We start from the raw sequence: 72,089 nt of genomic DNA on the forward strand, positions 1-72,089 counted from the left end.
GGGAATGATCATCACACTTCCCGGAAGCTCCATGATGGATACGTGCCTGCCTGTACTCGTGGGAAAGAATGTTGTGTTGAGTAAGGTGTTTACTGTGGAGAACACATTACAGAACATGTTTTAAAACACATTTTGGATGTCAGCTTCAGACCTCATTACTCTGAAATTCCACGAAATGCAAAAGTAGAAAGATTCAATATCAGTCCTTACAGGATTTCCAGTTTTTTTCTGATTTTTGCATCCATAGATGCGTGATCTCAAAATGTGCGATGCAACCTGTGGAGTTTATTATACTTTTTTGTGGAAACCTACTTGAATTGGTGAAATTTTCAAGTGCATGACATAGTTTTGAACGGTCTTTCGCAGTGATGTTTGTTGGGAATCAGAATCAGATTTATTGTCAAGTACGGTGGGTTTACATGTACAAGGAATTTGTCTTGGTGTACTGGTGCTTAACAATAACAGTACATACAAGAAATAATATAATATTAATAAGAAAGAGTTAGGAAGTTATGTTTTGGAAGGTTTAGGAAAATAAAAATAAAGACATTAACTGTACATTAGTACAGTATGTGTTGAACACAGAGGTCTGAGTTGTGTGTTAATGTAACGCATATGAAACAACAATGTGGGGTTGTTCGTTAATGTGATGTGTAAATGTTCATGGAGGCGGATAAGTGACCATGGTGGGTCTTCAGTGTTGTTAATGAGGCCAGTTGTCGATGGGAAGAAACTGTTTTTGTGGCGTGAGGTTTTTGGAGTTGATGGACCGCAGCCTCCTCCCAGAGGGGAGTGCCTGGAAAAGTTTGTGTCCAGCGTGAGAGGGGTCAGCCATAATCATGACTGCCCACTTCAGGGTCCTGCAAGTGTACAGGTAATGAAGGGGTGGCAGATTGCAGCCAATCACCTTCTCAGCAGAGCGAATGACATGCTGCAGTCTGTCCTTGTCCTTTTTCAGTGGCAGCAGTGTACTAGATGGTGATGGAGGAGGTGAGTATGGACTCACCATACTCATGATGGAGGTATAGAAGTGCACCAAAATTGTCTTTGGTAGGTTGAACTTCTTCAGTTGCCACAGGAAGTACACTCTGATTTTTTTAATGAGAGACCTGATGTTCAGCTCCCACTTGAGGTCCTGGTGATGATAGTTCCCAGGAAGCAGAAGCAGTGCACAGTATCGACTGGGGAGTCACACAGGATGATAGGGGCAGGTGGGGCTGGGTTGTTCCTGTTTAAAAAGTTTAAAATTTAGAGGTATGCATATTGTCCTTCAGTCATTCCATGACACACTGTAAGTGAAACGCTAGAGTGGCTATAAAATAGAAACCGAATCAGTGCACACTGTCCATCACCATTAACCAAAAAATAAGGTTTTTAAGAAAACAATAAGACTTTATGAAACAGATTCTTGCTTGAATCTAATGAGATTTAATTTGGGCTTTTTTTTTTTTTTAACATACTCTCAGTTCATAAAGTCGGAGCTCATAGAAAAATATGAGTTCTGGTTATACTTTCATGTGCATTCACCTCGTAATTATGACATTTTCAACAGGAATTGAAGCCACATTATGTGAGTGTAGTCAAAAGCAAGTAGGAAGTTGACCCCAAAAATCTTAAGCTAGGAAAAATTACATGCTTTTGATTTTTTATTTTTTTTTAATGAGGTCATGACAATTTGTATATAATGTGTCATGACAAATATATACCACACATGTATCATGCATATATGTATAAGATGTACTTCTGTAAAGTTAGTTAAAATCATACACAGATGTTTATAATTGAATAAATTTCAAGCTGTCCAAAATTCCCAAATATGGTTTGATCATTTTAGATAGCATGGTTCAGGTACATTGGGGAAAGTCTTAAAATACAGTTTTAAAATACAGTACAAGCTGAGAGAGGAAAAGTGATATACACTGATCAGCCACAACATTAAAACCACCTGCCTAGCATTGTGTAGGTCCCCCTTTTACTGCCAAAACAGCTCTGACCTGTCGAGGCATGGACTCCACAAGACCTCTGAAGGTGTGCTGTGGTATCTGGCACCAAGACTTTAGGAGCAGATCCTTTAAGTCCTGTAAGTTGTGAGGTGGGGTCCCCAGGTATCTGATGTCCCACAGATGCTCAATCGGATTGAGATCTGAGGAATTTGGAGATCAAGTCGACACCTTGAACTCTTTTGGTAGATACTAACCACTGCATACCAGGAACACCCCACAAGACCTGCTGTTTTGGAGAAACTCTGTCCCAGTCGGCTAACCATCACAATTTGGCTCTTGTCAGAGTCTCTCAGATCCTTAACCATTTATCCTGCTTTCAAAACATCAAGTTCAAGATCTGACTGTTCACTTGCTGCCTAATACTGTGTATCCCACCCCTTGACAGGTGCCGTTGTAATGAGATAATCACTGTCATTCACATCACCTGTCAGTGGTTTTAATGTTGTGGCTGATTGGTGTAAATTTGTCATGACAAATAATATTCATGTATATAATGTATGAATAAGATGTACTGCTGTAACAAAAGAAGCATAAAGTTAATTCAAATCATGTACAGATGTTTATAATCTAATCATTTTCAAGCAGTCCCAAATTCCTAAACATAGCTCAATAATTCTAGACAGCATGGTTCAGGTACATTGGGAATGTCTTAAAATACAGTAAGTGGAAAGATATAAAGTGAAGGGATATAATGTATTAATAATAATAATAATAATAATAATAATAATAATAATAATAATATCATCATCATCATCATTTTTGTATTACGCTGGTATGGCATGAAATAAATGATAATGTTACCTTTTAGTGGTCATTTGTATTTTATCTGCACACAGTGAATTGTACTGGTTTCTCCCTACATGTGACAACAATCTCCCAAATTCTTCATATCTCTGGGCTTTGGGGTAGGGTGGCAAGACGGAAGCCTTTTAGAACCAACGAGTACATAAAAATACATCCAATCTCCCCAAACCATGTGAAATAATGTGTTATGATACCTGATAAGACCAAAATTCAACTTTTTAGCCTAAAAGTTACAGCTTGTTATTAATTGGAAACGGGCTCTCTCGTGGCTCCACCCACCACGCACGTTCGAACCAATCATATTATCCTCTCTGGCGTCCATGGGCGTGACTAACCGCGTCGGTCTGTTAAAGGTAGCAGGTTGTACATGGCGAGCGGGTTACTCACTGAGGGCTGGTGATTGGTGTAATGGAAGCCGTCTCTGAACCGCATTTAATGACGGAGAACTACAGAAGTGGAGAGAAAACGCAGCACTGAACAGCTTGTAGACTTCACACCCAACTATAGGTGGGTAGGTGAACGCGTTTGGTCTTATTTATTCACTAAGCTGCTAGCTTATTAGCTCTGCGGCTGTTTTAGTATAAAGTACTAACCTGAGTTAACTCGGTGGGAATTTATTTAGCGCCGGATAAACGGTGAACTAGTTAGTTTAGTAAATCTGACGCTTCTCGGGAACTTGTAGTTTATCCGCCTCGCTGTCTGGGTGACGCAGAGAGCAACTGTTTACCAAGTGACTTTATTTTCAGTGCTTTTTGAACTGTCTCTCAGCCCTAAATAGTTCCGCGGTATTTGTGTGGAATTGGGATGAACGTCTAGTTAAAGGGTTGATGTCTCGCTGGCGCAGTGATTTGTTCTTTAGGAGTGTTTTTCTCTTGAACAGCTCTCTGTGTGGAGACTTGAGGTAGTTCTGTAGTCACAGGTGCACAAATCAGTCACACAGCTCCAGCTCCACCTGCGCCTCTCGCAGGGAAACGGTTTCTGTGCACTGGCTCCGTCCCAAATCACCTTGTATGGAATGTCTATCTCTAGTGCACTAGGTGCGGTAGAGACTCCATTCGTTCAGACCGTGTGTAGTGTACCTAGATACGCAGTCGTGCAGGATTTGGGCACAGGCCACGCTAATGAAACAACATCCATTTCAAGTCAAGTTGCTATTGTTAAACACTTCACTAAAACCTGTATGGAAACGTTGCTGTTCAGTTGTTCTATAAGCGCAATTTCAACCAAATACAGTGGAGTGTAAAAGTTTGTACCCCCTTTTGGTTTCTTTTGGACGGAAGGGTGTTAAATGTCCTAAACACTACAAAATTTGACTGTAAGTAGAAGTTAATTTTATTATCAGACTCAGATATCCATGTTAATATTTTTAATACTGCTCATTAGTGTTAAATGACGATGATTTTGTGGTCAGTAAACTGATTTTGTGTTGATTTTGATGTATGTTTTGGATCACTGTCCCGCTGGAAGATCCAACCACGGCCCATTTTAATCTTTCTGGCAGAGGCAGTCAGGTTTTTATTTTATATCTGTTGATATTTGGTAGAGTCCATGATGCCATGTATCCTAACGAAATGTCCAGGTCCTCTGGCAGAAAAACATTCCCAAAACATTAAAGATCCACCCCCATATTTAACCGTGGGCATGAGGTACTTTTCCATATGGCTACCTCTCTGTGTGCTTCAAAACCACCTCTGGTGTTTATTACCAAAAAGCTCTATTTTGGTTTCATCTGACCATAGAACCCGATCCCATTTGAAGTTCCAGTAGTGTCTGGCCAACTGAAGACACCCGAGTGTGTTTTTGGATGAGAGTAGAGACTTTTTTTTCTTGAAACCCTTCCAACTTGTGATGTAGGTGACTTCAGATTGTAGTTTTGGAGACGTTCTGACCCCAAGACGCAACTAACTCCTGCAATTCTCCAGCTGTGATCCTTGGAGATGTTTTGTCCACTCGAACCGTCCTCTTCAGTGTGTTGAGACGATATAGACACGCGTCCAATTCCAGGTTGATTCATAACATTTCCAGTTGACTGGAACTTCTTGATTATTGCCCTGATGGTGGAAATGAGCATTTTCGATGCTTGTGCTATTTTCTTATAGACACTTCCCATTTTGTGAAGCTCAACAACCTTTTGCTGCACTTCACAGCTACAGTGGTGCTTGAAAGTTTGAACCCTTTAGTTTTCTATATTTCTACATAAATAGACACAAGATTTTCAGACAAGTCCTAAAACTACACAAAGAACTCATTTAAACAAATGTGACCAAAATTATACTTGGTCATTTTTTTTATTGCAGAAAATAATCCAATATTACATATCTGGGAGTGGCAAAAGTATGGGAACCTTTTGCCTTCAGTATCTGGTCTGACCCCCTTGTGCAGCAATAACGGCAACTAATCATTTCCAGTAACTGTTGATTAGTCCTGCACATGGGCTTGGACATCAGTTTTGGCCATTCCAAACCAATAACTTTATTGTTCTTTAACCATTCTTTGTTTTGGGCCATTGTCTTATTGCATGCCCCACTTTCTCTTGAGATTCAGTTCAGTTCCTGGGTTCATTCTTGTTCTGCGGTTGCGGAACTCACCACTACACTAATTATAATCTTTCAGATAGCTTGGAGATTTAGTACGTGTAGACCTTCTCAACTCAGGGTTTTCCATCCCAAGGAAAGTTTGACACAGCCACTTCAGAAGTTCCTCCCAGTTTTTGTTTGTGACTTTCCTCAGAGAATGAAGAACCTGAGTCTTTTGTAGAATGCGCTGGAATGTCAACATCTGGCCGTGAAGTGTCTTACAACTCTGGTGCTGGGCTATGGATGTTTCATTGTACCCGTCTCTCACCTGATCGATAAGTCAGTGCACTACTTGCCCACTTCGCAATGCTACTGTGCACCATACAGGACCAGTCTTTTTCTGAACTGTTCCTGGAATAAAAGTAGGTCCAGAGCTGAAGTTCCTAGTATACACTGGGTCACCCACCACGAGATATCTTTCCTTTCCATGTTGGTCATGGTACCATTTTTGTCTCAATTATTTGTGTCTCAGTGAGACCCTGTGTAGACCAGTTTCCTTCCACACAGCAGTTTAGCGGCTGATTTGCCAGTGGTCGACTGTGGCGTCGTTCGGTAACTGAACAGCACTCTGGCTAGCTTTTTCAATGGACTCTCCAGCACTCTTTCCTCAGGGTTTTGAATGTTTGAATGGCCTGTTGTGGATAAAAAATGTCATAAAATAAACATAAGGGAGACCTAGCATCCAGCAAAGGGGAGAAGAAGAAAAGACGGGCACCTAGACACATAGAAGCGGGATTAGGCGGACATTGACAAATTGGAATTACACTTTAAAGATCTTTAAGAGCAGTAATAGTCAAAAAAGTCAAAGAGGTATACGAGCTGAGCTGAGGCGTGCTAATACACACACACACGCTCGTACAGTCAAGGGCGGCAAGTAGACACAACATACACACACACATGAATAACTTTAATAATATCTTATAGTAATAGAGAAACTCTATAAAAAGACAGAATAGTAGGATATGCAGGACAGTAGAACTGTAATGATATTAAGAAGTTGTAAGTACAGTAAACCGCTTTTCAAGTAGTATAAATATATATAAAATAAGAAATATAGTGCAAATATGAAAATAAATTATAAACGAGAAATACAGGAAAAATAGAAAAATATAACTTACTCATGATTCAAATGGTGAGGGTTCTCGTCTCGCAAGGAAAGCCTTAATTTTTAGAAGACCATGAAGAGAGCCAGTTATAAGGGTGGCTGGGTCAAACTGCCCCCCAACCTCGAGATAACGATAAGACCAAGGTCCCTACCGGTTGTTTAGTCGTCTTGTCTACGTCATTTTATTTTCCTAGGTAATTGAGAATCCTGGTTTCTGACCACCTAAGTAACTAGTAAGTAACTCTGGGTTTTTATTTTCTGGGTTATTAGAAATGCCTGGGTTCTGATTTTATGTGTAAATTAAAACCCCTTGTTTCAATTCTATGTGTAAGTGAAATAGGCCTTTTCTGGAACATAATAGTAAGGTAAATAAGCTCTTTTTTTTTTTTTTTTTTTTTTTTTTTAACCCTATTGGTAGTGAGATCATAGTCTTCTCGAAACATATGGGTTATCTAGTGTGTAAATACAGTATAAATACTGGAACTTAAGCTCAGGGTATTGGGATCACTTCTGAGAATTCTCATAGGTGTGGATCTCGTGTGGTGGAATGGAACAATAAAGCTGGACCCTTGCTTCTTCTCACTCACGGCTGGTGTATTTTTTCCATCTCCAACTGGGCTCAGAGGTAGATGTGAGTATTGGCTTCTAAGTTGAGTTTTAAATGTTTTTGGGTAATAAGCTAAATTTGAGCCAACAGGCCCTTTCAGCCAGACCATTGGAAGATGCATGGTAGGGTGCTGTGCTTGTGTTTAATTCCGTTTCTTTCCATAAACTCTTGGAATTCAGCACTGGTTTAAAAAAAAAAACAAAAAAAAAAACTGCTATGGTCTGACATCACTACTTCTGGTATCCTGTGTTGGCTAAAGGTTTGTCTTAAGCACTGAATGGTAACTGTGGATGTAGACTTGATTAACAGATGAGCCTCTATCCATTTTGAGAATGCTTCTACCACGATCAAGAACATTCTACCCATCCACGGTGCACCGTAATCAATGTGAATCCTTCTCCATGGCTGCTCTGGTAACTCTCACGCATGCAGTGGCGCGTTTGCCGGAGCGTTTCTGTTTTCCTGACAGACTGCACACGATTTGACCAATGCTTCCACCTCTGCATCCAAGTGTGGCAACCACATATAGCTACGCACCAGGCCTTTCATCCTGGTAATTCCCGGATGGGTTTCGTGTAGATGTCTTAGAAGAGCCGCACGCCGCGGATGTGGAACCACTACGCGAGTCCCCCATAAAACAAAGCTTCCCTGTATGCAGAGTTGATCTGTCTGTGGCCAAATATCATTTTGTCTCATTTGTTTAACTGGGATCTCTTGGTCTACTTTTAGGACTTGTGTAAAAATGTGATGTTTTGGGTCATCTTTAATCATATATAATATAAAAAATTCTGAAGGGTTCATAAACCTTCAAGCACCACTGAATATATCTTGGCCTCACTTATTGTTCTGAATGAGTAAGAGAATTTGGCTTATGCGTTACCTATCCCTGAGAAACAGGAAGTCATGGTTGAACAATGTCCCGTTCCTAGTTACCCAAGTGTACAAAAAAGTAAAATATGAAGAGGAATATACTTCAAATACATTTCTCATGGATTCATAGGGGTGCCAATAATTGTTGTACACCTATTTAACATTTTTTTTATAAACTTGTGGTGTTTGCAATTGTTTATCCATGAGAGCAGAGTATTTTTGTGAATATTTTTTTGAACAAAGGTTTTCTTCTTTGCTCATATTTACCAAGGGTGCTAGTATTAGTGGAGGACACTGTACATGTCACTCTCAAGTGGAAACCTCATATGACACACTGTTACTTTTCAGGAAATAAAAACCTGTATTTTGTGAAGTCAACACTGTTACAGTTGGTATTGTGGCTGTATATAAGGTCGAACACATCATTATATTAACATTTTACCAAAATGAAGCTCATCTAACTGCATGTTTATTCGTTACATAAATTAAACGCAAAGCATGTAGGGATTCTACATGCATGTAGTATTTGCACAATCAGTAACCTATTAGAGTAATACATTGTGGTTATATAAACTGAACTTTGTGTTTGTGTCTACAGTGTCCAAAGCCCCTGGTGGTGGAAGTGCATGGCGTTTGTGTGGAAGCAGGTCTGTTGGGAGTGTTAAGTACCATCATCTCATACACTCAGCAAACAATATGGATGGAACTTTCCAGAGTTGTGGTGTCACTTTTCCTGCAAAGCTTTAACCATCAGAGAGTTATCTTTTACTGGGGCTTTTAGTTGCAGGAGACTGAATTACTAACGGTGGGTTTTTTTTTTTTTTTTTTTTTTTTTTGTGGATCTGATTTCTTCTTTCGCAGGAGTGGATCTAATCACAGCCTGTGATATTTGTCTGTGCACACAGGATGGCTGGTTTCAGGTGAAGGTATGAGGAACATTAACTTGCCATACATTGCTTGCTTACATGTTTACACCAAGATCTGTAAACAAGTTATTTTTGTCCATATGATCACTATAGAGATAGTAAGTGATGAGAAGATAAGAATGGGCTGATTGTTCTGACTTGAACAAGCCCCTATGAAAGAATTGACCACAAGGGGGCACACTCTGAACAATTATTTACATTTGCAGTTTGTTGAAGATTAAATAAACCACAGTGAGCATCAGATGTCTGGTTTTAATACAAAGGACTATTTTATGATATTGCCATCTTGTCATTTATCAAAGAAGAGCTACAAAATCTGAAATTTGTTCATTTTTAGACAGAAATTCTGCAGTGTAGCTGTTCTAGTGGGCTTTCCCACTGGAAGTTTAGTCCCAAACAGAGCAGTTTGCATGAAAAGTTGGTAATATGACCGTCGTAATGTGGACTGGGAAGTGCACTGCGGTACTGAACCCGAGACCACCTGTAGAAGGTGGTCCGAGTTCGGTTACACTGGAACTGTGAATTGTCCCATGAATGTGAACGTAACTTGTATCCGGGTCTGCACTTGTTCAGGAAGTAGAGTAACCTGTGCTGAAGGCCTGTTGTGGTGATGTGTCATGACATGTTTTGGCCCAAATCTGCAGTAACTTTGAAAAAGTGGAAGCTCCTCTGAATATTGTGGAGTTTCTTGATTTTGTGTTAATTTCTGTGATCACAAAATGGTGAAATTCTGGACTGACACATGGAAGATATGGAACGATAACAGAAGAATGTGACTTTGGGTTGTACCCCCCCCCCCCCCCCCCCCCAGTAGCTTAATTATTTAGTATAAATGAAGGCAAGTGTGTGTTCTGTTCTTCATCTCTGCAGTTGTGTATTCCCTGATGTTCAATGATTGCTGGAGCTCTGGAAATAGCAGGTGAGATTGCAGGCCGGAGTCCAGTTGCTGTCCAGGGAACCAAAATCAACCTCCTCTACTCCTGAGACCACAGTGTGACTGAGAGCCTAGACTACATGGTAAGAACCTGCTTAAGACATGAATAGCATTTTTAGCCTCAAGGTAGACCCATGCACACACAGTATGGCCACAAACACAAAGTAGAGCGGTCGAAATCTGAGATTTCTCCTCTGCGTCTCCAGGCTACTTGGAACATGAACATGTTGCAGACACAGGATCTTATGAAGTCAGTGCAGGCAGCCCTGGGAAAAAGAGTCCGAAAGACGTGCCCTTCTCCAAGCTTTAAAGGAGAAGATCCAGGGCTGTTGAAGCTGCGGTGGAACTGAGACTTCATCATCCACAGATCTTTAGTTCTTCTTGCTAAGTCTCAGTTTCTTTTTAGTCTTTTTATTTTTAGACTGGTCAAAAGACTGAACAGTGGAAGTGAAATGATAGATGAACTTGCTTGATTATTTGCAGGTGCTTTGTACAGTAAGACAGGGTAACTAATACTCAAAAGCCTGTTTTGTGTGTTCTAGTAGATGTACATTTTCTTTCTGGTGCTGTGTGACTGCAGAATGTAGTGCAGTTAACACATTAAATTTCCTTGGATGCTCTCTTTTAACTCGAGGAGGTCATAGTTTGCCCAGACATCTTTTTTTAAATCCGTCAATCCGTCACCCACACGTCATTCTGGGGGATGAAGAGGAGGAAGCTGGACAGATTTTATTTATTTATTTATTTATTTATTTATTTATTTATTTATTTATTTATCATTGTGTTTCCTCAATCGAGTGCAGAAAGAGTTTTGTAAAGTTTTGCTTTACAATTCCAAATGACCATTGGTACTGTGTACACATCAACATACACACACGTCTCCATGCTGGACATCTCAGGTGCTTTCACACACAGTGCTCGGAATATCCCGGGACAGAGAAACGCACCTCCTAAGTGAGCGAGTTGAGTTTAGTGTCAACCGGTGAAATTTGCTGTAGCGTGAACACTTCGCCTCTGTCAGCTTCACTCTGTCAGGTTCACTGTAATTAGACATAAAATGTACATAATATTTATTTTTCATACATTTAGGATTTAATGTGTTTTTTTTTTTTTTTTTTTTTTTGTTTTTAAAAACTCTTCGAGGAACAGAAATGATCCATCACCACCTGCTCCGTTTGACTCAAAAACATAAACGATTTCAAAAAGTCACGATGTCTTCAGTTCGTGATTTTTACTGTTGAATTTAAACAGGAAATGGCTTTTTTCCTTCCTTCGTTTCCTCTACTGTCTTTTTGCTGTGATCTTGAACACAGTTGTAATTTTTACAAAAAAAAATAAATGATCATTCTATTTCTCTCACTTTCCTTGTCCTAATTGTCCTGTATCTGTTAAATCCGTTTCATCTCTGGTCTTTCTGTCTGTATGAACACTTGTAGAAATGACATGTAGTCCATATTTTTAAATGATTCATGATTTTGAATTTAAATAAAGATATTCTTCAATTCTGTATTTTGTCATTTAACTATCATTAGAAATCAATCAGATTAAAGCCACGGCTTCTTTACCTGCGTAAGCTGTAAAACTTTCAATAAACCAGTCAATAGATCAGCTGAATAAATGTAGATTTTTAATTTACTGATGAGATGTATTGATTGTGTTGATAGATTATTTGGAGATTTTTATTGATCTTGGACAACCATTCAGTTAAATATTGAAAACTTGATAAATAGTTGATTAAATATAGTGTAATGTACTGAGTCAAACATGAAAACTACAAATAAATAAAATCTATGTGTATAATTAAAAACCTCACTTAACACAAGAAATTCATATCCTAAATGTTGCAAGTGATTAATCTGATCATTTTATTCAGCTGTTTAATTACTTTCTAAATAATAAATGAATGTTCTGGATTCATGAGGAATGTTTACATTTTGTGTCCAAACTCAAAAGTTTAAACAAAGTGTATATTTATGATGATAAAGCACAAATAACGTGAAACCTCAACACGACTACAATCATCGATGAATTAAATATTAATTAAAAAAATTAAATTAGAGTAAGATGAAGTATATTTTTAATTAAAATGTAATTAGGAGCACTTTTAAAGTGGATTTGATTTAAAATAATGATAAAGCTGTTTTTTATCTGTTATATATCTTATCCTCTATCGTGTTTAAGAAGAGAATAATGAAGCTTTTTATGAAATGATATTTGGGTTTATTTTATTTTCTCCTCACATATTCAAATTTACGTCAACGTCCGTTACGTTGGTGACGTCACCACGAGCGCGAGAAGTCGAAGTGAAGAGCAGAAAGCAGTGTTAATGTTAGTTCTGGCCCGTTTGGACCCAAACTAAAGTGAGTTTATTCGGTTCTGTGTAACCGAACACGTTGTGTTCTGTGCTGTATCGTGTGTATGTGTGTAGTTAACGGTGTTAACACCTGTGTTTCAGGTGTATCAGTATGAAGCAGGCGGTGACGGCGCACTGATTCACTCTCGGAGCTCGGTTCACTAATGACCGAATCACCCAGGACCCGACCAAAGATAACTCACATCCGCACGGAGAAGAACAAGAGGAGGAGAAGTGAGAAATAACATTTTATAACTTTTTTTATTCACTCCTCTGGTTCAATATTAATGTTAATATTGTACAAATATACTAGCGGTGCTAGCTTTTGAGGAGGCAGTCCAGTCCACGCATGCGCAGTGTAATTAATGAGCAAGCTATTCGAAATATGATTAGCAAATAGGTCGATGTTATTTTTGATTCTATTTAAAACGATGAATTCACTGTCAATAACTGCCCAGTCTGAGAATACTGCATGATTTACTTTTATAAGTGGACGTGGCAGAACGACATTTAGCTTCACTGGCTAATTAGAGCTCTTTTCCTAGTTTAATGGCCGATTCATCCGGCTTCGCGCATGCGCAGTGTGGGTTAAGGCGCTATAGTTCTCTTCGTTTTTGTTTTAATGCTAAAGAGGCATTCCCGCCACCTACTGGACTGGAGTGTGGGCAGTCGTTTGGCAGAAAAAATCAAATAAAATGGAAAAAAACAATAATACCAAAACAATACTACGTAAATAAAGGAGAATAAAGAGATACATAACTATATACTTATTCTTGTATACTTACTGACAACCACTGCATATAGACACGTGTATAACCTAACAGACCTATGTAAGATATAACCAAGCACACCTGTACTACAGCACTTGCATTGGAAACATACACTACCGGTCAAACGTTTAGACACATTCATTTTTTTTAGGTTTAGGCGCTATAGTCTTCTTCTTTTGAATTATTATTATTATTATTATTATTATTATTATTATTGAGACCATTTGGGGTGAATTTGGAGCATGTGGGGGGTTCGAGTGACCCCAGAATGACCTATAAATATTCTTTTAATATCTCCAGAACTGAAGCAGCACAAATGAAAATTTTTACGGCACAAACCAGCACAAACTATTCTGACGATGTTTTGTGTTGGTGGGGGGTCCAACTTCACGCAGGTTGTGTGTGTGTGTGTGTGTGTGTGTGTGTGTGTTTGTATGCTCTTCAAATATCCAGGTGTTAGATGGTCAAGTGTGTAGTGTACAGATAGAGTGCACAATTTAAGAAATAGGAACCAGTCAGAGAGAGGACATCGTAATAAGAACAGGAAGCTCTGACCAAATAAGGAAATAGATTAAACCGGTACACGGCGTATGGGAGGCAGGAGATCGTGACAGTTATGTTGAATTATAACGTGTTGGATTATAGAAATAAATAAAGTGGTACTGATGTGTGTGTGTGTGTGTTTTAGGATGAGCTGGAGTGGGGCAAAGAGAACTGCATTCAGATCAAATGGATACAAGAGGTTATGACTCTCACTCACTCACTCACTCACTCACTCGCACACATCTATACACACACTTCTTGACACAGATCCCTAACTATCATTTCTGGTGTGTGTGTGTGTTAGAGGTGGCTGAGTTGTTTGAGGATCTGAAGAATCGAGTGTCACAATTCAACATGCACATCAGCGAAACTTCCTCTCCCTCTGACTACACCAGCACGCACGCACAGAAATTCATAGTGCAGGTAACACACACACACACACGAGTAGAGCAGGTGTAGTTTAACAGCATATGTGTATAAAGAGGCTTTTTTCTTCAGGTCAAAATATATACAGCAGGGGTGCCCAATATGTCGATCGCAAAGGAAGTGCGGGTAGATCGCCATTAAAAAAAAGATGTTAGTTGACGTACAGGGCAGCCAGTCTGAGATCTCGTCTTTTCTCTCACCACGCGTGTGCGATCAAGCGCGCCAGTGCTAAAGGCTAGCGAGAGAAATCGCGGCTCCCAGTGTGCAAATTGATATCAGTCAATGGTTGAGCAGCGCAAATGGATTCATTGCCAAGTGCAGGGAAGACGACGCTTTCCCTGACTTCCTTAACTACCACTGCATAATACACCAACAAGCCTTATGTGCAAGAATGCTTGACATAAAAGAGATCATGGATGTGGCAATAAAGATCGCCTGTTCTATACTCAATTCAATTCAATTCAATTTTATTTGTATAGCGCTTTTTACAATAGACATTGTCTCAAAGCAGCTTTACAGAAATATCAACACGGTATACAGATATTAAAGGTGTGAATTTATCCCAACTGAGCAAGCCACTGAGTGGCGACGGTGGCAAGGAAAAACTCCCTAAGATGTTTTAAGAGGAAGAAACCTTGAGAGGAACCCGACTCAGAAGGGAACCCATCCTCATCTGGGTAACAACAGATATTGTGAAAAAGTTCATTATGGATTTATATGAAGTCTGTATGGTGTTAAGAGCAGCCGTAGTCCCAGCAGTCTGGAATTAAAGAAGATTTGAGCTCCATCCAGAGGCTGAAAGGATCAGGATCTCTAGTATCTCCATAAATTCGTGTGGGGCTCGGCGAAAGGAGAGAGGGAGAAAGTAGAACAGAATCTAGTCAGGGTAGGCTTGAGTAAACAAATACGTTTTAAGCTTAGACTTAAACACTGAGACTGTGTCTGAGTCCCGAACACTAATAGGAAGACTGTTCCATAACTGTGGGGCCCTATAAGAGAAAGCTCTTCCCCCTGCTGTAGCCTTCACTATTCGAGGTATACGTGCTAGATCACTTCAAAGACAGCTGCGCATCTGGAGAAGGCAGACTGCGACCAATTAGCTCCTGCTACACACTGACGTGAGTTGGCTTAGTAGGGGTAAATTCCTGCAGAGATTTCGAGAGCTCTGTCCGGAGATTAGCAAGTTTCTTTTTGCTGTTAAACATGCAGAATACACCCAGGTCAATGATGATCAGTGGCTGCTGGACTTTTTTTAACTGATCTGACCAACTTAATTTGGAGCTGCAAGGAAAAGACAAAAATTAAAGGCAGTCAATGCCTTTAAACGTAAAATGCAACTTCTGTTCTCAAAGCTGCAGCGCCATGTTTTTGGGAACTTCCAAAACCTCGCGTCAGATCTGGAGACGCAGCGGAATTGCTGCTTGTGCGCAGTTTAACATTGCACGCTACACGGAGCAGATTGACAGCTGTTGGTCAGAGTTTGACAGACGCTTCAAGACTTTGCTTTATTGGAGGCATTCGCCACATTCATGTGTTACCCATTTAGGGACAATGTTGAGGTTGATTCACTCGCACCGAAAATTGCAGCGCTGTTTCACCTGAACTCGTCTGAAGTGGAGGATGAGATTTTGAAACTACAGACTGACATTCAGGTGAAGTCCAGGGCTCATGGACAGTTCTGGAACTTACTCACAGGGGAAAAGTACCCAAACATGAGGAAATGTGCCACCTCCTTGACTGCATTATTTGGCTCTACTTATTTATGTGAGTCAGCCTTTTCCCACATGAAGATCATTAATTCCAAATACCGTTTCCACAATGACTGATCATCATTTGGAGGCCTGCCTGAGGCTGGCTACCAGCAGCTACTGTCCGGACTATGCAACCCTGGCTGATTCTATTCAGTGCACGTCGTCAGAGTAAGGTAATGACCAAAAATGTACTGAATTGTATCGCGCCATAAGGGTTCATGCAGTTATGCAAGGTACATGAACATATATTGTATGTGTGTGTGTGTGTGTGTATATATAAAAATATAATATATATAAAGTATACGCAGTGTATATATAAATATATTTCGCATTTTTAATGTAGGTAGATCTCTTTGACTGGTCATGTTAAAAGTAGCTCGCAAGTCAAAAAAGTGTGGGCACCCCTGACATACAGTAAATATAAATATTAGTCATAATTCACAGCCTTAGAAGCACAAGCATCCAAAGTAAAATTGCAAATGCAGAGTTTAAAATTGTCACCATGACGACAAAGTCCAAGAAGTGTAACTTACTCCTGCAGAAAATAAATAATAATTATTAAGTATCAGTGATGTTTCCGTTGTTCAGGTGGCGATTGCAGGCGCATTTTATCCGAACTGCTTCCTCCAGGGAACTGTGGACGAGGAGCTCGCCTCCAAGGAACTCTATGGAAACGACCCCAGGACCATCGTAGTAGTATTCAGTCAGCTTCCATTTAACTAGGGGATTAATAATATTAATAATAATATTTCTCTCTCTCCCTCCCTCTCTCTCTCTCAGGTGTGTAATCTCCCTCCATTTGCATTCCTCTACTATAAACAGCTCCAGTCTCTCTTCAGACACTGTGGTTAAGTCAAATCCATCTCCTTTGACAGCTCCAGGTGTGTGTGTGTGTGTGTGTGTGTGTGTGTGTGTGTGTGTGTGTGTGTTTAATTGTGATTTTCTATAAACATGTATTGTGGGTCTGTGTGTATCAGGGCCTATGTAGAGTTCTACCGCTCGTCAATGAGAGGTTCTGGCGTCCTCCCAGAGGTCTCTCTGTCTCTCCTCCTCACGCAGCAGAGACTTCCTCTCCATCTCAACGTTTAACCCGCTGGAGAGGTGGAGACTTGGGCAGAGGGGTAGTGTATCTCACACCTCAGATATACACGGTACACACACACACACACACACACACACACACACACACACACACACACACACACACACACACTGCAGCGAGCAACATCAGATGAGTCATAGTTACATTTTAAGTGAGAGTAGTCATGTGACCACATCCCCTAGACAGTGTGATGTTTAGATGATGTTCTGTACATTAGTGCTGTTCTGTTACAGGTCTCTCTCTGTGTCTCTCTCACTCACTGTGTGTGTGTGTGTGTGTGTGTGTGTGTGTGTGTGTGTGTGTCTCTCTCAGGTTGAATGTGGATATTCAGAATCAGTCAGTGAGCCCTGTCAGGGTTCTGAGCAGCTCCGTTGAGCTGGAGAATCTTCCGTCTAACCCTGTCTTTATCGTCAATATCACCGAGGTGTCTGTTCCGCCTCTTTCACTTTCAGTGCACAAATAAAAAAAAGCATTGGCTCCTGTGTGTGTGTGTGTGTGTGTGTGTGTGTGTGTGCGTGCGCGCGCACTAACAGGATTTCAATGTGTGTCTGTCTGTCTGTGTGTGTGCACTAACTGGATTTGTGTGTGTGTGTGTGTAGGTCATCAAAGTCGGGCATTTCTGGGGTTTCCAGGCTCACGCGGCAAGTCTGGAGAAACAGAGGTGGCTAATTAATACAGTAACAGTGGCCGTTAATACACGGGCGCTCTGCCCACTTCCTGTCTCACTTTATTCAAATTTTCTGTGTCTCGCCCCTTTCTCTGAAACTCACACCAAACCTGGGAACTACTACAGAGCCAAAATACTGCATGTCATGGGGAGTAATGTGGAGGTAACATCTGTACACACACACACGTACACCTACTAAAGCGCCTCCGTGATGGAGAATGGAGTGGTTACAGGAAAACTGCACATTGAGTGTACACACGTGTGTGTGTGTGTGTGTGTGTGTGTGTGTGTGTGTGTACAGGTATTCTTTGTGGACTTTGGAAACACTTCCAAGGTGCCATGTAACTCTCTGCTGACCGGCAAGCTCTGCCCTTTCAGGTATTGTCTCCATGGCAACAATTTAGGCTGTAAACATTAAACACTTAATCTCCAACAACACGTAGTTAATACAAAATAGTGTGTACCAGAAGCGTATGTACTGAGGGGAGTGTGTGTGCGTGTGTGTGCGTGTGTGTGCGTGTGTGTGCGTGTGTGTGCGTGTGTGTGCGTGTGTGTGTGTTCGTTCAGGCTCAGGAGTTCAGCGTGGCGTGTTTGGCATCATCGGCACAGTCAGTCAAGAAGTCAGTGTTACAGAGTAAAAGTCTTTTAATTCATTCAGTACAGCAATATCAAGAAACACAAACAAACATCACAAGCTCTTCACACAACTTGGTGACGTCTTCCACGTCCTTCATCTGAAAACACACAGACGAAATAGAAATTACACGCTGCAAGGACACAGCATGGTTCTGTTTTACACACACCTGAGAGGAGATAAACCAGCTGAACTTTCTAATCTTACATTAAACATCCAACAAGCAGCTTTCGGGTCACAGTGACTACGTTTACATGGACAGCAGTAATCTAATTATTGACCTTACTCTGAGTAAGGTAATAATGTGATTAAGGTGTTTACATGAGTCGCTTTTAGAATACTCCTGTCATGTTCCCGTTTTACATGTTTTAGAACATAATTAGATTAACAGCCCGCATCATTACGTCACCGCGCCATGCCGTCCGCCGTCCCTCCAGAATTTCACGTATCAACACACAGTTCGTCTTCGTTATGGAACCGTATACAGTTTTGGGTGTTTTTATTTAATTTTTTATTTTTTTAACGAACACTTTAAGTGCAGTTAATTATTTGTCATGCTGTACATGCTAATAGACAACTGCTTGAAGCCGTGGGCTGTGTCCCAAATCGTGTAGTTACCGTCTATGTAGTAGTCGAGATACATATATTTTTCCCCACGACAGGCCTGTAGTAGGAAAGTATGCGATTTGGGACACAGCCGAGCTCTCTTGTTCGCCGTAAAACTGCCGTGTGTGATCGTGTCCTGTCGCAAAATGTGGTGAAAACTCTCTCACGACGTTCATAATGTGATGAAGGTGTTTACATGTCACTACTACACGTCCATAATGCGACTAAAACAGGAGTACTCCACCTGTCTTAATTAGATTATTGCTTACTTCGATTATGACCTTAATTAGATTAAGGTAAAAAATTGCTGTTTACATGGTAGTTTCTTAATTAGAGTATGGTCTTAATCGGATCAAGAGTGGATTATTGTTGTCCATGTAAACGCAGCTAGTGAGAGATTAATGACAAGTTGATGTAACGCTTCTTCTGCTTTAAACTCGAACCTGAGGGTTACGACGCCATCTCGAACTAAACCAACTTCTATCTACAAAGCTACAGTGCAGAAGAGTTACTCTGACCGGGGCAGGGGCTGGTAAGGTGTGAAAGCAGCTTGAAGTATTTCAGTGTAGTACATTCTGCTCAAGAGTCACTTTGGCTCCCTCCACTCTAATCTTGGCCAGCTGCTGGATCTGCTGGAGCATTCAGCGCAGCTAAGCGTGCTTGAGTTAGTTGTCTTACTGTTTGTGCTGCGCTGCACGTTAAACACAGTCAGTCAAACAGGTGCGTAATGAACGCGCACAGAGAGACAGAATAAGAGTGAATAAGTTCAGACGTTACCCGAACAAAACAGTGGCGTTATTGAGGAGTTGCTTGATCGGGTCCTGTGCAGGTGGTTCTTGCGGAGGCGGTCCTTGCACACAGGATCTGGATCTGGATCTGGATCGACGCCCGGACGTTGTCCAGTTAATTTTTTTTTCCACAAAACTATAAGTGAACACAAAAGTTTATCTATGAATATATATGCACTAAAATAACAATAATGAATGCAAACTTGTCCCAATTTGTGAAGGTCAAACATGAGCACGCACCACACAGCGCTGACTGCCTCGTCAAAATTTTTTTAATTTTTTTTTTTTTTTTTAATAAAGAAGAGTTAAGCTCGTCTTGGGAATACATTAAGAAGATTGAATACAAATTTTGTGTGTGTTAAGACAAATAAAAAAACGTTATGTGGAACCATCATGCTAAGCATGGTGGGGGGCAAAAAAAACGAGGCGTTTACGACCAAAAGGGTTTTTTTATGTAATTCATAGAATTTCCATACTCAAAGCACTTTTAATACTTTTTTCATGTACAAAACTTGTTGAACAATTCGATTATTATAATTTAGATAAGGCTAATTATCTGACTAAAACCGGCTGGCATTTGCTCGTTACTTATTACAAACGATTTAACTAGCATTAGTTTACAAACAAGAACACAATTCTAAACAGAACTATAAAAATAAATATCAAATTTTGCTTAAACATCCTTACTGTGACTGTATACTCCTGAGGAAAGCGCAGTTTGAAAAAACCTCCCTTGTGCTGTATCAACCCGCGCACATGTTTTTTTTAAAATGTAAATTATATTATTTCATATTATATGGACTGATATTTAAAAAACAAAAGGCAAATAAAAGTACAATAAAACTTTTCAACATAAGACACGGTACTATTTTCAGTGGAAGAATACCAGTTCAGTTTGGGTAGTGAGATGAACATCGGCGCTACATTTTCCTCTTTGACAATTAGAAGATGGCATGAGTTTCAATTCAAAATGGCATCTGTCCTCCAGACGGCGCTCAAACACAGACAAATACAGTAACCTACAGACGTTTAAAAGCTGATAGTTTCCTAAAACTCCCTTGAGGGGAGGAAAGACTGGTAATTACACCGGTTTTTACTTATTACGAATGTTATACGACTTAAAATTAGCAATTTTTCCTGGTTTAAAAGGCTGTATTCTACTGCAGAAAATCTAAATGGAGCAACGGAATTTTAAAATGATTGTCAACTTAACAACTTGTGTTCATAATTATGGTAAATAACACTTAAATTCCTTTTAAATAATGTGAAATAAAAGTGTGTGTGTGTATTGAGCTATCCTGTTTGACATTAATCTTGGTTTGCTATTTCCTTAGAAAGCTATCAGCCTTTTTCCTAATATGGATCATTTTTGTGTTAGTCTACTCTTAATTAGGACTCTTTATTGTTTAAGATATTTTAAAATAAATATTTTATGCTGTATATTTATCAATTAACCAACAGTATTTCTCATTGCTATTATTTTAATTCAGTTAACAGTGACCATGAGCAGAGAGATTACATTTAACTGTTTATGACCACCTGATTTAAAGCTTAAACAAGAAAAGATTGGTATCTGGACCGTTTTCGTCTGTAAAAATCCTGATCGGAGCGTCCCTAATGAACACCATTAACCTAAAGCACTCTGCATCTGACGGGTAAATGAACTCACCCAATCACATCCTATAAGCACCATGACAGTGGAAATGTCTAATAGTGTAGCTTTAAATATATTTAACAGGAGCAGACTTCAAACACTGAAAATTGAGGTGTATTGTATTTGTTTACAAGGTGAACAGGTTAACAGTTGTTTTGTGCATACAGTCTGTAAAATGAACTGAAAATATTAGATTTAGTTTATCAGAAGGTAAATTAATGTGTCATGGCTCACACTATGTTCCTAAATTCTGTCATAATTGACCAGCTCAAGTTTTCTCATGCCTACTTATATTGTGGCTCATTAATGTTACCATCTCAAAAAAAAAAGAAAAAAGAAAAGAAAAAATGTTTAAAAAAAAACAAACAAAAAAAAACCTAAACTTCAACTGTGCTCCTAAATTTTTGTAATTAGGAGCACAAGTGCTCCTAAAAGAAATTGTCTTGCGTCTCTCCTCCTGTAAACACTGTTAAAGATTTGTACGTTAGCAGGAATGTAGCACAACATGGAGGTGAAAGCAGCGGTCTGTTCATTTAAATGTGAAAGTGCAATAAAAATATGTTGTCCCTAAAATCAATGAATAATCGTGATCAATAATCGAGATCTTAATATTGATCAAAATAATAGTGATTATCATTTTGGCCATAATCGTGCAGCCTACCTGCATTTAGATACAAATCTTAAAAATTCATGTGACATGGACGTTAAAGTCATTTGCTTATGTCATGTTTCATGTTTTAAAATAATCCTGAAATTCTCGTCGGCGTTGGCTTACTGAGCGATGAAGAGTCGGTTCAACTGATTCAGTTAATTCATTCAAACCATCGAAGTAGGATAAGCTGCTTTGGTAATGATTCTTTAAATGAACCGATACAGAATCCTCTTCTTGAATCGTTTGAGTCGTTCTCACTCGGTCAGGGTTGCACGTGTGGGTTGCTTTTCCTGCACGTGTAATCAGCACGTGTTCACAGACCATAAATCCCGACCCCATGGTAGACACTCGACAGAAATTTCATACTAAAGTAAGTATTTTATATTTTCTGGGTCTAAACAGAGCAGAAGTATTGCTAATGTGTTGTACAGATTCTATTGGACTGGTGAACTGTGTGGATTTGAATATTTAACCCAGTTTAATATGGCCTGCTTTGTTCAGTCAGAGACAAGTAAATCTGTTCTAATGCTCATTTATTTTCCATAGATAAAACAAATGTTTGCTTGCACATGAATACGTACTTTATGCCTTCAGAATGGTGGAGATTTGTCTCTTAACTATTTTAAATTTGGTTCTCTTCAACAGTTGTGTATGAGTTGTGCAGGCTTGTGTCACCTGACTTAAAGAAGGCATTGTTTGAAGGGCTTGATCAACACCTCCCACGGCTCCTGCAGTTGTACAACACCGAGAGGCAGTGAAATACCTGAAATCCAACATGTGATGACCCGCATTGATCAAGAGGTAAGTCTAATGAACTTTAGTTTGTTCTGCTCCAGAAATGAGCCGATATCCAGCAGAACAGCACTGATAGTTGTGTAATAGACGTGCACAGTAGAGCTGTCGTGATTAATAAATAAACATATTAATGTTATATAAATGTGATTACTTGATGAACGTAGACAAAACACTATAAATGTGAAATGTTTTGTTGAAGTTCAGATGAATCTCTGATGTACAGAATCTTCAACAGAGTTCTGCAGAAAGATTTTGAATGATGAACAAATTTGCAGTTGAACAGTCTGTCTAAAAGAAAAAATCTAAACACACAATATAAAATTCCTGCAGTGTGAATAAAGCCTTTGTGTTGCTTTTAGCAAACATGTCTAGTACTCTCGGTTCAATGTACACAATTTACCCCATTTAAATGCATTTTGGAAATTGTTCCACATGGCCTTAAACTGTGAATATTCACTGTATGCCAAATAAGTATACAATTATAAAATTGTATTTTATACCCCCCCCCCCCCCCCCCCCCCCCCCCCGCTTTCTCCCCCCACAACGGTTGCATGACTTTGCTACACCATTTCCACTGTGTGTGTTACAAAGCATTTGAGGTAAAGTACTGCTGCTGTGAAGCCCTATTGGACCTGCTCCGTTTTTTAAATTATTAATAATATTATTAAATTTGCTCTCTATCTCTCCGACTCTCCCTCTCTCTCTCTGACACTCTCTCTGTCTCTCTCTCTCACTTCCCAGAGTAAAGAGTGTGAGACATCACAGCGAGAATGCAATTCCAAATCTGTAACGTGTAATTTTACGCTATCAGAAGGAGGGACACGTTCAATCTCAGTCTTTAATTAGATCTCTGGCAACGAAGGGGTGTGTGTGTGTGTGTAAAACAATAACATGCATGATGTATATTATGATCAGATCGTATACGTGATTATAAGCAGATTATACCTCTAATCTTATAAGGGATTAAAAATGGAAACCGAGCTTCGGCACATCAGTAATAATAATAATAAGTGGTATGATGTGATCAGTGGATCGATGAGGCTCTCTCTGAGTCACTCAGCGTTTCGTCTTCTCTCCACACCGTCATGTGTCTTTCCTTTTCTCCCGTCCGTGGCTCCGAGACGTGCTGACGTTCAGGTCTGGCATGATGTTCCATGATGGACACCTCCAGGGGAGTCAGGCTGATCGAGTACAAAGTGTTTGTGTGCTAAAGGAAAGAGATCTGGTGGAAAGTCAGAGTTATAGAGTTATAATGCTGAGAAAAGTCTGTAAAGAAAAAACATGTGTTTTTATAAGGTTTTCATTTTTTTGATTCACCCTCGTATATTATTGCACTTTTTCTAATATGTTATCGTTCCTATAGTAGCTGATAATCAAGGATGGGGTTGTGTGATGCGTTACCATGACCACCTGTTATTGTTATGCGTGTGTACATAATACGGGAACGCTTTAAGTGACCATTCCCGTAATAGTTTATGGTTTCTGAGGCCCTCATTGTATCTGCATTATTATAACGTGTTGCACTGCTGAGCTGTTTACCAAACAGTCAGTAAACCCTGCTGGAAGCTTTTTTTTTATTTTATTTTTATTTATTTATTTATAGTTTTTTGCCCCCTATCACTTTCTGTGCAAGGGTGGATTGAGTGTTTTTAGTCCCGTCTCGGGCTAAACCATCGCAGCTCTATTAAAATTGTCATCAAGTCTGAACATTAGAACCCAGCTTCCGTTTTTTCCAAGAACACACTATGGCCAAAAGTTTGTGGACACCTGACCATCACACATGTACAGTATATGCTTGTTGAACATCCCATATCATGTTTATGCTGCAATGAAGATTCACTGAACTGCAGGCTGGTGACTGATTTCAGCACCAAGGACAGCGCCAGCTGAGGCCTGAGTCACTATGAGAGCCTGAGAGAAACAAGTCTCTCTCTCTCTCTCCATTTCTTTCTCTTTCTGTCTGTCTGATTGTCTTTCCATCTCTCTCTTGATCGGTCTTTGTCTCACTCTCTGTGTATGTGTGTCTCACTGTCGTTTCTATCTTCGGTCTCTCACTTTCTGTCTGTCATTCTCTCTCAATTTCTATTCTCTCTCACTTTCTTTCTGTCTGACTGCCTGTCTCTATTGATCTGTGACTCTCTCTCTCTCTGGGAGTGCGTGCGTGGGGAGGACAGAGTGCGGTTAACACCCTAAAGGCTTTTGGTTTTGGTGAAAATTTTATCTCAATGATGAGTCTATTATACTCTGAAGCTACATTTATGATAAAAGTGGCCGGAAGCTTAAGTACTGCTGTGAAGGCTCAGAGGGGTATCAGGCAGGGCTGCCCCCTGTCGGGCCAACTTTACAGCATAATTATTTAACCCCTGCTATATAAGCTTAGGAAAGAATTAACAGGTCTACAAATCGACACTCTAAACTGTCAACAACCCACCAAATTATCTGCATATGCCGATGATCTCACAGTTTTAATTAGAGGTGATGTTAAGGTGGTAAAGTACACTCTGGAGTGTTATGGAAAAGCTTCATCTGCAAAAGTCAACTGGCATAAGAGCGATGTGGTGTGTTCAATCTGTTAAAAGTCCATCACTTCCTGGCATCATGGACTCTATCAAATATCAACAGATATTAAATGAAAACCTGACTGCCTCTGCCAGAAAGATTAAAATGGGCTGTGGTTGGATCTTCCAGCAGGACAACGATCCAAAACGTACCTCAAAATCAACACACAAACGGTTTACTGACCACAAAATCAACAAATGAATAAAACACCACAGAGTTGTTCTAGGAAAATATATTTACTGATGGGGTGGCATGTTCTTCAGCTCAATGTGGAGTTAACAGCACATCCCAAAGTGTTTTATTCCACTTGCACCACAGCAACTTGGCAGCACTAACAATTTGTTAAAAAAAAAAAAAATATATATATATATATATATATATATATATATATATATATATATATATATATATATATATATATATATATATATATATATATATCAGCCATAACATTAAAACCATCTGACTAATGTGCAGGTCCTCCTTGTGCCGCTAAAACAGCTCTTACTCGTCGAGGCATGGACGCCACAAGACCTCTGAACGTGTGCTGTGGTTTCTGGCACCAAGACCATAGTTCCTTTAAGTCCTGTAAGATGCAAGGTGGGCCTCTGTGGATCAGACTTGTTTGTCCAAAACATCCCACAGATGCTCAATTGCTCAAAGAATTTGGTGGCAGTCAACACCTTGAACTCTGTCATGTTCCTCAAACCATTCCTGAACCATTTTTTGTAGTGTGTCAGGGAACATTATTCGGCTGAAGGAGACCACTGCCATTAGGGAATTTTGTTGCCATGAAGAGGTGTACATGGTCTGCAACAGTGTTGGGTAGGTGGTACGTGTCAAAGTATATTAACATCCACACAAAAGCCAGGACCCGAGGTTTCCCAGCAGAACATTGCCCAGAACATCACACTGCCTCTGCTAGCTTTTGCTCCCCAGTCGCATCAGTGAGCCTTGGGGGCCCTTGACCCTGTCACCAGTTCACCAGTTGTCCTTCCATGGGCCACTTTTGGTAGGTACAAGACCTGCCGTTTTGGCAATGCTCAGACCCAGTTATCTAGACGTCACAGTTTGGCCCTTATCGAAGTTGCTCAGATCCTTACCCTTGCCCATTTTTCCCCAACCGTTCGCTTGGTGCCTGATATACCCCACCCCTTCACTGGTGCTGTTGTAATGAGATAATCAGTGTTGTTCACTTCACCTGTCAGTGGTTTTACTGTTGTAGCTGATCGGTGTATAGTTGCATTTAATGTTGTAGAATGAAAACACATTCCTGTTCTCACTTGTGTTAGCATGTTGTAAGAGCTGTTCTTCCCTCACCTATTGTGTGGTGTGTTTATTTATTTTTATTTATTTATTTTATTTAAAAAAAACAAAACTTTTTTTATATATAAAACAAAGCAAAATGCTGCTTGTCATGTTACCGATAGGGCCACAAAAATGTCCTCTGTGCTGATGTCTTGGCTGTATCTGAAAACTTATAGCTTTACTTATAGCCCTGACTTTTACAGTGTTGACACTGGAGATTCCTTTCAGAAATGCTCCATTAATGTCTCCTAACATAAACCCACTAGGACTAAGATGATTTATTCATTGTAGCACCAAACAAAGGTTTCAGTCACTTTTCTGTCTGTAAATTGTCCATCACTGTGTATGGGGCCATAGTCTTGTGTCCTTTATTCATCTCCGTAAACAGTCATCATATTAACCTGTTGACTGGTGTTTATCAGACAGGAGCCTGTGGTTTCCTACTCTGAACGCTGTTCGAGCCATGTCGACTTCAGGAGGTCCCACTCCACCCTTCACCACCCTGTCAGTCACCCACCCAGCCAATCACATCACTCCTGTAGAGCTGCACCGAAAAGAGAAACACAACGCCATGAACTAGGCCTACTGGAGGTATGTTTTTTCATCAAATAAAGGACATAACTACAGGGTTTTCCAAAAGTCTCCATACCATAAGGACTATGTCTGCCAGTACCAGGTCAGTTGTGCCTTCGTCAGTGGACGTGCACTTCTCGGTTGGTCTGCAACACTTGCAGTCTTTTTGAATTTGTTAATAAGTTTGGAAACTGTGTTGTATGTTTGCTGTGTTTGCCATGTTTCCTGTTAGTCCATCGCAACCTTGCCACAGCTTCCTGATCCAGGCATGAGAATGATTTCAATACGTTCTTCTCTTGTCAAAAGCGTTCTTAAAGGCTATCTGGGGGTGGGAAATGAAAGTATGAAAAAAAAAATTTTTTGTAAGACATTTAGGTAAAAAAAAAAAGTGTTAATTTCCCCCATGTATAATTCTGCTTTGTTGCATTGGACCTCTTTGTTTTGTTATATAAGGTGTTGGCTTTATACTCCGTTATAGGCAACTTTGCATAATAACATCATTAGTGCTTTTTTTCCCTACAGTGAAATGATCGAATGCTTTAATCAGATTGCTGAAGACTCAGAGTGCCGTGTGGTCTTGGGTGCAGGGAAAATCTTCACTGCAGGTACAGCAGTATGTCATTTTTTTTCAGAATTGGCAATATGCTTTAATTTTTATTTGGGTTTGCAGTGCTTTTACTCTCATAGCTGTTCAGTTTTATAATAAGCAATGGCTCCATCTGCTAAAACCACAACACTAAGTGAAGTTCATTTAACAAGAATCCTTATTCTTTCCTAGTGCAGAATGTATTACACTTCGAGTTTAGTAGTTAATAGTCTTTCTAATTAGGGATGTGCCAGGTATTCGAATACACATTTAACCTTTTGAGGTGCCATTAGTTAAGTCAAGTGGGTTTTTATTGTCATTCCTCTATATAGCTTGTATACACTAGAACAAAGTGACATTCCTTCCAGACCATGCTGCAACACACTTTATGTAGTCTTGCGTACTGTTCTGTGTGAGACGAGTGCAACACAATAAAAACACAAAACAGCAAATACACAGGACAGTAGATACACAGGACATGGACTGTAACTATAAGCTACTGTGTAATGTAGCAGCACATGTATTGCAGCAATACTGGCAGCAGAAATAGTTCCCTAGTATAAAGTGACTGATGCAGCTATGTAGTCTTACTGGGTTAGTGCGGTGTGCAGTGGTATGAGTCCTACTGGGTGAGGTGTATGACTAGCCCAGGTGAGCACTGTAATCTGACTGTCTCAGGGAAGAATCTGTTGCAGAGTCTGCTGGTGGTGGCACAGACGCTCCTGTACCTTCTGCCAGATGGCAGGAGGGTGAATAGTCTGTGAAAGGGATCGTCCACAATACTGGTGGCTTTGCGGATGCACCGGTAGTTGAAGGAGGTGTGTGGTGGGTAGAGAGCCCCGATGATCTTGAATGAATGAATGAATGCCTTTTATTGTCACTATACACATGTACAATGAAATTAAGAGCCAACGAAAAAGAGCACTGAGGAGAGCCGTGAGCCGCAGCAACTGTGTGCGCCGCCATCTTGGAAGAGTTGAGTCCTGTCAACACAATCTTTCCAGCTGTCCTCACAATTCGCTGTAGGGTCTTGCGGTTGGAGGCGGTGCAGTTTCCGTACTACACCGTGAGACAGCTGGTCAGGACGCTCTCACTTGTCCCACTGTCGAAGGAGCATATTATTCGAATATTCAGGTGTCTGGGTATTGATTGTACCCTTTATTGGCATGAAGTCAATGAGAAAATCTGGTCAGGTCTAGCAGAACAGTTACCCCAGACATTGTGTAAGTTATAGGTGTTCATGTGCACTAGGGCTGCACGATTATGGCCAAAATGATAATCCCGATATTTTGATCAATATTGAGATCCCGATTATTTATCACGATTATTAATTGATTTTAGTGACAACATATTTTTTAATGCACTTTCACATTCAGGTTTTATCATGCCACAATACAACACAAGTAGGCATGAGAACTTGAGCTGGTCAATTATGACAGAATTTAGGAACATCGTGTGAGCGATGACACATTAATTTATCTTCTGATAAACTAAATCTAATATTTTCAGTTCATTTTACAGACTGTATGCACAAAACAACTGTTAACCTGTTCACCTTGTAAACAAATACAATACACCTCAATTTTCAGTGTTTGAAGTCTACTCCTGTTAAATATATTTAAAGCTGCACTATTAGACATTTCCACTCTCATGGTTCTGGGCTGGAGTCAGTTCTCGAACCACTCTGTGTGTATTGTGTAGATATCTGAATAATCTCATATAGGATGTGATTGGGTGAGTTCATTTACCCGTCAGATGCAAAGCGCTTTAGTTTAATGGTGTTCATTAGGGACGCTCCAATCAGGATTTTTACAGATGATACTGATCCAGATACCAATCTTTTTTTATTTAAACTTTAATCAGGAATTCTGTCATAAACAGTTAAATGTTATCTCTCTGCTCATGTTCACTGTTAACTGAATAAAATAATAGCAATGAGAAATACTGTTGATTAATTGATAAATATACAGCTTAAAATATTTATTTTAAAATATCTTAAACAATAAAGAGTCCTAATTAAGAGTAGACTGACACAAAAATGATCCATATTAGGAAAAAGGCTAGTAGCTTTCTAAGGAAATAGTGATCTAAGGTCAAATTGATATTAAATGCAACCCATAGTAATTAAACATTATTTCATTTTTCATTTTATTTATATTTTATGAAGTTATTATAATATCAGTTTATATATATATATATATATATATATATATATATATATATATATATATATATATATATATATATAAAATGATTTATTTATAACTAAGCACATTTTCTGTCTTTATATTTTAGTAGTTTTATTTTTGTTTCAGTTTTAGATCGGTTCCCCAGTACAGTGTCCATGTATGCTGATAATATTGTGTTTTGGGGGATAAATCAAAACATGGAAACTGGAGTTGACTTTTCTAGTGATATCTGGCAACCGTGAGTTTAAATGGAGTGAATTAGCATTAGTGAAGGAGAGCTGCAGTGCACTGTATGTTTACAGACGGAACAGTTGCTACTCTTGATTGTGATTGGTGAGGAATTATTTAATAAAGAAGTCTGAATTAAACCCACCTTGTAACATTATTATTAATTTACTCCGCCTGAAGCCGCTGTGTCTACACGAGCAGGTGAAAGTTCAGGTCATTTTGCGGGATCAATAAAAGATGGCGGTTGTGAGATCGGAGAGTTGAGAGAAGCAGATGATGTAGAGTTACTCACTTCATCATAATGGCTTCTTTGCAGTATTTCCACACTTGTACAGTGGACTGAGGAGATGAAAAGCAGTGTGAAAGGAACTGTTGCGCGGTGTAGATGTATTTTGGACTTCCTGTAGTTTTTATTCCGATTGTATTATACAACTTCGAACAGGTCACTTGCATATCACTTAAATATTTATTCACAGTCGCACAAAGTACTTTTCAGTCACAAATGCGAGTGAAATGGTTGCACCGTAGAGTCCCGAGTTTATCTGCAAAGTTTGTTTCCCACTCAGCGTGATTAGGTTTAATGTCGAAGCTAGCAAATCAAGGGCTGAAATGCTAATTCCGTTTCGGGGTTTTGGCACTACAAAATGACGTCATCCCTGCGCCACTCTATGGTGATTGGCTGTAGTGTAGGAGAGCCGCTTGATTTGATCTGCAGTGGAGTTTTCTGTGAGCGGAGGACGGAATTTAAATGTCAATATCGCAGTCGATCATGTTCATTTAATCGTGGACAGTCAAAATCGTAATCGCGATCGATATTCGATTAATTGTGCAGCCCTAATCTGCACTAAAGAAGTTTTGGGAGCAAGCAGTTCACATTTTCAACTATGAAGTCTGCAGGACAGACAAGTGCTACAGTGCATTTACAATAGCTCTCAGTATAGCTCCATTCAAATATTCAGCAACAATGGACACATCAGCCACCTTGGGTTTGCAGATTGAGCTCATTTTAAACCAGACACTAGAGAGGGACATTAGCTGAGAGACATGAGGTCATTTCCAGTAAGGGAACACAGTGAGTATCGATACTCCCTGGTTTTTGTGGTGCATTGTGGGGATTTTTTAGGGAGTGAACGTTCCAGTGCACTGGAAGGATTTTGCAATTGAGACAACACTTAAAATGGCTGACTCCCTGGTCTCTTGAACCCATACCCTAAACTCAACAGGAAGTCAGCATTTTGATGTTTCTCTTAATTTTTTCCTCCGTTTTTTTTTTTGCCATTTCCAGGCCTCGTACTATAACGTACTCCTCCTGGAGCTTTCATCAGATCGTCATCACATTCAGTCAGTCTCATCTACAGGCATTGACGATGCTAAATTCCGAAGCTTTTGAATTTTTGCTGCTCGCCGTGGGCGTGGCGCTCTCACAAATTTAGAAGTTTCACCATGAAAAAGGAAGTTGTTATAACTCAAACATAGAATGTCCAATCCTGGGATGTCACGATACCAAAAATCTAGTAGTCGGTACCAGCAAAAATACACGATACTCGATACCACTCTGTGTATAAATAAATAATACTTTTAACTCCTTTATTTAAACACTTGAGCATTATATAAAACAATAGTCACATAATATAAAAAGCAATTACAAAATAGATATATAATAAATATGTAGGCATAAAATGTTTTTTCTTTGAGCTGTTCTGAAATGAGGTCTGGTTTCGGTGTATAGTTTGGGGATCTCTGTATACATGAAGTAATTTTTGCCTGGTATCTGGGGTTGAACTGCTGAAGCAGAGGGAGGGGGAGAGGGAGAGGGAGAGGGAGGGAGGAGCAATCACATTTTAGCCCAGAACCTTTTAGCTTGCCCTTGCCAGGAGGTTCAGACATGGCTTTCAACAAGATAAAGAGCCAAGCATACTTCCAAATGAACACCAAAATGCTTCAAGAAACTCAAAATCAGTGTTTTACAATGAGCTTAAAATGTCCTCCATGGTGGCATGGACCAGGACCCCTCGGTCTGCAGCATTACAGGAAAATTTCAGGTTAGACATTACGGGAAGAGTCTCGGTGCTGTTATTGTCTCTGGGGCAGACATCCGTTAACATTGTGACCCCTTCCCTGGAGAGAACAGCATTACAATTCTGAAAACAGTTTTTGTAAATAATAATTCACTACTTAAAGCATGTACCCGAGCTCCTGCTACGCAGTAACTAAAACTGTCTGCAACTCACGTGTTACTTCATTCTTTAGTTCCTTCTCTTAAGTGTAGAGCCTCTGTCAGATTGTGTGATTGATAAAGAAAAGCACATAAATGACAAAATACCGGTTTGAGTGCCTAGTGGTCTAATGAGGAAATGCTCTTTGGAAGCTCAATATATGCACTTATCCGTTTGCATTTGATTTGGCTGTTAGTGCTGAGGATGTCCTTAAGGTGATGTGCTGCTTTTGGCAGATTTAGTAATTCTCTTTAGTCACATGAGCACTAATGGTTTTTCTAAATTTTGATGTAGTTTATTTTGGATACAGGCAGAGGAAGCTCAGCGAAAGCTTAAGAGACAGAATGGAGAGGACCCAGGTAAGCTATTTCTTCAGTGATTGTAGTCATATCTGAAAATGATTGGTCAGTTGAATGCAGATTGCTAAAGTGTGAGTGTCTGTGTGTGTCGTAGCCCTGCCTCCATTCTGCCCACTGTTTGCCAGCTTGGGAAACATTCTGCAGTGTGACGTGCTGCTTGGCATGCTGGGAGCTGTGCTGCAGTGGGCTATGGAGCCCACTGGAGGACACTGGTCTGAGTCCATGCTGCAGAGGGTAAATGTTTCTATGTTTGTTAAAATGACATGGTGTACTAAATTCAGCAAAATGAAGCCCCCGGCAACACTCCAAGCATCCTGGCTCTGTTAGAGGCCTTGCAGCGCGCGCCTCACTTGGAAGTGCACAAAGACATGATTCGCTGGATCCTTAAAGTAAAATTACATCTTGATTATGTTTGCAATTTGCCTTACTCTCTCTATGCGTGCACCTAATATGTCCACCAGGTGGCAGCCTAGCATGTTTTACAATTCGCTCACTGAAGGTAGGCGCAACATACAAAAGATGAGCGTTTTTACCATGACGTTTAAAGCAGTGCTGCATCATCAAGACCTGTTTGAAATCCAAGCAGTGCAACACCGCGCAAGGTGGTGTGGCCGGTAGGCAAAGCAGCACCTCTCACCACGGTGAAGCACAAATGCTTCACTGTCACAAAGCGGTTTTGCTGCTGATCATCTGAAGGTGGCCCTAGGGGTGTTTTGATGTGGCTTATTGTGCGTGTTACTTAAAAGCTGTATGTCAACATGAATATTTAAATGACATGTAAGGATTGCTTACTACACAAACTGAACTTCCATGCACTGTGATGTGTGCATTTTATTTTCCATATAGTGAAAACTGTCAAGACACCTGCACCAGGCAGAACATGTACATATGAAGGCCATGGTGTAGGCCATGGCCTTTACAATACATCAATAATGATGTATTGTAGTATGTACTTTGAAGAGAAACAGGCAAATTAAATGTTAGTAAAATTGTAATGCATCTTCAGTATTTAATGGTATGGTGTGTGTATACTTTTTAGTGCACAAATGTGTTCTATTGAACATCTGCTTAGTTTTGCAAGACTTTGATTGTGTGTGCATGTAGTTCTAACTGCACTGCTGTATCGTTTTCTTGTAAAAGTATTTTCCTAAATTATGTATCTTTTTCTACACAGATGGTGGTTAGCATTAAAACGATGCGCGAGTGCACAGCTGCTGCACCTCCCTGTGAAGGAACTGGGCACTGTCACAAGGAGGTCAGAGTTTGAGCAACTTTCTATTCCACGGACATGTTAACCATTACCCTTTAAAGTGTTGAAGAGATTAAATCTACGTGTGTGTGTGTGTGTGTGTGTGTGTGTGTGTGTGTGTGTGTGTGTGTTGCAGACTGTGTGGGACAAGGACAAAGCAGAGAGAAAAAGGAAAGCTGAACTGTGCTGGAAAAAGACCATGGCTCAAACATTAGAGAGCCAGAGTCATTTTTTCAATAAGTACATAGATCTGCTCACGCAGGATTCAGAGGATCTGGACGCCTCAGCCTCTACATCAGCAGAGCATAGGTACCTAAGCATGCTCGTAGTGACACAGTGTTCTTAATAAGTCAACTTGTATTGTATTCTCAATATCCAGTCAGTACATTTATGTCAGTAAATGCATGCATCAACAGTTCCTTGACTTTGCTGAGCAGTTGTCTGTTCTTTGTCCTAAAAGTTCTTGCATATAATGGTGGTCTTCACGTAACATAAGTAAATTCCCATCCTTAAACTCTTTATCTTGCATATTCATTTAGAGCATTTTCTGTTGGGGTAAATGAGTAGAGAGGATCCTAGGCCATTTCCTGGTGATTAAAAAAAGATGAACCCATTTATTCAACATTGATTATTTTAACAAATTCAGAGTAACCTTAACATAAAATTAAGGTTATAGTGTACTTGTAACCATCCGTCTCTGCTTGGTACAGCCCCAGTTCATGTGATGGTGCTCTGGTGTGTGTGGGACCTCGTCGTTGGAGTGCCAGAGGAGGAGAGAGGAGGCAGATGGAGATGTGTATCCTGTGTCACGAAGCGCAGGAGATCCTACCTGATGGCACCGCCATGGTGCTCGCTGCCTTTGTCCAACGCTCTACGGTCATGTCATGTCCAAGAACCGCAAAAGACCCCCTCACAATCCAGGTAAGGTTATGGTTACCTGGATTGTGAGCAAGTCAAGTAATTGGATAGGTTTGAGTAGCCAGTGTGCTTATTTCTGGAGGATACATGTGTGTTACAGAGAGCTATGATCCCCTCTTCATGCACCCTGACCTGTCCTTTGGTACCCATACCGGCAGCTGTGGCCACATCATGCACTCTCACTGCTGGCAGAGGTGAGGAGTTGGGCAAAATGTTACTTCTAGACAGCCTTCTACTTAATCCCAAATAAAAAGTTTTGCTGCTTTCAAATGTTTGTGGATATAGGCAATAGATCAGCAGCTAACAGTAAATAGTTTGTCTAGAAAATAATATGACCTCTATATGAGAAATCACAGTATATTAGCTAATATTAATCAATCAGTCTGGATGTTTTGTGACTGAAAAGTCAAAAATGTAATCTGTGATGTACAGGAAAGTCTTCATGGATGTGTGGTGATCGATAAGATGTAGATAGAAATTGGATGTGTTTGGCTTAAATATGCGATCTGCAGATATTTATTTATTTTTTGACCCAATACAGTGAGCTGATCATCGACACAAAGCATGAAACAAAGCTTGCTATGTGCACTTGACTGTTTTTTAATTATTTTACCCCCCAATGCATGCAACCCACACCACACACACAGTTCTGCCAGTATCACATCCACCTATTTATACATCAAGTGTTTAATTTCTGTTCATTTAGAATCTAAAACCATGCCACGGATAAAATCACTGGATTACATTCTGGTGTTTGATGTGAATATTGACTGAAGCTCTTCATCTGATCCTGCTTGATGTTGTACATTGTGGTGTTGCCATATGATTGGCTGATTGGATAATTGTATGAATGAGCACATGTACAAGTGATCAGTGAGCACATCCATCTACCATAGAGGTATTTTGGGGCAATACTTGACAATGTACCTGGCTTTGTTAGATTTGTGGCCAAGTTGAAGAAGCTTTTGACATCCCAATGGAAAATAATAAATAAAACAATCCAGGACAAATTCACTTTGTCTTTTTGTTTTGTTTTTTTCCCCTTCATTTTAATCTCTTTCTACAGAACCGGTCCAAACTTCATACGTCAATGTAGTAAGCAAGATAAACTGTCTACAGATAAAGAATCTAAGCATGCATCTGTTTTCACCCTTATAGAAAAAGTTTTGCAGTTCCTATCCAAAAGACACCAAGAGCCCAGATGTCCTTAGAAACTAAATGTACCCTCCAACTCGTGGCCTTTTCAGTAACTCGATTCCCAGACGTCGCCACACTGATCACAGTGCATCCTTCAAATCCACCGTGCAGCGGAAATGGACCAGTCGATTTAAACGGATTGTTGAAAATGTACGTTGTTCAAGGCATTTGTGAATTTGAAATTTCGCTACAAACAGAGTCTGAACAGTCGCCAGAATCTGAGGCAAAAACACACGAAGGAACGAGATCACGTCGTCATTGCCTCGTCTCTGGTGTTCTACATTTTGACAAAAGTAACACCAGAGATGCTGCGTTAAAATGGTCAAGAAAATTACACCAGAGTAAAAAAAAATCCCATTGGGTTAGATTATAAACATCGACTGAAACTCTCGATAGGACGTGACATTGTTGGAGAGTTGCATACGAGCGGACATTCAACAATATTTAGTAGACGCATTGTGGATGTTTTCGTCTGTAATATACTGGACTGTCCTACCAAGAGTTCGTCCACATACACATTCAACTGAAGCTCATACAGTCGGCATACTGAACTCTCCTTTTTGCCATAGTGCGGCCGCTTAGCAGGATAAGGCCTCAGAAGTCGAGCACCAGCAGCTTGTGGCTAAAAAGCTGCAGCAGAATTGAGCTCGGCTAGGAGGTGACTGGTGACGGAAAAAGCCGGGGAACCCCGGAAAGGAAAACAGGGCTGTGTTCCAAATCTTTTATCGCCTCCTCTTCAAACTCCAAAAACCTCTGGGCCCTACAGCTAAATCCAGAGCTGAGGAAAACAACCGTTCAACTAAGAAGGCCTTCTCAAACACAATGTTTGAGCGAAGGGAGGAAATGATCAAACACAGATCAATTGGAACACAGCCCATACAGCAAAACCGTAAAAAGGTGCCATAGAGTGTAAATGATTCAAAAAGACACAAATCTGAGCCCAAACACTTCATATGACCATTGATATGACTGCTAACGCAATCTATTGTACTGTAGCTGCACTGCTACGAGTGTACATAAAGATACACCCATACAACCAGTTGAACATGAATAACACGCAAAGCACATTTCACAAGCATGATATCTTTCAAAAATGTCCAAAAGCACAAATTCCCTAATAAAGGAAAAAGACGTTTGTGCTAACATGTAAGACTTGAGTTTCTACATCTTCCAAACAAGTACACTTGAGCGTCTTCGTTACTGTAAGCTCGGCTCTGCAAATCTGCTACCACTGTTGTACCAGTAAACACACACACACAGACAGAGCAAAGATTGGTCAACAAGGTTTCTTCAACACAACCACCTTTTGATACACGTACGCTCACTACATATTGACAGTCCCTTTTTAAAAGTGAATTAAACCATGAGCAGCTATCTTCTCAAAAGTCCGGTCAATTTCAGAGCACAAAAAAACTGCCTATATACACAACAATTCAGTCCCACGTCTCTGAAAGAAATGCAGAGCACAAATGTACAAATCACTGCGATTTCTATTTTTCTTACATGTGAAAAGGATGCTTGTAAAAAGATGATAAATCTTCACTGGGAATCACTTTAAGGTCATCAACAATTAATTTATAAATCAGGGGAGCCTGGCTCTGGTCCTGAATTCCTGTGATCATGCACAGTGTGATGATTTCTCATCTAACACTCCTACCTAATGACCCGAGGACTTAAATCGGGTGTGATTCAGGAAAATTCCCAAACTGTACTGGACTGTAGTCTTACAGGACCACAGTAAGGCTTCCCCGCTCTAAAGCGTTTCCTACAGAAATATTTATTTGAACATGATGTGGATAATCTAATCACAGACTCTGGATTAATGGTGCACACAGCGATGCTTTCACACAAAAATGTGATGGACACTAAAAAGCTGGAGCAGCACTAATGCATGAATAGTTTGTCTCAGAGTTCGTACTTTCAATTAGAAACACATTAAACCTCTGCACAGTTTCCAACTTCATATGAATGCCTCTTTGTTATGGCAACCTGAAGTGTCACTGAGGAAGCAGCACCCTTCGAGCTAACTTTATTACATTAATTTCTTCTAATCTCTATACTTTAAAATTATTTACCTTACATTATACAAATATAACTGACACTACTTTAGACTACCCTCAGAGAATGCACAGTGCTCGCTCCATCATGGCCACCGAGCCTCATACACACCAAGACCTCCGCCAGAAACCCACCATTATGGTCCAGTACCCATCGATCCCTGAGGAGAAGTCCGAGCTGAACCTCAGGAAGAAGAGAGGGAGCCTGAAGAAAAACCAAGCCCTCATTCCTAACCCCTACGCGCTACCTGGCGAGTCTAAACCTAGTCAGATATTGGACATACAGCTTCTGAACCAGAAAAATCTAAATCTTGTACTTCCAAATCCACCATCGCATCCACCACGGCTCCCTACAATGCAGGAAAATCAGGTCAAAGAAACAAGCACTTCTACAGAGCGACTCGTGCAGCGTCCTCGAATTCCTCCATCGATAAGAAAGAGGCGGAATCTATCCCACTGCAACATCTATCCCTCCTAACTGCTAAGGATCACCTTCAGCGTGGCGTCCTCACCTGCTGAAATGTGCTCCTGTCCAATCCAGAGAACCTGACCATGATGAGCTCCCTAATAATACAGAAAACTCAGCCACCATTTTGGATCCATCTACAGACTCAAGCCCTCTGCTTACGCACAACGCACCTGCCACCCACGACTCTCCTGCTGCTCCCGAGTACAAAAACAACACACTGCGCAACTCCAGACAGAGCATTAACAGCTCAGAGGACACGTACTTGTAACTCACTCACTGTCGCCACCTGGTGGTTAGTAGGAACAGGAAGCGGAGAAATATTTACATTATTTTTACATTCAGAAGCTAATTTGAGTTAGAGCAGGGGTTTGGTTTTTGCATAACCCATGTTGGTTCTTAACCTGTGACAATTTACACATTTAATCACTCTTAAACTAATGATTTGTCTTCAGATCAAATTTACACAATTCACCCCAGAGGCAGCCAAGATGTGTTTTTTGTTTCTGGTTTTTGTTTCTTTAGTTTTTCACTTGAAAGTCAGACACCAAACATGCCCTGACTGTAATGGCGGGGGGGGGGGGGGGGTAATTCTTGTATTTCATTATTCCCTACAGGAAGAAACTCAGAGGTCAATTAAGGGTCAGTGGAGAGTCAGAGAAAATCCCAGAAAAATACTGTATCCTCAGCACCTCACACGCTGCCATCTTAGTGTCACTGCGGTGCTGAGAACGCTCCACCACCCTAATGAACCCTAATGGTCTAATCAGTTTTCCTTTCCATTAATGGATGGTGTAGAGAACGGCTAACGAATTGTGCCTAGCATCAGACGAGTTACAGTCACTAGTGTACTTCAGTAACGTAGATTTACACTCTGCCTCACCTTATGGGACCAAACAATATATATTACTGGAACTTTGACATGTGTGTCCCTAAATCTGATGGGAAGTGGAGAGTCACACTACTGTAGGACCAACTCTTAACTCTCAAATCCAGAGCAGAATGTGAGGTTCTGAGGTTTTTACATCTGAGGCTGCTCATCTGAGGATCTCCCTCTGAAAGCTCTACATCTGTGGCTCTACCTCTGAGGTTCTATGTCCGGGTCTCTGCATCTGAGGCTGTATATCCGAAGCTGTACATCTGTGGCTGTACATCTGAGGATCTCCCTCTGAGGCTGTTTTTCTAGAACTGTACATTTGTGGCTCTGCGTCTGAGGATCTATGTGTGTAGCTGTGCATGTCTGAGGTGTGGGGGCGGTCCGTCTGACGCTCTGCGTTCAAGGCTTTACATTTGAGGCCCTTCCTTTGAGTCTGCTGTCTGTGTTTCTGTTACTCTCTCATTTGGCTCATGTGAGGTCATTTTAACCATTTTATGTTTGTACATTAACAGGATTGGTTAGAACCGCACAGTGGGCGTGTGCGAATGTTCAGTTTTCATATCGCTAATGTATATGGTACATTATATCGAACAGCGCAAAACTTTTTAAAATCTATTTAGTAGATTGACATGACATTGTGGACTTTTTCCTTAACTTTACAAATGGGACAATTACTTAGAAGCTCAGCTTGAAAAACAAATTTTAAAATGCTGCCTAGGTAGTAGGCAATATTATAATAATATCTTCCCGTTATTTGAATGAATTTAGCCAATTTTAAGTCGGTATGGTGTCGTTAGGGAGCAATTAAAACTAATCACAACTGTGAATTTCATAATAAGTGATGTTTGTTTCATAATTTTGAGCCAGTCAGATCGTGGTTTTGTTTTTTTTAAATTAATTGACTATACACTGTTTTTATTTCAGCTATTTTATACCAGTGGATTTTTTTTTTTTACGTGCCTGGATTTTGTTTAATTTCATTTTGGAAGTGCCAAAAGTCTTAAATCATAGTTTAATAATCAGATATGTGAACATGGCAGTAGTGCTAGACCAAGTATTGCTACATTCAGTTCATTCCAACTTATTTTTATTCCAAGTTAGGTAATAATTTTATCTCACACACACACGTGATCTTTTTGCTGTAATCTTCCACCGATGCTGTGGAGACCGCCTCTTTCTGAACTGAAAGCAGGAGTATTGATGATTATTATTTTTTTATTGTGCGTGTTAAATTCAATTCAATTTTATTTGTATAGCGCTTTTTACAATAGACATTGTCTCAAAGCAGCTTTACAGAAATATCAACATGGTATACAGATATTAAAGGTGTGACTTTATCCCAACTGAGCAAGCCACTGAGTGGCGACGGTGGCAAGGAAAAACTCCCTAAGATGTTTTAAGAGGAAGAAACCTTGAGAGGAACCCGACTCAGAAGGGAACCCATCCTCATCTCGGTAACAACAGATAGTGTGAAAAAGTTCATTATGGATTCATATGAAGTCTGTATGGCCTTAGGAGCAGCCGTAGTCCCAGCAGTCTGGAATTAAAGAAGATTTGAGCTCCATCCAGAGGCAGAAAGGATCTGGATCTCTAGTATCTCCATAAATTCGTGTGGGGCTCGGCGAAAGGAGAGAGGGAGGGAAAACAGTTAAACAGTGTGATACGTTGAGGAATTGAGGGCACACTTGGTCTAAAAATGTACACACACTCCACAAAAACTCTGCAGTGCCTGAGGAGTGTTTACTCGCTCCAGTCTTCAGAAGGGAAACTACCTACAGATTCACTTTTGAAAGACTTTCACAGGCATCACAAACATTTGTTTATATCAATTTGGCAGTTTTTTTTTTCTTAATCCGAAGCAACCACCACTTCTTTGTGTTTGTATTTCAAAAATTTCCTTACCACATCTTACAAGAGCTGCACGACAATCACAACAATCCTATGCAATAGGCAAAGCCTTTTCATTAACATAATCAGTGAAATATCTACTCTGTCTGTATACTTTACACGCAAACAAAACAACTCAAGCTGAGAACTTTATTGCTGATTCACTTTATACCACACCGCCTTCGAATTCTCCAGAACATGCTCTAATACTTTATCGTTTCTATAGCAACAGCCTACACAGGGAATTGTATGTTATTATATTGTATTGTATTATATTGCACTTCCGTCAATCATCATTGCAACACCTGATCCCTAGGTGGCGGTAATGTACAATTCAGCACAGAAGAAGAAGAGGAGGAGGAGCTGGGGGAAAAGCAAGGAAGAAGAGTATTAATGGTGTTTACTGCTCATCTGGAGAGTCACCGCCATCTTTCTACAGGGGGTTAGAAGGTACTGCTCAATGGTTTTATTTATCTATTTGTTTGAACTTTACACTTTAATATCAGTTCAAATCTGTGTGTACGTTTGGCTTTTCCTCTAAAAACGAGTGTTTGGAGAGTTAGCATTTCTCATTTCTGCTCTCCAAACAAAAAAAAACGATTATATTTAAGTAATAATTATTATAAAAACAACGTTTATTATATTTAAATCTGTAATTAGTAGTTATTTGTTTTAAAAGAGAGATTATTTTCTGTGGGAGACTGTGTAAAATGTACATATAGGGCAGAAGGGTTTGCATGTGCCTTTACTAAATTCAATAACTTGACTTTTGATAGGTCACTTATGCACATACTTGCTCACTAAAATGGCGGGTGCTTGCGTCTTCTTGTTCAGCTTCTTCTTCGTCTGTAAGACAGTGTTGTACTTGAGCGCCATCAAGTGGTACTTTTATGTAACTTCACCGGCTCCGGGCACGTGAACAAAAGTGCGAATCTCATTGGGCGGCCGGTTTTTGCTGCTTTTCCGCCACGTGTTTTATGCCTGAGTGTGAAAACTCATTGACAGCGACAGGAGGCGTTAAACAGACCGTTTTGAACCGTCCCCGTGTGAACAGGGCTTTAGGTGTTCATTGTGTGCATTGTAGTGCGTTGTTCCTGTCGTGAAAATTAGACAACACTCACAGACTCGTCCTCTGAAGGTAAAAAGGTTTATTACAGAAAGATGGTTAATACAGGATAGAATAAAGCAGGACAGAATAATGAGAGCGTTCTGAAGTCCTTGTACTAAACCACTACTATATATATGAAACTTGGAGCATGACATCATTCTGTGTACCGATAAGAAGCAGTTTGAGGCAGTTCAAACAGGCTTTGTTTTAGGATCTTAGATGATGTTTAGATGAGCCTAGAACAGAAGAACATGTTTGTGTCTCTGTAAGCAGATAAACATTCTGATCTCAGTGACATCACATGGCCTTCTGAGTCGTTATCCTCACATGAGAATGGAACAGAACAAGAATAAAACTATTTCAAAGTAAAAATGAGTAATTTCCCTCACAGTGTAATGAACAGAATCTGCTGTTTGTCAATAACTGGAATCTGTTCTGGGAGCGTCCTAGGTTGTTTCGTCCTGATTGCCTGCACCCCAGCAGCCTCGGAGCGGAACTGCTGTCTGACAACATCTCCAAGAAGCTACACTCCAAGTGACTGTCTACCGTAAGCACATCATCTACAATAACAACGTTCATCATAAGCAATGTTCAATTAATAGTCCAACACCTGTAGTACATTCTATAGAGACTGTGTCTGTTCCCCGAGCTATACAAATACATAGACAATTTCAGAATGTTTGTTTTAGTAACCTAATTAACCTAAAATTAGATCATACTGAATGCACATCCAGCACCTTTAATCAGAAGCTAGGACTATTAAACATTAGATCTCTTGCGTCTAAGGTTCTTATTGTTAACGACATCATTACTGATCAGGAATGTAATTTAATGTGTTTAACGGAAACTTGGATTAAACCAAACGAGTACATAACATTAAATGAAGACCCTCTGAGAACAGCGGTTGTGTCCATCTTAGATTCAGTAGAGGTCAATCAGAACGTAATTGGGCCTAATCATAATGGTGGTCACACTCTTTTGTATTGTATACAAATTATATTTGTAACACTTCCACAGTCTGAAGTTGTCTCCGATCATTCTTATCTCACTCATAATACGTATGGATCATATTTCCGCCTCGCCACCGCATAAAACGTACTTTCACATCAGCTACTGCACCGAGCTTCATCAATAACCTCGCACAGACATCAGTTAGATTTGGATCACCGTCTGATCCGATAGAACTCGATCAGACGACCGAATCAACGCTCCGCTACACGCTAGATCAGAGGTGTGTTGGCTCGAATTTAGCCTATTACCCAAAAACATTTAAAATTCAACTTAGAAGCCAATACTCACATCTACCTCTGAGACCAGTTGGAGACCAGGTTGGTACCAACATTCTTAAAACGTGACAGTATTAGTTTTTCTGCACTAGCATTGGAACAGAGTTTAATGGAGGTACCGAGGTTGCAATTCTTCTGGACCTGATGTGGCAACAAATACATGCAAATGTTTTAGTTGGTCCACAAGAGTTGAAGAAGAAAAAAACGCCTACAAGTACACAGGAAAAACTACAGAAGATTAGCTTAGCTTAACAAGTTTAGCTCTGCCCCGACTCATTGAGAGGTAAAGAGAGGAAAGCTTGTTGAGAGGAAAGCTAGTATCGGAAAGCTATGCCTCGCCATTCAGCCGGTGTCCCGTCAGCTAACGTCACTAATAATTATTCAAATGTTAATGCTAATAAATCTTTTTGGCCTGCCACAACATCGGTGAATTTAAACTAATGCTTGCATTCAGAGTATAAGCAGTGTGTGTGTGTGTGTGTGCGCATTTAGGAGTGCACCTCCACTCATTTTCAGACAGTGTTTGATCATTAAAATACCCCCCCCCCCCCCGCCTCTCTCTCTCACACACACACACACACACACACACACACACACACACACACACACACACGCACACACACACACACACACTCGCTCTCTCTCTGCCAGAGGAGGATGTACTTTTGGTGTACTTTTGTACTTCATGTACTTTTGGTGGTATCGGTACCGACTACTACATTTTTGGTATTGTGACATCCCTACTTTTAACATGAACTCTCATGATTTACATTAACTCAAACATACAGTGTTAATCTGCACCAAATGTCACATGTTTTATACAAAACTTGGCCTGAGGCTATAAACATGCCAATATTCAGTTATAGTCATAAAGCCACCTGCTACCAACAGGAAATTATACATTGGACATTGTGACACACTCCTTACAACATATAAATGCAAAAAAGTGCTAAAAACTGGAACTGAGTGACCCTGGCAGAGCAGCCAGAACGTGTATCCGGGTGCGAGGGCCCTTTCATCACTGCTTGCAGCTTTAATTATAATTATAATTATTATTATTATTATTATTATTATTATTATTATTATTATTATTAATATTATTACTATTATTATTATCTCCCTAAAGTGACCAATAACAAGATCTGAATGGTAAGTTTTGAAATTTGGCACATTGATACTACAGGCCACAGGTAACTGGCCCACATGAGCCCATAGGTGGCGCTACAGGCCACGCCCAAACTTACATGATTTTCACTCTGTCCCATAAGTCCAAATTGTCTGAAAATTTGTATACATGCTTTATTTCCCATCAGGAACAAAAATTCATTGGGACCCATAAAGTCCACCATGATAGATTTTCCTGTACACTTTGTCCAAAACTACAAAAATCTTCTCTTTATGAGCTGTATGTCCGATTGACTTGAACTGGTGTACTTGTGTAGGATACATGTCTTTCTATAGGGTGATAAGCAATAAGGAATCAAATTAAAAAAATGACAAACTATTTACATGTTGGTGAATTGACGTCTGCACATATCGTGTCCATAAATCAATGGAACATTAACCTTTTGTACTCGATCTGTGGCACACACAAAGAGGGCACTACAGTATCTTTGGTAGATAAACATAATGTAACTATCTTTATCATCCCCTAGATGGCACTGTTTGTCTTGGATCCAGCCAAAGCACACTTCATTTAGATTTGTTTGAGCAGCAGGAATAAATTCAAAATGTTCAAGTAGTGTTGTATCAGCATGAAGTAATTCTCCAAACTTCTCACTCCTCATTGTTTTTGACAATGATCATTTGTGGAAAACTACAAAAATGAACTTAAAATCTGCCACTGATCCAAATGCTTTGAAATGTTACATATGTGGGATACATTTCTCCACCATGTCAATTTTGAAATGGTCTGCAATCTTGAAGAGGAATCCGACCATTGCAGCTTGCAGCTACACAATTTTTTTTTTTTTAAATCCCAGTAGCAGTATGGTATTCCTACTGTGTAGAAGTACAATATATCAAGTCCTCTCTTTCTTTTCTTGTCTCTTTAGCCAACTGGTGATGTGGAAGTCACACTTAGGGAAGTTAAGGTGGGCATCCTGACTGTGAGTGATGATACCAGACATGATGGTTTCGTCCCAGCTGATGTCCTGAATGTTGCTGTGATACTGGAAGGGGAGATGTTCCTGATGCTCTTGCTATACTGCTTGGACTACTCTATGTTCTGAACATTAAGTATCCCATAGAACTATGATATACCTTTTGAGGTACTTCAGAGAATTTTCATGAAAATTGGCGAGCTGCACAGCAATAGTTCACAATCTAAAAAATAAATTAATGCAGTGATGTAAAAATGGTGCAAGGCAACCATATTGTTCAGGTTTTTTTTCACATGGAGCTTGGGGGTTCAAGCTTGAGTACATAGAATTGGAACTTTTTCACATTTGATATGGTTACATGGCTATTTCACCCAAAAATGAAAATTTGCTGATTTACTCATCTTCAGGTCATCCATGAATACTTTGATGCAGATTTTATCTGCTGTTTGGACTGAAAGTTCAGGCACCCATTCATTTGCGTTTTATGGACCTATGTATGGGTTCCGATGAAGACAAATGCATACAAATCATGGATGACCTGGGGTAAATTATCAGTAAATTTTCATTTTTGGGTGAACTAACACTTTAAATGGCTTCTGATCATAATTACACATTGGTTTGTGTGCTTCAGCAATATTTTATTGGTCAACTTGTGTACAAGGCTTATACTGCGTGTTTGTAGACAATACGTGTGCTGAGCCTTTGAAGTGTGATAATGCTGTTTTTTTTGTTAATTTTATACTTTTATTCTCATTTTGGATACAATTTTATTTATTTACTAATATTTATTGTATAAATATTAAAAATATATTTATAGTACTAATATTGAGTACATCTAACTTAAATGCTAGTTGAGGCAACTTTGCAGTTGAATAAAGAAGTTGAGACGACTTAACTTTTCCTAACTACATTTTATAAGTTACAATTACTTTAAGTGAACTTTTGTATTGAAGTTCATAAAACTAAAAAAAAAACTAAAAAAAAAAAAAAATGGAAAAAGGCCACTTTATGTTGTAAGTTGAGTCAACAATTGTTGTTTTGTTTTTTTTTACATTTTATTTATTATTATTTTTTGGGGTGTAAACTGTCCTGTGGTATGTCATTAGTGTTTTATTTTTTTATTTTATTTTTATTGTTTGTATTACTCTGTGTCTTAAGCAGCACTGTATGTGTAAATGCACTGTAGGATCGCTATAAATCATCAACAAATTCCTTGTATATTCAAGCATACTTGGCAAGTAAATCTTATTCTGATTCTGAAAGCTGTTCATCACCCTCAGTCCTAAACTCTCATCTCATCCCCATCTTATGATCTCTAACCCAAATGTCTTTGGTGTACAGCACAAACAAATGAACTGGTCTCACCGCTCCAATAGTTTCAGAAGGGACTGTAGCTAGTTCTGACCATGTAGCTGTGACTCTACAAACCCAAAGTAGCAGTTTCATCTTTAATTTTCTCTGACACTGGGAAAACATGATATTTTCAGACTAGGATATCATTTCAAACAGCTGAAAATTTCAAACAATAATCTGAGATTATTCTAACGAAGAAGTTTAAACATGAAGGCATTGAAATGGGCAGCATCAGCATAATCTGCACCAACTCTAGTATGTTCTAGAGAAAAGATGATACTTTTCAATTTCATTTAAACGCTTACAACGCTTAACTTATCAAAACCAACCATAAAAGGATACCATACACAACCACTCAGTACTACTGCAGGCCTACCTTGTAATCTAACCTGTAGGGGTCCTTTGTCAACATGGTCTCCCACAGGCCACTGTAGGTCTTGTCCTTGAAATTGTGGCTGATTTTCAGCCCCTGCCACTCATCCTGCATTGCAGCCATGTTGCACACCGATCTGCAGGATTGAACAGAGCAAGTGAGTTTACATAACATTGTCTCATATGGTATTGCAGTGTCAAATAAGTTCTTGCGTCTCTAGAGGCTCCTTGAAATCCCTCACCAGGTCTGCCACATCACCAAAAGAGAGAAGGCTGGCCTGGTCCTCTGGCCATGTGTCAGTGTTTAGCACTCTGAAAGACTCCACAGGGGTCTGGGCACCTTCATCCTTCAGCAAACCACCAAACCTGGCTTTGAGCTCTTCCATGCCAATGTTGATGGCTGCGTCTGTGTGCTGCTGTGGATTGGTGAGGCCTGTGAAGCCTTTCAGATTCCCCTTCAGTGTTAATCCCTTTAACAGAAACACACACACAAACCAACTGACAATGAAATGTTTGGCCATTTGTCAGCCAACATTAAGGTTGCATTTGTCTGGCCATTTTTTTAATGACTTCTCCACTGCATTTCCATCCTTATCCTTTAATTGGTTGTCTTGTATTGTGCAATTAATACATTAATTCTCACACGAGTCTTAATCATTAATTTCTCTTCCATCCTAACAAACTCTCATCCTAATGTAACCAAGTGAGAAATGGTCCGATTATTGTTTAAGTTAGGAAAGCTGTTATGGCCTAAGTTGTCCTGGAGGTGTCAGTAAGTAGCGATGTTGGGTACAAGCGAAGAGGCTAGGCATGCGCGCACACACACTACGCAATGTTCTGTGAGAAGTGCGGGAGAGAAGTTCGCTCTTGGGTTTGTTGGTAGATCTCACACCATCCAGTGTGTTCATTTAAAATGTTGGGGGTCTCAACTCCTGGAAATTGAAGATATTGTGTGGTGCAGGAGCTCATATATTTGTGACTGTAATTTCATTTTTATTTGTTTCAACGATGTCAGTGGGCAAGATAAAGAGTATATTCATTTGTTTTCTTTTTCTTTTATAAAATTAGCTCACTGCTGTACTGTCTGATGTAAAACTTGTTACATACAGTGTAGTCAATTCACTTATCAGGTCAATTACCGAATAAATGTAAATCTAAAGAACCCTTTTAAATGTGTTCCTGGTGGTAAACCCAAATCCACGGTGTTGGCTCAAATTTAGCCTATTACCCAAAAACACTTAAAATTCAACTTAGAAGCCAATACTCACATCTACCTCTGAGCCCAGTTGGAGATAGAAAAATACACCAGCCGTGAGTGAGAAGAAGCAAGGGTCCAGCTTTATTGCTTCCATTTCACCAAACGAGATCCACACCGATGAGAATTCTCAGAAGTGATCCCCCTACCCTGAGCTTAAGCTCCAGTATTTATACTGTATTTACACACTAAATAACCCATATGTTTCAAAAAGACTATGATCTCACTACCAATAGGGTTAAAAAAGAGCTCATTTACCTTACTCTTATGTCCCAGAAAAGGGCTATTTCACTCACACATAGAATTGAAACCAGGGGTTTTAATTTACACATAAAATCAGAACCCAGGCATTTCTAATAACCCAGAAAATAAAAACCCTGAGTTTCTAGTTACTCAGAGGATCAGAAACCAGAATTTTCAGTTACCTAGGGCATCAGAAACTTCGTTTTTCATTTACCCAGAGAATAGAAAGTGGAGAAGACTAAACAATCTAATGGGACCTTGGTCTTATTGTTATCTTGAGGGGGGGGGGCAGTTTGACCCAGCCACCCTTATAACTGGCTCTCTTCATGGTTCTCTAAAAATTAAGGCCTTCCTTGCGAGACGAGAATCTTCACCATCTGAATCATGAGTAAGTTATATTTTCCTGTATTTCTAGTTTTTATTTTCAGATTTACTCTATATCTCTTATTATATATGCTGTTTGAAAAACCGGTTTACTGTACGTCCTACTTCTTAATAGCATTTTTATAAAATGTATATATATATACTTTTTATTATAAGACATTACCTTTATAATATCTTAATATTCCTTTTTATTATTCTTATAAAGTTATAATAGTATGTGTGAGAGAGATTGTGTGTGTGTGTGTTATGTCTACTTGCCCGCCCTTGTGTGTGTGTGTGTGTGTGTGTGTGTGTGTGTGTATGTGTGTGTGTGTTTTAGCACTCCTCAGCTCATACACTTCTTTCGACTTTTTGACTAACAACCAATAAAGATCTTTAAAGTGTTTTTCCAATTTATCCACATCTGACTAATACCGCTTCTGTATGTCTAGGTGCCGGTGCCCGTCGTCAGTCCCTTCTCTCTCCGTTACTGGACCTGTATCTGGATCTGGATCTGGACACTCATTACCAGCTTGTGCATCTCACTGCTGATATCATGATGCTACTTAACTATCTTCGCAGCACCCCCCCTAGGAATAGAGATCCGGGGTTCCCCCCTCTTCTTCGATACAGAATCTGCCCCATGAACGTGCGTGTTGATGCCTCTACACAGTCAGAACCAGAACCCCCCTCCAGCTTCAGTCCGAGGATGATGTTGTCTTCTCTGATCCGGGCCCCGACCATTCGTCCCTCTTCTCACCTACCAGTCCGCCCGACTCTCAGTGGTCCGTTCACTTCACCCTCGCTGATTTCCCCATGTCCCCAGGACGCACCCCATTTTCTTCCCCCTCTCGCTCTCCTCCAGACTACGCACCCACCCGTCCTGTGAATTACTAATAAAATTACATTTTTTCTCATACTAAGTCTCCCTCATGTTTATTTCATGTCATTTTTATACACAACAACGGTCACACTTGGAATGTCCTCTAATCACCCTGCTGCTGAGCAAGCATGGTCTGGATCTTCTCAAGCATGGCCCCTGCCTTTGCCCTAAACTTTAGTGCTTCCAGTCTGGTCACTGTCTTCCTCAACTCTGATATGGCTTGGGGGAGGATCAGGTCATTCTTTTGCAGGGTGAGGATAGCTCCTCAAACATGTCTTGAGAGAAAATGGTAGAATTCACAAGAGTGCATTCTCCATTTCACACTTTATCTGTTAAGTAGTGAGTAAATAAATACACAGTAAAAGTAAAATGGGCTTCATTTTAAACCATGTCTGCACTGTTGTACCTTTTTCAACCAGTGTTTACCTGGCTATCATTTGACACTCGTCTCCTCACTTAGAATCCAGCAGTTCCTGCACATTCCCACATTATTTCAGTGATTGGCTCATTGCTTGCGAATCATCACTCTCATTTGCATAACGCTAAGACCATCATTGTGCTATGTTCACATCGCGCAGTCATGATCCTGACAACTTCCGTCCTCTTTCTTCCTCTCCATGGTAATTAGTGGTGTACTTCGCTTCATTGTGCTATTGTTGCATTTATTGAGTACAGCCCGTCACTTGCACACTGCTCTTAAATTATTTTTCCAGTTCGCACGCAGCTATTATTAGGCGTAAATGCGAGTGAAATACTCGCACTGTAGAGCCCTGACTGGCACCACTTCATTCCTCGTGCATGGAGGGTATGAGGTTCCACTGGTTGGTGCTTGGCTGTTCAGCCGTGTTAAGCCGATCTGCGCCATCGAAACCTCCCATTGCGTAGGTGTATCCATCCAGTATGGCTACGTTCACAAAGCAGCGGCGAGACTTCATGGGCGCCACCTCGTTCCAGGTTCCGTTGAGAGGATTGAACTTGCACACCGTGTTCAAGGACTCCATGCCGTCGAAGCCACCGATGACGCACACAAAACCGTCGAGGAACACTGTGCCGTGATAGGCTCGAGCTTTTTCTTCTCTGCTGTAAGTGCACATCCAGCTGTCCATCCTCGAGTTGTAGGTTTCTAAAACATTTGTAGGAGACAGTTTGCTGATGCCGCTGGCGGCGAACAAGATGGAATACGGGAGCCGTGGGCGGGCAGGCAGATCTGGGTATCCGGAGTTGTCCAACCTTGTTAATGGCCATCAAGAAATGGGTGATGATGGACTGACACTCCAAGGAGCTGCTGAAAAGCAGGGGTGTCTTGATATTTTCCAGGAAGTATTCCAGATCTATCAGAACCGGCCGCACATGATCACACAGTACAGAAAGTGGAATAGAGAAAAAAAGTGTTTTAGATCAAAACTTCTGCTGTATCCGGTCACAATGGCTCACATTGTGCGTTCTGATCTCGGCTCATGACCAAAGAAACTTTTTTACAATGTGCATAAACCCGGCTTAACCAAACTCAGACCTATCACAGAGTAATTAGAGGAACGGTCAGGAGCAGAGAGGGTTACAACAGTTACAGTTAATTACAAGAGTATGTTGAACTGATTAAGTTATTTTGAAGGTCATTTTGAAAGTTGAATAATGGTAAAGCAAGTAGCAAAGAGCGGTCTGGTGCACGCTATGGTGCGTACAGGTTGTTCATATGTTGTCCTAATATCATGTTTATGCATGTAAATTATGGAGAGGGATGCTTGTATCGATATGATGTGGGAGTAAAAGAATGTGCACTCCAAGAAAAGGGGAGGTTTTGTCTTAGGCAGTTAGAACAGTTAAAACTCAATTTGGAAGCAAAAGAGAGAGAGATTCCTAAAAGAAAAGAAAAAAGAAGCACAATTTTTAGCAGACTGGAAGGCATTTGGTGAATGTCAGTGTGAGGTACATAAAAGAGAGAAAAATGTCAGGCAGGGCCTTCATCTGTTTCTTAGTGTGCTAAGTTACAGAAAGCTGATCCTGACCTGGACTCCGCCCCTCCACGGCAAACACAAGTAGCAGCAGAAGTGGGTCCCTCAGCACCATCATCAGATCCACATTTCTGTCCAGCCCTCACTGTGCTGGAAGCCCTACCTGATTCCTCTGAAAATGCAAAGCAGGACTTCTCACCACTTAGGACTCAAGTTCAGGGGGACAAAACAACTATCTGAAGCACATGCCCACACCTCCCTAAAGGCACAGGGATCTGTACTTGAGATAATAACAGTCCCTATGGTGGACATGGTAGGGCCTGATGGGGCAGTGCTCGTTCACCGGCCCTGGGCAATGGCTGACTGAACCCAGGATGGCAATGCAGCCTACACAGAAGCGATTGCAGCTCTCCAACAACGACTAATTTAAGCCTTTCCTGTGCGAATGGACATGGAAATAAATAGATAAATAAATAAATAGCAATGTGCAAGTAGCAAGATTCAGAGGGGAAGATCCAGAAGAGGAGGCATATACACATAGATGTACACTAGGGCTGCAACTAATGATTATTTTCATAATTGATTAGTTGGCCGATTTACTTTCGATTAATCGGATGAGGCGAGGCAAACTTCCGGTACCGTTTTTTTTTTTCCATTTAAGTGTTACAAATATTAACTTAAGACTGAAACTTTACACAATTATTTGTACAATTATACAACTCTGAAAAGAACCTAATACACAGACCAGAATATATATTATTCAATTTTAACTGTAGTTTAATTCCATGCTTTTTATTTTTTGTATGTATGTATGTATGTATGCATGCATGCATGCCCTGATTGGTTGAACCAGTCATTCCCCAGGAGAGAGAGATAGTTTACAGAATACATTTACAAAATACATTTTAATAAGATAGTTTACAAAATACATTTTAATAATAAAATGTATTTTTTTTAAATGAATATTGTTTATTTAGATCTGTCTTGATTAATTTTCATAAAGTTCCAATGAACAGTAAATCTACATTTTCTCCTCCTCTAACTTGTTCAGTACTCGTAATACAGATTAAATACATGTGGGACAGATGCTGTAAACTATGGATCTGATCCAATGTTATTTGGGAACAAAGATCAATCTGAATTTTCTCAACATAAATGTTGTGTGTAGTTTGTTATCAGATTGTCTAGACATACATCACACATCTGAACATAGAGAAATCTCATTGGGAATTAAGTCACCTTTCACGTTTAATAATAAGATTAATGTTTAGACTTTTTTTATGCTGAAGAAGCAAAAATCTAAGTAACCCTTAACCTTCAGACTGATGATTTGCAATGTCTGAACACGATGCTTGAAAAGAAAAATGTATAACGAACTTGAAAAGGTGGAAAGGGTTCTATGAATTAGTAAATGGGTATCTCTCTCTCTTTATATCGCCATTACAGCAGTGTTTAAAGAGATACATAGCAGACAAATATACATATAGACAGTTTTATTTTGTACACGCATACCAACTTAATCTTCACCTATCATCGCTCCCTGTTAATGAAATCTGTCAGTACCTAATAAAACAGTTTAAGTCACTAACCAAAGTAAGTATACAAACTGAAGCTATGATAAAAGAACAAAAACAATGAACCTTTCTCAAAGAAATTCCTAAATCCTCTGACCAAGTATATGGCTGTACCATCTGTCTATTAAATAAATGCCAGTCCTTCATGCTGAAAAAGAAGGATCCGAATATAATACCAGTAGTTTGGCACTGTGACTCAAAAAGTTGTTTTATATCTGACATCTGAAAGCTAACTACTGTCCCCAACTGCTGTACAATACTGATAATGCTCTTACAGTTAAGAGGGCTGAATGGCAGACCTTGTTAAATAATATTTTATGTTTCTTCCTCATAATGTTTTATATTTTATAAATATATTCTTATATATCTTATATTACTTTTTGCCTATTCTTATACATTGAAATGGGAGAAGAGGGGATCTATGCTGGTGCGAAGGTGATCCTGCACAAGGACATGTCTTTGTAACTGTAAGGGACGAGTCAACTTAATCCTTCACATGGTATTCATAAGGTGCCATAAGTTTCTGCTTCTCTATGGGTCATGCTGAGTTTGAACAAAATGGTTTGACTTAATATCCGCAGCAGTAGTGCACAAGTCATTTCTTCCTAATTTGTTTATTAACTTTTATTGTATGCCTAAATGCAATAAAAGTTATTTGCCAGATTCAGATGCTCCTAAACAAATTATTATAAAGTATGAGTTGGTAACTGATCAACAAAGACTGTACTATAATTTCTAATATAATGCATTAAATATGGACCACTATTTTCACTGAAATATTTCAGAGATTTTTTTTTACACTAATTGTCTATTGGAACCTTTTAAAATAACTCGACTGCTTCTATAACTTTGGCTTGTAGTGTATATGACTGCTCTCGGTCATAAACCCCTACATGGAAATAAACGTTAATCATTTCAGATCGGGAGTGGGTAAAGACAGACTGGTGATCTGATCTATACGTGTACCTTAGATAATGCCTCTCTGAACGCCATGGTGGGACGTTCCCGAGCTGAAGTACTGTACAAGTCCTAAGCATTAGATCACCCCAATTACTCTTGTATACTCTTTCCATACCATCGTGATCTTTGCCTGACGAAGCCATACACGAACATATTTGATATTTGGGTCCTAATTCTAAAATCACCAGATACCAAATGCACAACCATTTTGTCTTGCTGCCATCACAAAATAAAAATGTTTAAACCTTAAGTAACAGAGTCACAGAGGGTGTATATATTTTTCACACTACATGAAGTTTGGGGATCCTTATAGACTGTGGAACAGAAATGTACTCAGTGTGTCTCTGCCGTTTTATTTCATATTGGAGTACAAACATTTTCTTTTTTACCATTAAGGATGAAAAACTTGTTTCTTTTAAAACACCATCTTTAAATGTTTTTCTACCTCCTAACTAAACCCTCGGACTTAAGACACGATCTTTGGAGTTGTTGATGCCCTGCTCAGGGTTAAATAACAACGTCTTTACATTACTTTCATTAATAATTTGTCAATCTAACCTCTTGGTTTTTTTAAAAAAAATTTTGTAGCAAAAGTCAGGTCCTCTCTCATTTCAACAGGTCCTCTTGTTGGTGAATACACAGCAATCTTCTAAGGGTATTAGGATTTCTCGGAGCAGACATTGTAACAGATAGTTGCAGAGTTTCTTCTGTGTTTTAACTACAACATCTTAACCATTATTTTAACACTGAGACACACGACTCCCTTTAATTCGTTAACAAACACATTTGTAAGAATTCTGGTCAGCAAAACCATCAAAAGAACACCTGTGTCTCTCTCTCTCTCTCTCTCTCTCTCTCTCTCTCTCTCTCTCTCTCTCTCTCTCTCTCACACCCACCCCCGCACACCCACATGGTCATCAGAGGTCATAAATGTACTGCTGGGACATGGGATGTCAAAGCATAGACAAAAGCTTATGTATTTAGCGATAGTTCTGTGTAAGTATCCTCGTTGGTGAACCATTTTCTGAAATCTTGTTTATAGTTTAAACAGAATGCACGACTCTTTTAAAACACCGTCTTTAAAAAAGGTTTTTTCACCCTAAATATAACCTGGTTAGAAGGTAGGATATGTAATACATATTTTCATTTTCTTCAGACATATTGTCACTTCAGTCTTCACAACGAATAACACCGATGGTTTTGAGCTTTCTTTCAGTAAAAGAGAACAACAACATCATACAGCCTTGAAGGACTGTAGAAATGTTTTACACATCACAGTGTTTTTCTCAACAACGTAGCCAATAAATAGTTCAATTATTTCACAAACCTCAGTCTGTTCATTTCTTGACAGAAGGATTACACATAGATCATACACATAGGGAGCTACACATGCATAACATGTCCAAAATTCTAATACATCTACCACATTCAGTCACCAGGTCTAGTATTTTCTGATAGATTAGTTACACAAACTGATAATTACCGCAGAAGTAATTTCACAACAAAGATTCACTTAAACCACAAATGTACACATTGGTAGGGATCGTTAACCCTGAAACACACGACTCGTACCTTAATTCATTAACATAAACACACTGTAAGCAGTCTGGTCAGCAAACCCCCAGGAAACACATGACTCTCTCTCTCTCTCTCTCTCTCTCTCTCTCTCTCTCTAACACACCCCACACACACACGCACGCACACCCACACACCCACATACACACACACTTCAGACACTGTCACCAGAGCTCATAAATGTAAAATTTATACTATCTACAGCACTGTCACCCCGGGAAAACACATGTAGGATAGTGTGTATAGGTCTACAAGACATCGACCCGGAAAATGTGTCTTCTAGTTTAAACAAAACTCTCGATTCTTTTAAGCAGCACTTTAAACATTTTACATCCTAAAGGGTTAGGTTTAGAAGACATGTAATACGCGCATTTCTTATAAAACACCGTCTTTAAAAAGTTTACCTCCTAAAGGGACCTATTTAGAAGGTATGTAAAAAATTATTATTATTATTATTTATTTAATTTTTTTTTCTTCGGGTATATCAATGTTCAAGAGTATTTATTTCAGTAAATTTTTATTCAAAGTCATGCCATTTTCTCAAAAGTACAATCAATAAAGTTTAATTTATTTCACAAGCTTACATTCTGCTCATTTTATGTTCACATTCAACCATCATGTATTTTCTAACAGCGGAGCTATACAAAACAAACCCCCACAATCTAAATTTAATGTGTGGTTGCAAGATAAAAATTCTAATTTATTGAATTAATTAAATATTTAAAGTTGTACACATTATTTTGATGAGTTGTGTTGACATAATAATGTGGATAATTACATCATCTTAATATTGTGTGTAATTTCTGTGTTAATTGATTTAAAACAAAATTTACGTTGTAGTACATTTACATTTATTCATTTAACAGAGTGTTAGAGGACCTGTAGACTGAACAAATACTAAGGACATTACAATGTGATTATCATTTCACTTACCATTAAATTCTACTAAAGCAATGAATTTGGGGGCATGTTCTCAATAGTGATATGACCAATAGTGGACTCGTGTATAGGCTACACCTGCTAATACATTTGATGGACTATTTTGCACTAGTACACGTAGCTAATGCTAGTCATATTTAGCAGTGTCATTTGAATATCTACTCTTTAGTTTACCGTAGCAGTGGAAAAGAAGGAAAAAGTTTCATTTGACAAATCTGCTCATCTAGAGAGGGCTTTTCATGTGTGCTATAGGAAAGATAAGCATGATTACATTTCTGCTTATTCATGTAAACCTCAACTACATTGTGTAATCTAATTTCATGTATTGATATATTTTTTATTTTATTTTTTAAAATCTTTTGTCATTCGCACACTTAGCCTTCTAGCTCCACAGCCTTTGGACTGTGGATAGTTCTATGAGAGATAAAAGTAGTAGACACAGAGTGTTTATTTTTTGTCTATATTGCTCATTTCATTCAGTGCTTTAACGTCTATAAATACTGCAGAGATGTTACGTTTGAGATTTGTAATGTAAATCACTGGATTTTACTTACTATTGTTATAAAACTTAAAGGCAGTCATTTTTCCTGGATTAAAAGACTGCATTCTACTGCAGACAATCTAAATGGAGAAACGTAATTTTAAAAATGATTGTCAACTTAACAACTTGTGTTCATAATTATGGTCATTTAGTACATAACACTTAAATTCCTTTTAAATAATGTGAAAATAAAGTGTGTTTGTGTGTGTCATATTTTGTTTGGATGTGTGATACACATGGCCATTCCATGTATGGTAACGTTTCTGTCACGAATGGATGGGATCCCGATTTAACATAACTAGTAATGTTTGTGTCAGGAATGGATGTGATCCAGATTTAACATAACTATATATATTTTATGACCTACCACAGAGTGTTAGAAAGACCATGTGTGCAACGTGTGTGGGGTGGAAAACACATGGCCGTACCAGGTATGGTAACGTTTGTGTCACGAATGGATGTGATCCAGATTTAACATAACTATATATATTTTTATGATCATGACCTTTGATCTAGATATAGAGAGTTAGAATGTGTATCTTTTTGACCTTTGACCTATACCTGTCAAAACTAAGGGTACATTATATACAAACTATCTCTCTCTCATAACTTATTTACCCAAGGTACCTCATAAATGTAATATGTAAATGTAGTGTACTATGTATAAATTATGTTGTGGTTAAATCTCTATGCAGATTTATTTAAAGCTGCTTTTTGACTATGTCCAGTGTTAAAGGGATGTATAAATAAAATTTGATTGAATTTAATAGTTTTTCTATTTGTATATAAAAGCCTGTGCATGGGTCCTCCCCCTCTCGCAGGTCTCACTGTGCACTAAAGTGTGTTTGTTTGTGTATTTGTGTTTCTCTACAGTTCCTCCTGTCATTTCTGTACCTCATGATGAATACACACTCGGTGTTGGCGAGTCTGTCAGTGTGCCATATTCAGCGATTGGACTGCCGGAGCCCGAGCTGTAATGGCACAAATTGGGTGGTTCTGTGAGGGGCGGAGTCAACCTCCTGACCTTCAAGAATGGAACACTGCACATTAAAAATGCACAACTTGAACATGCCCTGATTTTCACGTGCACAGCCCTGAACAGCGAAGGGAGAGCGAGCCATGACATCACAGTGATTCTGCATGGTCAGAACACACACCCACACACACACACACACACACACACACACACACACACACACACACAGTGTGTTTCTCTGTAAAACTGCTGAGATATTTTGGTGGTAAATGTTGCTATGTTTTGACTTTTTAAGTCCCGCCCACAATTCCTGTTGGTCAATCTGAAGTGTCCGTCATCCAGGGCTTCCAGAGTCTGCTGCTTTGATCAGCTCAAGGAGTTCCAGAACCCAAAATTGACAGGGAGAAAAATGGAGACCAGAACCTGCGGGGAAAATTTACTGTCCTGAATACAGGAGAGCTAATCATTGAGAGAACCCATTTCAGCACACACACACACACACACACACACACACACACACACACACACACACACACACACACACACACACACACACACACACACACACACACACACACACACACACACACACACACACACACACACACACACACACACACACACACACACACACACACACACACACACACACACACACACACACACACACACACACACACACACACACACACACACACACAAAAACAATGTTTGACTCTTGAGTGAATTTGTGATACTAAGCTGTAACTCTTCAGGCTCCCCTTTATCAGCCCTCTGATGCAGGTGTGCTCACCTGTGTGGCCATGAATGCAGCAGGTTCTGCACATCACAAAGTCCATCTGTCTGTTAACATGAGACCGGAGTTTAAGGAGTCGCTGAGCGACATGACACTGAGGGTGGGGCAAAATCTGACCCTCACCTGCCACGCCCACTCAACCCCTCCCCCTGTCATCACCTGGAATGTTAACAATCGTCCCTATACAGATAGGCTTAAAGGGTTTAAAGGATGTACATACACATATGTCAGTGCACACACACACACACACACAAGCACTGATATGTGTGTGTGTGATTTTCCCTGCCCCTCTTGGTCCGGTTTCAGTGTGGATGAAGCGGGTCAGAGTTTGCTGATGATTGGGAATGTAACAGTGAGGGATTCGGGATTGTACATGTGTACAGTGGAGATCAGCGTCGGCTCTGTTCGAGCTTTAGCATTCATCCATATTACAGGTGAGTTTTAAATACAGGTCTGTTTTACACTCTCTCTTTCACTCTATCTGTGTGTGTGTGTGTCTCTCTCTCTCTCTCTTGTTTCATTGTATCACTCTCTGTCTCTGCCTCTGTCTCTCTCACTATAGAGCCTCCAGTTCTGAAAGTAGATGGCCATGTGTCTCAGTTTGTCTCTCATGGTGCTGTAATTGTGTTGGATTGTTCTGTTAGAGGAACTCCAGCTCCGCTGTTGTGCTGGTTTAAAGATGGCCACCTGCTGCAGCTGCATAATGATATTTAGTGTGTGTGTGTGTGTGTGTGTGTGTGTGTGTGTGTGTGTGTGTGTGTGTGTGTTTGTCAGAGCAGGGATTCAGGAGAGTATCTGTGTGTTGCTGAAAATGAGATGGGAGGATGATATCTCTGAAAGTACAGGTTGAAATGTTTATCGTTATCACTGCTTTTTGATATTTGTGTTACGACTATTACATTCGTAATCAGTTTTAATAAGCAGGTTAATCAGTAATCAGTTTAGTCCACCACTGTTAATATTTGTGCTGCAGTTGCAGGCGGTTACTCTCACTGGGAGCTGTGGGAGCCATGCAGTGTCACATGTGGGTGTGGCCTCCAACAGTGAATCAGATTTTGCAACAACTCAAAACCAACCAAAGGGGGAGCAGCATGTGAGGGTTCAGATGTTGAGTCCAGGCAGTGCCAGACATCCTTATGTTCAGATTATTTATTTGTTTGTTTTAAAAAAAAACCCTTAATAAATTAAACAAATAGAAAAAATTACAGTCATATTCATACATACTCATTCTCTCTGTATCTTGCTCTTTGTCTGTCCTTGGTATCTGTCTGTCTGTAGGAGACTCTCTCCATAGGGCTCGTGCCAGTGTGATCGGGATGGTGAATGATCGTGAGTTTGGTGTGTCTTTCCTTGTAGTGAACATCAGTGAGAACTCAGAGCAGATGCAGCATACTGGAGGTTCACATGGAGAACGTTCCTCCCAGTGTGGGTGAGTCTCTCTCTCACACACACTCACTCACACACACACACACACACACACACACACATCTTAAATTCATCTAAAATATACAAAATAAATGGCCTACATTTGCCATGTACAAATAAATGTCCATGTCATCATTGTTAATCACCAGCTTATGTATAAACAAAACACCTTTTTCTCCAAATGTAAAGACTTCCAGTCACTGATGATATATATATATATATATATATATATATATATATATATATATATATATATATATATATATACATATATATATACACATATATATACATATATATATACACATATATATATATATATATATATATATATATATATATATATATATATATATATATATATATATATATATATATATATATATACATTAGTGGTTAGCACTTTCGTCTCACACCTCCAGGGTGTCAGGTCCTTCAGGTCCAGGGTTCGATTCCCGCCGGGGCCATGTGTGTACGGAGTTTGCATGTTCTCCCTGTGCTTGGTACATGGTACATGCATGGTAGGCTGATTGGCGTGTTGAGTATGAATGGGTGTGTGTGATTGTGCCCTGCGATGGACTGGCACCCTGTCCAGGGTGTACCCCGCCTTGTGCCCGATGCTTCCTGGGATAGGTTCCAGGTTCCCCGTGACCCTGATAAGGAGTAAGCGGTAGAAGATGGATGGATGGAAGTGTACAACATATTCACACTGAAGTACTGAAGTAATATCTTTACAGAAAATACCTGTTATTTTCATAGTACATTTCGATTGATATACATTTACAGCAGGGTTTTTTTTCCAAATATGAACACTACAGTTGACAGGTGAACCCCTGCTATCAGTTAGTCAGGTAAAAATAACAACAAACCTCCAGCATAAACACTCCCTTACACTACTTGGGACACACCACAGCGGTTTGTAAAGTTGCCTGCAAGATAATGCTTTGTTTACACTGTTTTAACAGCTGATAGCAGATGCGTGAGACACGCATGAGAGACGCGTGAGACACTGGCAGTTATAACATGTTTGTGTGTGTGTGTGAGATGGTATAGAGAAACAGATTCTTTCAAGGTTTGCCTGCCTCTCTGACACCATGTGGTTTCACACACACACACACATACACACACACACACACACGCGCACACACACACACACACGCACTCACACACACACACACAGAGGTATAAATGTACAGTATAAAGATTAGCGAAAATTGGCAGGTAAAAGTGGCGAGACTTGCTGAGATCAGATCAGTGAAGTCTAATCCTGGTTGAGTTTGAGTTGAGGTTGAGTCGTACTCACACAGCCTCAGGAATCTGGTACCTGAGCCACTGATGTGTGAATCTGAGAAAACGATGCTATGAAAGATAATACAAAGAGAGTAGAAGAGCTCAGGAGGACGAAGGAGAATTAACAAGTAAGGGTTAATGAGTTCCTCTATGTGTGTGTGCGTGTGTGTGTTAATGTGCATGCAGGTCCTTTGCTGAAAGTTGTTGTATCTGCTTTGACTCCGGTGTACTGGACGGCTGTTCATGTATCAGCAGGAATGATGAACGGCTTCACCATCAGCCGCAGGAATTTCAGACAAGAATCCTAACTGGAGTTTCACACAGGTAATTTTTCCAGACAGGGTCAGAATGTATTTACATACACCAGAGACGTAAAAATAAATAAACTGTAATAGGACTAAAGCTGTCTCTGTGTGTGTGTGTGTGTGTGTGTGTGTGTGTGTGTGTGTGTGTGTGTGTGTGTGTGTGTGTGTGTGTGTGTGTGTAGGAGAGATCTTAAGAATAACCCATGTGGTGAGAGGTGTGGATGCAGAGGGAGTTTTGCTAGTCGATGTGGTCATTAATGCATTTATTCCTGCAGTGTTTTTATCCCCAGTGCTACATCAGCAGGTCTTAATTTACGCTTCATTAGAACTTCACATTAATCATCGATGCATTAATAACATTAATCAGATGTGTGGAATAAAGATCATCTTGGGTAAAACTCCTTGTTTCTAGGAGTTTGATGAGACGTATGTGCAAGTTGGCTCTGGTCAGATTTACTCCTGGTCTACCCAGAATTCTTTTCAGCAGGGTGTCAGCTCGGTGCTGACTCTGCGCTGTAATCACTCGCTGGAGTTTGATGGATCAGTGAAATGTTTCGCTCCACTACTGAAGCAAATCTGTCAGACATCAGCAGCTCCTACAACATGCTCAACTTCAGGCTGTACTTTCACATCACAGCCACATTATCACTGCCAGGTCATCACAACCATACAACAATACTAATGACAATACTCACATCACAACCATACAACAATACTAATGACTATACTCACAAAGTCCATCAATTTCATCATGGTCATGTTCGGGGCTGAGCAGGAGGACCGACATACACCATGTCTGGAACGTCAGTAAAAGTCCAAAATAATTCTGTAAAAAACCTTCAGTTTTGCTACATAATTATAAAATAGATCAGGGCATGCGTGTTTTATTTTGTGTAGATGATGAGGGAGAGAAATGCCCAGAAGGATTCTGGATGAAGCATTTTACTGTGCTGGTAAATACTTTTTAATGATTTCTGATCAAATAAATTGAATTATGTTGTCATGTCATGTATTTTAAACTACAACTAAAGTAGCTCATATTGTAGTGTAGGAGAGTTAGGGTTTAGGATTGGGATAACAGTTTAGTGTTTAGGAATGTGATTAAGGTTCAGGATTGGGATTAGGGTTTAGAATTGGGATTAAGGTTTAGGATTGGGATTAGGGTTTAGAATTGGGATTAAGGTTTAGGATTGGGATTAGGGTTTAGAATTGGGATTAAGGTTTAGGATTGGGATTAATGTTCAGGGCTTGGGATTAGGGTTTAGAATTGGGATTAATGTTCAGGGCGGACGATTAAGGTTTAAGATTGGGATTAGGGTTTAGAATTGGGATTAATGTTCAGGGCGTACGATTAAGGTTTAGGATTGGGATTAGGTAAGTAGGGTATGATAATTGTCTAGGATTTGCAGATCCTCCTTGTTTATAGTTACATGTGGAACAGCAGTGAAAGAAGTTAGTTCCTGTTCTCACTCACGTTATAGCAACTATATACAGTCATCCCCTCATACGTTGGTACTGCACCATGCAGGAGCATCTCAATTATTTCCAAGCTACGTGCAGATACGACTCTCAAAATAACTGTAGGATACGCACAGCAGATATCTGCCAAAAGCCTATGTACAGTTAAAATCGAGTATAATTAGGGTGTTAATTTGTGTGTTGATGTGTTTTTATATGATGTTGCGTTTCAGACGAGGATGAGTGTGTGTGTCAGATTCTCTATGTTCTCAGTCCTGCATTAACATCATGGAGGGCTTAGCTGCAGCTGTCCATCAGGATTCACCATCAACACCGAGAGCAACAGCTGTCAAGGTCTCTCTCTCTCTCTCTCTCTTTCTCACACACACACACACACACACACACACACACACACACACACACACACACATTCACAAACCTTATAATTGTATGTGTGTGTGAACGCTGGTTCTGAGTCTCAGCCTGCTGCATTGCACATGGCACATTTTGCCAAACAGAAGAATCAGGAACATGCAGTTATGTGGGAAACTCTGGTCAAAATAAAAGCGTAAATAATTTTACTTGCCCAGTGGAGTACCTAATGAATTTATCATGTTTGTTCCACAACTGCAGTGTATACCTGACTTAAGTGCCTTCCTGATTCGCAGTTCATCACTCCCCTGGCATTTCCGGTTCCTGGAACGTTCAGGTACGTTCAGGCTTTGCTCACGCTGTAATGAGGTGAACATCTCAAGGCTAATTTGTTGATTTATAGTCTTAGAGCAGCACTGGTGGTGCGTGCATTGTGGTGAGTTGGCGCCGGAGTTCGTGTTCAGTGATCGTGACATTATCCGGTGGCTGAATGATATGTGTATGTAGATGTCTATGTATATGTATATAATAATAATAATACTTTGTTTTATAAAGTGCCTTTAAAAGCAGCTTCTCAAAGTGCTGTACACAAAATAAGCAGTACACAGAACAATAAATGTAGTGCTTTGTATGTCAACAACATGATCTTAAAATCGACACGGAACCTGACTGGGAGCCAGTGTAAGGTCATCAAAACAGGAGTAATATGGTCACATTTCCTGGTTCCCGTCAGGATGCGGGCAGCAGAGTTTTGAACATATTGCAATTTATTGATTGTGGATTTAGACACTCCGGCTAAAACGGCATTACAGTAATCCAGCCAGGTGACAACAAATGAGTTAATCAGATTTTCAGCTGCAGAGAAGTTTAGCATTGGGCACAGTCTAGCTGTATTTCTGAGGTGAAAAAGGATGTCTTCACAGTGCTCTGAACAAAAAAATCAAATGTGAGGCTGGTATCAAAAATCACTCCAAGGTTCCTCATTTTACTTTGGGTCTCTAGAACAGAGCTATCAACAAACAAAGACAGTGGAGCCGCTTTGCGAATTTGATGACAGGGAAACTATAAGCACAACTTCAGTTTTCCTGCTGTTCAGGCACAGAAATTTATTATTCATCCATGTTTTTATTTCAGAAATACAATCAGAAAGATAACAAACATCAAGGTTTTCACCAGATTTTGAGTGAATGGAGATTTAGGTATCATCAGCATAAAAGTGATAATTGTGATAAAAAGTGAGGCCGAGCGAATGCAGCAGATGCCTAAGTGGAGATAGATAAATATTGAAAAGTAGAGGGCCTAAAACTGAACCCTGAGGAACCAGTGAGCACAGAGCTAGTGTCAGACCTGTAGCCATGCACAGAAACAAACTGGCAATGGTCAGTAAAATAGGATTTAAACCAGTTTAAAACTGTCCCAGACACACCAAAAACACTTTCAAGGCTGGTAAGGAAAAGACCATGTCTTTCACAATCTCACAATCTTTGAGATGATTTCCTCTGGGTCTTCTATTGCAGCACTCGTATCTATAAGTCACAGAACATGTGAAAGAGCTTTTATTTTATTTATTTATTTATTTATTTTTTTTTTTGTGCTGTGTAAATAGAAGGTAAATATACTACAACTCACCTGAAATATCTCCGTCGTAATCACTGTTAGACATGTTTCCCTCAAATTCTGAATATGATACAAACAATGTTATATTCACGTATGAAAGACTTTTACAGCATGAAACATTCACAATTTTATGTTGTGACTTACGTGTGGAACTCAGATTCAAAAGGTCCTGAGTGGTTGTTTCGGGAATCTCATCATCAGAAATAATCACCAAGCTGTCTATAAAACAGTAAAACATACTTTTAATAACTTAACATTCTCATTTTAGATCACTACATAGATCTAAGAGACAAATTTTAATTACCTATACACTAGAAACAGATGAGCTTAACTCGGTCTTGCACTGTAATATAAATGTAATGAATATTTACAATTTAGATAAAGTATCGTACCAGATTACATAATGACCAGATAAGGATGATGATTTTTGTACTCAGAATGATTAGTTCTAAGTTTATATCAATATCATTGCCTACTGGATTATTACATAAACATTGTATTTCAATTTATATTTAACTATTAATTGATTAAAATACAAATTTTTACCTGCCGAGAAATCCATGGGGTCTGGAAATTCTGTTGAACTTTGCCGATGTTCAAACTTTCGAAGTAGTGAAGAACTGACTCTGGAAATTCGGTCGAACCTTTTCCGATGTTAAAACTTTCGAAGTGCTCGACTTTATAAACAGGTTCGTATGCATTCGAGTGTGTGTGTGTGTGTGTGGGGGGGTGTGTTTGTGCTCGGGAATGCATCAGAACGGGGGTTTTACGTTGTTGACCTTTTGACCTAGGCCTGACTCGGAGTGCTTCATATTCTACGTGAAAGGAAAAGATCGTGTGTTCCCGGGACCGAGAACTTGAAAAGCAAAACGGTTCCTTTTTCTGCATCGAAAAAAAAAAAACCCGGCTGTACATCCGTTTGACATTACCCAATATTGAATCTTTTCATGTTCTAACATTTTTCTATTCTTCCCAAAAAAGGGTGAGCTTTTTTCGCCGCGTTAGGACAAACATCAGCCATGTTGTAAGATCGCACACGTTGTTCTAAGTACAGAGTATTATAAAACCTAGAGGGATGCTCGACTTTTATAAGCTGGTTCGTATGCATGCGTTTGTCTGTACATGCACGTGTGTGTGTGTGTGTGTGTGTGTGTGTGTGTGTGTGTGTGTGTGTGTGTGTGTGTGTGATATTTTTGTTTGGATGTGGGATACACATGGCCGTACCATGTATGGTAACGTTTCTGTCACGAATGGATGTGATCCAGATTTAACATGACTATACATATTTTTATGACCTACCACAGAGAGTGTTAGAAAAAAAAAACATGAGTGTGCAACTTGTGTGTGTGTGTGTGGGGGGGGGGGGGGGGGGGGGGCACATGGCCGTACCAGGTATGGTCACGATTTGGATGTGAACCAGATTTAACATAACTATATATATTTTTATGACCTACCACAGAGAGTTTCATATTCTATGTGAAAAGAAAGAACGTGTGCAATGTGTGTGGGGCGGAAAAACACATGGCCACACCATGTATGGTCACGAATGGACATAACATAACTATTCATCTTTTTATGATCATGACCTTTGATCTAGATATAGAGAGTTAGAATGTGTATCTTTTTGACCTTTGACCTATACCTGTCAAAACTACGGTTACAATATATACAAAGTATTTCTCTCTCTTCACCCTAGCCATATGGAAAAGTACCTCATGTACAAAGTTAACTATGGTGGTGGATCTTTAATGTTTTGGGGCTGTTTTTCTGCCAGAGGACCAGGACATATTGTTAGGATACATGGCATCATATCAACAGATATTTAATAAAAACCTGACTGCCTCTGCCGGAAAGATTAAAATGTGCCGTGGTTGGATCTTCCAGCAGGACAGTGATCCAAAACACACATCAAAATCAACACATTTGGTTTACTGACCACAAAATCAAGTTCCTGCCATGACCATCCAATGTGTTGACTCTTTCAAGTCATTTAACACTAATGAGCAGTATTAAAAATATTAACATGGATATCTGAGTCTGATAATAAAATTAACTTCTACTTACAGTCAAATTTTGTAGTGTTTAGGACATTTAACACCCTTCCGTCCAAAAGAAACCAAAAGGGGGTACAAACTTTTACACTCAACTGTATTTTGGTTGAAATTGCACTAATAGAACAACTGAATTATACTGTACTGTATTATTAAAAAAAACATAGGATCTAATTTACTGTCACTATATGCACTTTAAATACACTTTACCTGGCTGCTATCACTATAACTGCTATGATCATATTTGGTATAAGCTAATTTGCTGAATACTCAGTCATAGCATGTTATGTTTACATTTACACCATTTTTCCATTATCGCACTACCTGTTATATGTTAAAGATCTAACAGACCTGTGCGGACACATTTTTACTAATTATCTGTTAAAAAAAAACATTCTTAGATTTCAGTGTTTGTTTGTGCTCACATAGTCCTATTGAACACAGCATACCACCATCTAACATACCGCATGGTTATATCTAGAGATATAGAGATAGCTCTTTAACATTTTACACTGGGTCAAAAAAAAGTCAAATCATTTATATTTATATATTTGCACTAGAGCTGCAACAACTAATCGATAAAATGGATAATAATCTATGATGAAAATTATTGTAATGAATCTCATTATGGATTAGATGGCTGCATTACATTACTTCTGTTCAGAAAACATGCTTCGGAGAGTAAATACTAAAGTTGTGTCCCAAATGAAGTACTGTACACTTACACTATGCACTGTATACTCTACTGTCTGTATACTCTACTGTGTGGATTTTAGAAAGGTAATATCATCTCAAATGTATCACTAGCGATATTTTTACTAACTGTAGTATAAGTCACGATGACGCATGACGTCATACGTACACAAGCATTAGCAGACACTCAGAGTCACCGACACTGACTTTCTCCAGTTTACTCTCTGTCAGCGTTACCTATTATTCCCATGATGTCAGTCTCCATCAGATGGAGGAGAAATCATCACGTGACTGAGGAAGAAAATCAGAAATGCAGGGAGCATTTTATATTAAACACAGTGGAGCACAAAGTTATGTTTATATCCACTGTGTGTAAGGGGCAGGGGAAACTGGTGCACGCTGCTTAAAAGGTTTAGTTTAATGTAAGTTTATTGTCATTATATGCTGTATCTGCACGCTTGCAGTGTAAATTCTGTTGTTTATCATAACGGAAGTGATGTGTTATTAACGAGGCCGCGTTGCGATCACGTGCGGTGTAGACGCGCTGATAAAGAGTGTAGCACGATTAAGATCTGTAATGTCTAATTCAAACAAAATTTTATATAATTTATTTTATAGTATTTATGCATTATTTTCATGGCTGCACAAAAAGCACTGAATTGAACTACAGTCCTAATTAATAATATATATTCTTCTGTGTGTGTGTGTGTGTGTGTGTGTGTGTGTGTGTGTGTGTGTGTGTGTTTGAATTGGGTTCTTTTCTGTTTTGGACAAACACTTGTGTAAAGTTTTAGTCTGAAGTTGTCACAATTCGAGGTTGAGCCAGAAGCAGGTGCAGAAAATGACATTTATTGAAGGAAACGTACTAAGAAACGAATACACTATGACAACTGGGAAACACACTGTGGCAAGAAACAAACTCTGAGACATAAACAACATGAATCTAAGACTACTTGGCAGAATACTGTGGCAAAACTAAACATAAACTAACAAGATCAAGAAACATGGAACACAGGCGTCTAAGACAACGAAAGACAAGCTAATGGTGCCAACAAGGACTATATATACACATGAGGGCTCATTAACCAAAACATGAATCAGGTGCAGGTGGTCATGTGACAACTAGAGCAGTGCAGTGGCTGATGGGAAGTGGAGTCCAGAGTGTCCTGATACGTGACAGAAGTAACACTCTGTTTGTGGATTTTATTTCAAATAAGAAGAAATGGTACTGAAAGTTTGCCCCGCCCCATCTCATTAATCGAAAAAATAATCGGCCAACTAATCGATTATTAAAATAATGGTTAGTTGCAGCCCTAATAATTATTAATGAATGAATCATCCCCACTCCTTCCTCCAAGTGGATTTACCATATATTGTGTATGAGTATGGTTCATGTAGACCAGTTTACCTCACAGCTCCATGTTCCCTGATTCGATCCTGAGCTCAGGATACTGTTTATGTGGAACTGCAGTTTCTCCCTGCGTCTGTGCAGGATTCCTCCAGGTTTTCTCCCACCACACAGACCTACTGGTTGGTGGATCTCCTATGCTATCTTGCCCCAGGGTGTGAATGAGTCTGTGATTCTGTGTCTGTGTGTGTCCGTGGTCTCCTGTGATGGACTGATGTAAGATATATTATTGCCTCTTGCCCATTCATCCTGGATAAACTCTGGATCCTCCTCGACCCTGAGCAGGATGAAGTGGTTACTGATGATAAATAAATGAGTAAAGTTGACAAATTGCATCTGCTTTTTACTTGTATCTACTCTATGGGTTAATATCGTACACTCATATAATTGTCAAATTATTAGAAATCAATGGCTTCAATATGTGAAGGGGAAAATATTGTTAACATAAAATGATATCCAATTCCTTTAATGCAAATAGGTTGAGTACAAAGCCACCTACTAAGCCACTGCAGTGGAACTTAATGGTGGCCACACAAAATATTGACACTTTGGGCCCAATTTGGACATTTACACTTAGTGGTGTACTCACTTTTGTTGCCAGCAGTTTAGGCATTAATGGCTGTGTGTTGAGTTTGAGGGGACAGCAAATTTACACTGTTACACAAGCTGTACACTCACTACTTTATGTTGTAGCAAAGTGTCATTTCTTCAGTGTTGTAACATGAAAAGATATGATCAAATATTTACAAAAATGTGAGGGGTGTACTCACTTTTGTGAGATACTGTATTTCTCATGGATTCATAGGGGTGCCAATAATTCTTGTGCACCCATGTAGCATTTTTTTAAATAAACCTGTTTGCAATTGTTTATCCATGAGAGCAGAGTATTTTGTGAATTTTTTGAACAAAAGGTTTTGTTCTTTGCTCATATTTACCAAGGGTGCCAATATTAGTGGAGGACACTGTACATGTTGTCACTCTCGGGTGGAAACCTCATATGGAAACACATGGAAACTGTTACTTTTCAGGAAAAAAACCTGTATGTTGTGCAGTGAACTGTTAGAGTTGGAAGTGTGGCTGTACATAAAAAATTTTTTAAATGACATTAATGTTAGCTTAAAAAAGCCTTTACAGACTTGGTGTTTACTGATGAAAGAAAACGCTGTATTTATTCAAAGCAACCAGTTCTTTATGTACCTTCGAGATCACTGTTTACGTTCAGCTCTGCTGTGTGGCACATCAATCCTTCAACATGTAGGTGGGGTGGAGTTATGAGGCTTTACCAAAAGTTTTAGAGATTGAGATTTAGTCACAAACACTTTTTAATGCTTTTCATTGGTTAAATATTTGTGAAACCCACAGTTAAATGTAAAGGGTGACCAATAGCATTGTTTTATAAAGAACTTAAAGAAGGAAAAATGACCCAATCTGGAGATTCTAGGTTTCCATGTGACAGTGACATTATACAGACGGGTGAGAAATTAAAGGGAAAATTAACAGTCTTAATAAACAGTGTTAAGGCACCATGTGTTCCCAGGACAGCTTCAATGTGCCTTGGCATTGATTCTAGAAGTCTCTGGAATTGTACTGCTGGAATGGTACACTATTGTTCCAAAAGATCATCATTTGCTGTCTTGATAATGATGAAGACATCACATAGACATAACACATTGGTCTAAAATCTCCCATAGATGTTCAACTGGGTTGAGATCAGGTCAGGCCATGACATATCCTTCACATCATTAACCATTCATTGACCCCTTGTGCCCTATGGATGGTGCATTGTCCGTTTGTAACAGGATAGAAATGCTTCATCATAGGAAAAAAGGTGATCATTCAAAACCACTTTATATTGATGTGCAGTGACCATTTCCTTTAAGGGGATAAGTGGACCCAAATCATGCCAGAAAAATGCCCTCACCCCTAAGCCCTTTCTTAAGGGTGGTCCTTTAATTTG

General features: G+C 39.6%; 1 protein-coding gene and 3 long non-coding RNA genes across 4 annotated transcripts; all 4 read left to right on the plus strand.

Annotated features, from left to right (window-relative positions):
• The first annotated feature begins 2,844 nt into the window (after positions 1–2,844).
• Positions 2,845–17,732, plus strand: LOC108262708 (uncharacterized). The gene is made up of 13 exons (XR_008394195.1): positions 2,845–3,314; positions 8,564–8,612; positions 8,827–8,891; positions 9,762–9,908; positions 10,032–12,185; positions 12,281–12,412; positions 13,637–13,690; positions 13,796–13,914; positions 16,257–16,549; positions 16,646–16,819; positions 17,083–17,194; positions 17,370–17,431; positions 17,564–17,732. It is a non-coding gene; the product is annotated as an uncharacterized LOC108262708 (long non-coding RNA).
• A 4,823-nt stretch (positions 17,733–22,555) lies between these two features.
• Positions 22,556–48,618, plus strand: LOC128629981 (E3 ubiquitin-protein ligase UBR2). The gene is made up of 10 exons (XM_053678531.1): positions 22,556–22,572; positions 32,520–32,584; positions 32,679–32,818; positions 33,759–33,839; positions 33,970–34,142; positions 34,544–34,754; positions 34,852–34,945; positions 41,552–41,685; positions 42,794–42,890; positions 45,684–48,618. Exons 3-8 carry the CDS (start codon positions 32,747–32,749, stop codon positions 41,680–41,682), a joined length of 762 nt encoding a protein of 253 aa, XP_053534506.1. The 5' UTR covers positions 22,556–22,572; positions 32,520–32,584; positions 32,679–32,746; the 3' UTR covers positions 41,683–41,685; positions 42,794–42,890; positions 45,684–48,618.
• Positions 48,619–58,598: 9,980 nt separating this feature from the next.
• LOC124627490 (uncharacterized) lies at positions 58,599–59,344 on the plus strand. The gene is made up of 2 exons (XR_008394197.1): positions 58,599–58,884; positions 59,013–59,344. It is a non-coding gene; the product is annotated as an uncharacterized LOC124627490 (long non-coding RNA).
• Positions 59,345–60,295: 951 nt separating this feature from the next.
• Positions 60,296–64,346, plus strand: LOC128630067 (uncharacterized). Its single transcript, XR_008394305.1, has 4 exons — positions 60,296–60,942; positions 62,415–62,552; positions 62,716–63,486; positions 64,225–64,346. It is a non-coding gene; the product is annotated as an uncharacterized LOC128630067 (long non-coding RNA).
• Positions 64,347–72,089: the final 7,743 nt, after the last annotated feature.

Source organism: Ictalurus punctatus, unplaced genomic scaffold (assembly GCF_001660625.3).
Source record: "Ictalurus punctatus breed USDA103 unplaced genomic scaffold, Coco_2.0 Super-Scaffold_100046, whole genome shotgun sequence".
Lineage (NCBI taxonomy): Eukaryota > Metazoa > Chordata > Actinopteri > Siluriformes > Ictaluridae > Ictalurus > Ictalurus punctatus.

Excerpts from the sequence above, each read along its gene's own strand:
- LOC128629981 (XM_053678531.1), top strand. The coding sequence starts at position 32,747 with ATGCTGGGAGCTGTGCTGCAGTGGGCTATGGAGCCCACTGGAGGACAC. Across the intron at positions 33,840-33,969 it reads CTGGGCACTGTCACAAGGAG|ACTGTGTGGGACAAGGACAA; the intron begins GTCAGAGTTTGA and ends TGTGTGTTGCAG. Across the intron at positions 34,946-41,551 it reads CACTCTCACTGCTGGCAGAG|GTGGCGGTAATGTACAATTC; the intron begins GTGAGGAGTTGG and ends CCTGATCCCTAG.